Here is a 72089-nt window from a genome sequence, read left to right on the forward strand (position 1 = left end):
GATGCAAAGGTGAAGGAGGCTGAGGGGCTAAATGTACTTGAAAACGTCGAGCCCTCTTCTGAGCCGGCCACCGAAGATGCTGCTGCTACTGACGGAGGGCAGCAACAGGCATAGGGAGACGGGCGGTCGTCACCAGACTCACCCGGCGTCTCGGATAGCTTTAGCTGTTCGGGGGCCAATTATTGAGCCTTCTCTCCCTGCCATCTTTTGGCGCTTCAAATCCCAAGTCTGTAACCTTTTGTTTTTTGTTTCCTCGCTTTTTGTAAAGCTTTGGTAGGTAGAGTTTAGGCTATCCTTATGGGGACGGCCGTCGTCTGTACTCTCCTTGCAATCATTTTCAATAAAGTTTTATCTTTTTGGTCCTCGGCTTGGCCGGGACTTTGATCACGATCCTTTACTTATCTTCTTGCGTTATTAATTGAGTGCCTTCGTTTTTACCGTCGGCATGGCCGATTCAGTTAGAATGCATATCTCAACTGCGTAACGTCTTTAGCATTTCTTCTAGCGTATCGGTCATTGTGTCCCCGTCGCTCTCGGCTAAGGCCGAGGTAATCGGGGTTATGGCTCGATAGCAATTCTTCTAGCGTATCGGTCATTGTATCCCCGTCGCTCTCGGCTAAGGCCGAGGTAATCGGGGTTATGGCTCGATAGCAATTCTTCTCTTTGAGTGCCCGCATGGTGGCAATTTGTGGAGGGGACAAACATTTCGATGGAAAACTTGGGTGATTCGTTTGTTTGTTATGATCGTGCGTTGGGGTGTCCACAATGGGTTTGGACACCTCCGCCGCTATACAAAGTATTTTCTCAAGTTATCGGTGTTCCAATGGCTCATCAAATGCACACCTCCCATGTCTGTCAACCGGTATGTGCCCGGCCTCATCTCCTCAACCACTTTGTAGGGACCTTCCCAGTTGGCCGTCATTTTACCATGAATATTTCCTTTGTTGGTGGCAGCCGACTTCCTTAGGACTAGGTCTCCCACTTTTAAGTCCCTTTTGTGGACTCTTCGGTTGTAGGCTCTTTTCATCCGATTTTGATATACGGCCAAGTTGAGGCGTGCTGTATCTCGGCTTTCTTCGACCAGGTCTAGGGAAGCTTTCAGGCCTTCCTCGTTTTCAACTGGGTTAAAGGTAGCCGTTCTGAATGTTGGCACCGTTGCTTCAATTGGTAGGACTGCTTCGGAACCGTAGACTAAGTGGAAGGGGGTGTACCCCGTTGCTTCTTTCTCCGTGGTCCGAAGGGACCACAGGACACCGGGTATTTCATCGGCCCACCTTCCCTTAAGGTCTTCAACTGTCTTCTTCAAACTGTTGAGGATTGTTTTATTGGCTGCCTCCGCCTGCCCGTTGCTCTGTGGGTGGCAGACGGAGGAGTACGCAAACTTGATGCCAAGCTCTTCTAGCCAGTTCATTATCAGTCGCTCCAAAACTCTCGGCCGTGGTCAAATACCATAACTTGGGGTAATCCGAAGCGAGTTATAACATTTTCCCAGATTACCTTTCGACGGCCGCCTTTGTGGTCTTCGCCGTCATCGCTACGACTTCAACGCATTTGGTGAAGTAATCAACGGCGACGATTAAGAACTTCCTTCCTCCGGAGGCCGTTGGGAACGGCCCTAGCATGTCCATCCCCCACTGTGCGAAAGGAAGGGGACTAAGCACGGTTGTAGGTCCCCGGAGGGAGCGTGTATCCCGGGGCATGCATCGACGGTTCGTGCACTTCTTGGTCTTTGTTCGGAATCTTGAAGCATGGTGGGCGAAGTAGCCGGCTCGGAGAGCTTTGTGGGCTAGTGTTCTTGCCCCCATGTGGTGTCCACAGATGCCTTCGTGAATCTCTGTCAGTATCAGTTCTGCGTCGGCTGGACCGACACACTTCAAGAGTGGTCTTATTACGGATCTTCTGTACAGTTCCCCTTCGAACACCATGTATCCGCGGCGATCCTTTTATTTTATTTTGGCCGAGGGATTGCGGTCCTCCCGGCAATTCACCCGTAAGTTTGTATTTCATTATCGGAGTCATCCACGTTGTCTCGGTCTCTATGTTGCCCACCATGCCGACGGTCTCGGTGATGCTCTTCGCATTCTCGATATCTACCAAAGCACGGTTGGCCGACATTCTTGATGGTTGAGCTGGCAAGTTTGGAGAGAGCGTCGGCCCGGTTGTTCTCGGATCTGGGAACGCATTGGATTTGGAAAGATTTCAATTTCGCTATGTCGGCCTTTACCCTCTCTAGGTACCTTACCATTCCGTCGTCCCGAGCCTCAAACTCCCCTCTGATTTGGTTAGTAACCAACAGTGAGTCTGTCTTCAACACAATGTGTTCTGCTCCGGCAGCCCTAGCTAGCTCGACTCCGGTTATCACCGCCTCGTATTCGGATTCGTTGTTCGAGGCCGAGAAGGTGAATTTCAAGGCGTACTCGAACTCGTCCCCGTTTGGGCTGATGATAAGGATGCCGGCTCCTGAGCTGTTCGTCGTGGAGGAGCCGTCGGTGTAAACCTCCCATACACCTGGGTTTGGCTCTTCTTGATATGTGCATTCGGCCAGGAAATCTGCAAGTGCTTGCCCCTTTATCGAAGGCCTTGGTTTGTACTGAATGCCGAAACCAGAGAGTTCCACTGCCCATTTGATGAGCCTGCCGGATTGTTCGAATTTTTCCAAAGCTTTCTCCAATGGCTGATCGGTTAGGACCGTCACGGGGTGTGCGTCGAAGTAGGGTTTTAACTTCCTCGTGGCAACGACGACGGCGAAGGCTGCTTTTTCAATTAGTGGGTAATTTCTCTCGGCGGGCAACAGCGTATGGCGACAAAGTAGATTGGATGTTCTTTGTTTGTCTTCTTCCCCGATGATCACGGCGCCGACCGTGGCCGAGGTAATCGCTATGTATAGGTATAGCGTCTCCCAAGATCGGCCGGACAGAGTTGGGAGAGTCTGAAGATGAGCTTTCAGTTGCTTAAAAGCCGTGCTCTGTTCCTCCCCCCAGCTGAACTCTTTATTTCCTTTCAATACTTTGACGAATGGGGTGCTCTTGTCGGCTGACCGAGAGATGAAACGGGCGAGAGCCGCCATTCTCCCGGTCAGCATCATAACCTCTTTTCGATTCCTTGGCTCCGGCAGGTCTAGGATTGCTTGGATTTTGTCTGGATTTGCATCGATGCCTCTGGCACTGACAAGTACACCGAGGAATTTACCTGCCCGGACACCGAAGTTGCATTTCATTGGGTTGAGCTTCATCTTGTACTTAGCGTTTTCACTTTGCCTCTGGCTTGGCCGAGGTCTTTTCCCGTCTTCGTCTGAGTTATTCTCTTACGTTTATTAATTGAGCCTCTTTTGTTTCCGCCTCGGCTTGGCCGAGGCAGTCTATAGTGCGTTCCTCAACTGTGTTAACGCTTCTAAGGCATTTTGACCGCTTTGCGAGTATCACCTGCGCTGGTCGTGACCGTCGAGGTGTCTGCGTCCCGATGGTGATTGCCGCTCTTGTCGGTGTGTGACAGTGTGAGCCGGCGTCTGCTTCTTGTTATTGACTGTCGTGGCGTCTACCACTTGGAGTTACTGCGACGGCGTCAAACCTCTTGGGGTGACTGCCGTGGCGTCTACTACTTGGGGTGACTGCGACGGCGCCTACTTCTTGACGGAGACTGCCGTGGCGTCTACCACTTGGAGTGACTGCGACGGCGTCAGACCTCTTGGGGTGACTGCCGTGGCGTCTACTACTTGGGGTGACTGCGACGGCGCCTATTTCTTGATGGAGACTGCCGTGGCGTCTACCACTTGGAGTGACTGCGACGGCGTCAAACCTCTTGGGGTGACTGCCGTGGCGTCTACTACTTGGGGTGACTGCGACGGCGCCTATTTCTTGATGGAGACTGCCGTTCTTGTCGGTATGACAGTGTGAGCCGACGTCATTTCTCGATAAAGACCGCCGCTCTTGTCGGTATGACAAAGTGCGAGCCGGCGTCGCTTTCGCTTCCTAGTGACTATGGGGAAAATGAACATTTTGATGGAAGACTTGGACGATTTTTCATTAGATAAAAACATGCGTCGGGGTGCCCACAACTGTTTTGGACACCTCCGCCGCTACACGAGTTTTCCGAGATTACCGGTGTCCTAATGGTTTATCAAAGGCACACCTTCCCGATCACCGCTAGTTACATCCATGAGGTCGCCCTCTGTTGTAAGGATAGACTTTTCCCTTTCTCGATTTCTTTGCCACTTTGAGGGATTGCATGTTGCATCCTCGGCGGCCTATCCGGACGTTGACCACCTCGTCTTTCTCGTCTTTGGAGACGAGCTTATGCGCTTCCCCCGGTCCGAGACATACATCGGTGTTAGGGCCCGGATGGACATCACTGCGTCGGCCTCGCTCGGGGTGACTCGGCCTATGAGAACGTTGTAGGCGGACGAGCCGTCGATGACCACGAACTCGGCTAGGACATTCTTAGCCGCATTCCCTTCGCCGAACGTCACCGGGAGTCTGATTGATCCCAGTGGTACCAGGCCGGCCCCGGAGAAGTCGTATAGTGGGTTGGTGCGGGGCTCAAGTCCTTGACTTTCGTGCCGAGGCCGAGGAAGCACTCCCGAACATGATGTTCGTGTATGCGCTGTGTCAATCGGGCACCTCTTGACCAGGTGGTTGGATATGTCCAAATTGACTACAAGTGGGTCGTTGTGAGGAGCGATGACTCCTTCGTAGTCCTTCCTTCCAATGGTCATATCGGGGATGTTGGAAGCGGGGATCGTTGTGTTGGGCACAAAGTTGATGGCCTGATATAGCTCGTTCGGGTGCCGTTTGTGCCCATGAGCGGACCCTCCGTTCTCGTTGCCCCGATGACAACATGGATCACTCCTATCCGTTCGAAGACGGATTTCTTACCCGAACCGTCGGCGTCAGTCTTTTGGCCTTTGGCAACGTACTTGCCGAGGCTCCCCTTCCGGATCAGCTCTTCAATGGCATTCTTCGATGCCGGCGATCGTTGGTTAAATGGCGGTGTGGCCGTGGTACTCACGATCTTGGCTCGTGTCACCGTCACTTTTTGGCTTGGGGGTCTCTCCCACTTCGGCCCTCGTTTTGCTCGGGCGAAGACCTCGGCGGCGATACGACGAGAGGGGTTTTATCATTATACCGCCTCTGGTGGTACGTTTCTGAACTCCATCCGGCGCCCGTCGAGTCCTGTTTCCTGGCAGATTTGTCCGACCGTGACCCCTTATTGTCACGACGTCTTTCATCGGACCGTGACCCATTGTTGTCACGGCGTCTTTCATCGGACCGTGACCCATTGTTGTCACGGCGTCTTTCATCCGGGTTGTCCTCCCGGCAGCTCTTCTTTTCTGAGTGCTCGGCCTCGTTGGGGCCTACCCAGGTCTTGTGGTAGTCCTCTACTTTGATGGCTTGGTCAGCCATCTTCCTGGCGGCGTCCAAACCCAGGCCTCTGCACTTGATGAGCTCATTTTTTAAATTTCCCTTGGGAGGCCCTTCATCAGCGCGAAGGCCGCCAGTTTGGGATTAATTTCTCGAATCTGCTGGACCTTTCCGTCGAACCTCTTCACATAGCTTCGTAGAGACTCGCCCCCCTCCTGTTTGATAGTTAGGAGGTCCGACGTCTCCACGGCCCTTCTCTTGTTGCAAGAGTACTGGGCTAGAAAGGCGTCCTTTAGGTCGGCGTAATAGTATACCGAGCCGTCGGGAAGCCCCTTGTACCAACTTTGAGCCATCCCATGCAAAGTTGTTGGGAAAACTCGGCACCAGACCTCATCGGGCTGCTCCCATACCGACATGTAAGACTCGAAAGCCTCGGCGTGGTCGGCTGGATCACTATCTCCTTTGTATGATATGGGTGGCAACTTGAGCTTAGTTGGCACCTGGACTTCTAGGACGTAGGCGTTGAGGGGCTGTCTGACCACGTGTCGAACGACACGTGGCGATCGGCTCCTCGCATTCCTAATCCGGCTCCTCCCCTCGTAGCGGGAAGGACTCCTTCGACTCGGACTTCTTCTCCAACTCTGCTGAGTCGGACTCCTCTGGCTCCTTTGGGGTAAGCCTCGTTCGTGCTGCGGGGACGCTGTCCTCCCATGAGTACGGGAAGGACTTAGGTCTACCACGCCCACTTTGGGCTCCCCCGGCGACTTGACTTGGTCAGCTTCTCCTAGTGCTCCGTTCAAATTTCTCGGAGTCACATTTCGGGCCCTGGTCTCCTGGACGGTTTCCGCCGCTCTTGTCGGCGTGACAGTGTGAGCAGGCGTATTACTAATTAGGTCCAGGAGCATTTTCAGTTTTGCTACGTCAACCACATGTCCCATGATGGTGACCTGGTTGGCGGGCAACGACGTGTCTGGTATTATCGGCATCCCGAATTCCGGTTGGATTACTCCGCCGGTGGAGGGCTGCATGACTCCAGAATTGTTGAAGGTATCATCTTGGTAGAGTGCGGTTTCGTCGGTCACGACTGCGTCTTGTTGTTTCGACATCTTCTTAGCTTTTTGGGTGGGTTTTTGTTGTTTTTTTTTTTGTTTGGGAATGAATGTGACTAGCTTCTAGTAGCGATTCCCCACAGACGGCGCCAATTGTTCCGGGTGTAATTCCAGAGCAGATATTTGTTACCACTCGTAGCTCGTAGAATGACGTCTTTGCTTGAATCCTTCTTGTCTTTATCGTTCCTCTCGGCCTCTCCTGCAACAATGAACGAACTGAGGGCTTGGCTTTGTGCCAAGCGTACTCACTCCGACGCTCAAGTCAGTGACTTAGAGAGGTAAGTTGTTGTTACTTGACTAAATGTATATTGTAGAGAGATAAGGAAGATAATACCAGATGAATAGTGATTCTTAGGTTCAATTGTGGATCCTTTCCTCAATGAAGGTTGAGGAGTATTTATAGACTTTCACCTTTTGTCACGTAGTGGCCAAGTGGCCAAGTGGCTAGCAGGTGGAAAGACTGATCTGCCCCTCGGCCGAGGGACCTATGGCGGGCCGGCGGGCCCTGTTGACTCACCGCCGAGGGTTCTTGGATATGAGTACGCGGGTATGTGCCCCGGCTGGCAGGTTGCCATGCCGAGACCCAGGCTGACAGGCCGATGGGCTGCATCGGCTAGGCTGTCTAAGTCGTTGAATTGCTGTGGATATCTTTGACCTTGCTCAATATGTTGACTTGGTCAGCGGTGCAGAATATGCCCCATCAACAATGATAAATAATAACAATCGGCAGAGTAATCCACCATCACCAACCACCACGATATAACAAATCAACCACCACAATATAACCAACATACTTCAGCCAACACACTCATGTGAAATACAACGTAAATAGCAGTTGAGTAGTTATCCTACCTGATAAGCAAATATTCCGTATACAACGCTCCAAGCAAAGTAAAGCTAAGCAAAGCAATCCAACACGTAGAACCCAATTAAATCGTCTCAACAACTCCGTCACCTAATAAAATATCATTATTCCAATATTAATTCATTTATACTTTTATTTAAAAATTTAAAAATTATATTCATTATTCATTATTTTAATCAATTATAATTTAATTACATTATTCATTTCCCGTGTAAATTATTACGTAAAAACCCGATTCCAAAATAACCCTAATCACCCAAGAAAAACCCGTCACAACATCAAATAAGTCAAAACCCAAAACCCAGCCCATAAAAACTCACGACACACTCCTCTGTTAGTCGTGTTCAACACTAACCCAAAACACCCTTAAACCACCACCAACCCGACACCCATACTTCCACTAAACGCCTCCACCGTCAGCTCCCTCCGCCACCAGCACTACCTTACCACTGCCATCGCCAGTAACCACCATAAACGACCACACTAACCTGCTCTAACCACCAGATAACAAGCGATGCCAATACCGAAAACCCGGCATGACTCAATGTTTAACTACTACTTACAACCACCACCAGCCTCCATTGGCTCCACCCAACATAGCCACCACAAACCTGAAACCCAACGCACTCACCCACGCCCTAAACACTACTCTAAAACCCGACACAACCAATCATAACACCAACTCCACACCACCTCCCCTGTTTCACGGTTTTTCAACTGCCACCACCATAAGCCACCACCTAAAACCGCCAAAACACCCCCACACTGGTCGAATCAACCACCCGGTTCTATCCTCACCAGACCCAAGTCAAGGCAACGAGTAATAAACGGGTTCCAACGTGTTTAAACACAATCTGCCCTAGCTCGCGATTCCGGCCGACCACCGTACCAAACACCAGCAATAACCACACAAGACCACCACAAAGTGGTCGACTATCACCCCCGATGTCAACCCATCCTAGCCCAGGTCCAATTAGACGAGTTTCGTGGGTCAAAATCCGTATAACCACATATTGCATACCCTCTTCAACCACCCTCGAAAACCCGCCTGAAATCGCCCTCTCCCGTTAGTCAACAGTGGTCAAATCAGGTCAACGGTGATCCTTGGTCATCCACGGTCACAACGGTACTTACGGCCTGATCTATGGTGGTCTAGATTACAAGTTATAGCATAGCAAAGAGTATACATAAGACGGTTTAAAGTATTACCTTGAGGCGATAATAAAAGTCAATTCCTTCCTTTTCTCTTCCTTAATTCTTTTCTTCTTTCTTTTAGATCTCTTCCTTATTCTTTTTATGAATTATTTTCAGATTTATTATGTATTTATAGTCTATGTTTTGGTGTATGAGATACCAATTAGGAAACTATTATTATTACCTTATTACTATTATACAATTATTATTACCATTATAAATTTTATTATTATTATTACATATTATTATATTAGTCTTTCCGCAAGTAAGATTACTACATACTTCCTTTACTAATTCTATTATATCACCAATATTATTAGGATAATTAATATTATAATTATTATTACCTTCACATATTATTATTTCCATAATATATTATTATTAATTCCCGACTACTACTCGTACTGAGCTATTAAAATCTATCCATACAACTATAGCACACGGCCCAATGCCTTATTATTAGCTAAGCCCAATTTCCGACATGCTTACTTATTTAATTAACGTCTTATTCACAACTTATTATTAGAAATGCCATTAATTATTTATTTAAATTACATAAATTATTCTCATAAATTATTATTAAATTACGGGGTATTACAGTCTTTCCCCCCTTAAAATGAACTTCGTCCCGAAGTTCGCCCATAACTACTATAACAACATCTATAAACATCCACACAATCCAACTTATGTATACACAACTATCCCTTTATCACTATCAACTACATCAATCCTATCACAAGATGTCATAATAATAACTCAAAACATTTGTAGTATCACATTCTTTCCCCCTAAAAATAAACTTCGTCCTCGAAGTTCGGAATATCAAACAACAGAAACAATAACCCATTTATCGTAACCTCGCAAGACATGTAATACACATTGTAACATAAGACATCTACTATTTTTAACACAACATCAATTGATGAATAAATGATTAACAATAATCTTTGAATTACCTTTTTATTACGTGCGCGTTTATTTCTTACTAACGAGGTCTCATTTAAACATGAATGCAATTAATGTAAACATATATATAGGCTTAGGACAACACATTACGCATATCACAAGACATGTTATTCTACTTCACAAAATTACAACAACAAAATGCCAAGGCAAAAGAAATAAGAAACAATTCTTTAGAAATTTTAGCACAACTTATATTTTCAAAGATAAGGAAAACATGTTACAACTTCCAAAATTCATTGATAAATAATAACATAATTACTACTTGAGCATCTATACTTTTTAGAAAATACAAAGAGTTAACAATGCTTGAGAGAAAGAGTCAAGTCAAAAACTCATAAGATCAATTTATAATGCATTTTACAAACTACTTGGTCGAAACAGAAATATCACAGCAACTCGTCAGAAACTTAGGTCAACTTGTAAAAATCACTATAAATTGTAAAAATATTTTATTAAAACGTGTCTTATCAATTTAGAAACATATACGAGTCCTTTAAACAGTGGAGTTAGAATCATACCAAATAAATAAGTAGTTTTTAAATGGCAATTTTTATAAAAACATGGCGCGAAAACATTACTGTACAGGAATATTTTGACCACTGTCCACTAAGATATTTATTTCTCCTAAACCGTATATCATTTAATCATGAGACCAGTGGCATATGAAAGATAACTCACAAGATATCACACATAAAAATTTCGTACAAGTATTTTAAACAGGCAATAAATGGCAGCCAAAACAATCAAGGGTAAAATTTTGCGAAGTCAACCAAAATCACATTCTTCACAATTCCACACAATAATTAATGTTAATCATACTCACACATCCCACATACAAGCCAACATACTTTCCCCATATCAACATGCCTATAAAAATGCTTAAAAGAAATCATATCACATCCCTTCTCTGTAAAAGCAAAGTTACGTCCCCGTAACCGCAATCATAAATAAAAACAATATGCAAGCAAGGCAACAAAACTTCCAAGGCAAAATAAACATTATTAATTTTAAATTACCCCACACTCTCAAGTATTCTCTCAGGGTTCCCGGTTCAAAACTGAGAGGACCATGGTACGAATTAAGGCGCGCTTCTTAACCGCACTAAGAAGGGTTCCTAACAGTTTCTACCCGGGGTTCATTTTATTTAGACACATCCGAAGTTCATTATTATTCATTGGTTAGGCCTGAGGATTGTTTTGCTCTGATACCACTTTGTAACACCTCCATTTATTCAGGACCCTTTAGCTAGACATTCCCAAATAAATAAGACTATTACCATCTCGGTTTCCCGAGGTAGTGAATAACAAAGTACAACAATACCAAAGTACTTTAAATTAAAACTTAGTGATTACATATTATTACAACTTAACCAACTAAAACTTAATATAAAATAATTACAACTCGCAGCGGAAATAAATAAAGTGATCTCATAATCTATGTGGTCTAGACTTCCAGGTAGGTCGGCCAAGTCCTCATGCATCCCATAGCTCCCAAATCAGCTAATCTTTAGTACCTGTCTAATCTGCTCCCCATAAAACGGTTCATCACAGGTGTTCACGAATACACTGTCAACCACGAGGTTGAGTAGAATAACTAACAACAGTATATAACAACGACAATATAACTCCACAATATATGACTTATTAGCACACTTCAGCCGAGCTCTACTCGGTACACTAATCATCCCGCCAATGCCTGGCCGGGGCAGCCTCAACCCCAAGGTGAGTAATCACACACTACAGTACCATAAGGTAATGTCTGCCTGTAATACTCCGTATTTATGAGTCTTGGGGTACTCTATCGAGTAGGCCTTACTCTGTCGAGTAAGGGAGTTTTGCGAAATAAAATAGTTTCTGACCTGTTGGGTACTCGATCGAGTAGCTGGGGTACTCGATCGAGTAAGGGGGGTACTCGATCGAGTACCTTGGGTACTCGATCGAGTGTCCGGTTTTACGGGGAGTTTTCTCGGGTTTTGTTAATTATGCGATTAAGGTATTTAAGCTTCGTCGTCATTGTTTTAAATCACTTTTACAAAACCTAAAACCCTGTTTAAGAGAGAAAGCAACAAGTTCATCTTCCTAATCGCATTCTTAGCAATTCCCGGAGTTCAGACGGTCAGTTCTTGTCGTTGTTTATATCGTTGGGTTCCTTGCGTCGAGGGTAAGATCTACGTACCCTTTTTATTGTCTTTCCTTTGATTTGGTTAAACCCTAATTTTGGGATTGGGGGTTTTTATGATTTGTTAAGGTTAGATTGTGATTATGTGATTATGTGATTATGTGATAGGAGAAGGATTTGTAAAGGAGAGGTTTTGAGACAAATTTGCTAGATCGTCGATGATTGTGTTGCTTTCCGGGTAGGATTTCTACTCGTATTAGTCCCATAATGGGATATTGGTGATGTCTTTGTATTTAGTTGTTTGATATAATGATTGTCTTGTGTTTGTGGTTGTGATTCTTTGTTGATGGTTCTCGAGATGCGTTCTCGGTGAGTGGGGTCACTTGCGGGAGTGACTTCACGCCCTAGTTTCGCCCTTCGTGGAACCCGCCACGGAAGGGGATGTGCACATTAATGGACAGGGTTATCGCTCGGTATGATGAGCGGGGCTTAGGTGGGAACGGCTGCGGTCCCCCATCTGGCGTGGTGGTCCGGTGGACGGTCAAGTATTGAGATGATGGGAATTGGTTGGTGGTGTGTGTGTGTGTGTGTGGTTAAATTTGTCTGTTTATCTTATTGTTGATGTATATTGAGTTGTGTGATTAGTCTTGACCCGTTTAAATGTTTTGAAAACTGTGGTGATCCATTCGGGGTGGTGAGTAGTTATTTAGCAGGTATATCTTGGATACGCGTGGGATCTAGTGGGGATGGAGTCATCATATATCGAGTCTTTAGTCTTCCATTTGTGTTTATTAGAACAGTTCCTTTTAGTTGGTTTATAGTTTGAGAACAGTTGTATTTTGCTTACAGTTGGTTTTGTAATGTAATCACTTAAACTTATTTAATAAAGTATGTTTCTTCATTGTCATATGATTATCATGCCTCGGGTAACCGAGATGGTAGCATCCTTATACCTGAGTGGTCCTGGTAAGGCACTTGGAGTATGGGGGTGTTACACTGCCTCAACTCATAGTTGAGGAATATCCACCAGATGGCCTGCAGACCAATCTGGGGCCTGCCTCGAGTAAACACGATAAATATCGTCTGCAAGAATAAATCTGTTCAACCACTCCACATTACTATAAGTAGCGTCTGCCAGAATAAATTTGTTAATATTACAACAATACTCCACCACAATAAAAACCATGCTTATGTAAATACAATGATAAATAATAACAATCAGCCAGAGTAATCCACCATCACCAACCACCACGATATAACAAATCAACCACCACAATATAACCAACATACTTCAGCCAACAGACTCATGTGAAATACAACATAAATAGCAGTTGAGTAGTTATTCTACCTGATAAGCAAATATTCTGTATACAACACTCCAAGCAAAGCAAAGCAATCCAACACGTAGAACCCAATTAAATCGTCTCAACAACTCCGTCACCTAATAAAATATTATTATTCTATTATTAATTCATTTATACTTTTATTTAAAAATTTAAAAATTATATTCATTATTCATTATTTTAATCAATTATAATTTAACTACATTACTTATTTCCCGTGTAAATTATTACATAAAAACCCGATTCCAAACCAACCCGAATCACCCAAGAAAAATCCGTCACAACATCAAATAAGTCAAAACCCAAAACCCAACCCATAAAAACTCACGACACACTCCTCTCTTAGTCGTGTTCAACACTAACCCAAAACACCCTTAAACCACCACCAACCCGACACCCATACTTTCACCAAACGCCTCCACCGTCAGCTCCTTCCACCACCAGCACTACCTTACCACTGCCACCGCCAGTAACCACCACAAACGACTACACTAACCTGCCCTAACCACCACATAACAAATGATGCCAATACCTAAAACACGACATGACTCAATGTTTAACTACTACTTACAACCACCACTAGCCTCCATTGGCTCCACCCAACATAGCCACCACAAACCTGCAACCCAACGCACTCACTCACGCCTTAAACACTACTCTAAAACCCGACACAACCAATCATAACGCCAACTCCACACCACCTCCCCTGTTTCACGGTTTTTCAACTGCCACCACCTACAACCGCCAAAACAACCCCAAACTGGTCGACTCAATCACCCGGTTCTATCCCCAGCAGACCCAAGTCAAGGCAACGAGTAATAAACGGGTTCCAACGTGTTTAAACACAATCTTCCCTAGCTCGCGATTCTGGCCGACCACCGTACCAAACACCAGCAACAACCACACAAGACCACCACAAAGTGGTCGACTATCACCCCCGATGTCAACCCATCCTAGCCCAGGTCCAATTAGACGAGTTTCGTGGGTCAAAATACGTATAACCACATATTGCATACCCTTTTCAACCACCCTCAAAAACCCGCCTGAAACCGCCCTCTCCCGTCAGTCAACAGTGGTAAAATCAGGTCAACGGTGATCCTTGGTCATCCACGGTCACAACGGTACTTACGGCCTGATCTATGGTGGTCTAGATTACAAGTTATAGCATAGCAAAGAGTATACATGAGACGGTTTAATGTATTACCTTGAGGCGATAATAAAAGTTAATTCCTTCATTTTCTCTTCCTTAATTCTTTTCTTCTTTCTTTTAGATCTCTTCCTTCTTCCTTTTATGAATTATTTTCAGATTTATTATGTATTTATAGTCTATGTTTTGGTGTATGAGATACCAATTAGGACACTATTACTATTACCTTATTACTATTATACAATTATTATTACCATTATTAATTTTATTATTATTATTATTACATATTATTATATTAGTCTTTCCGCAAGTAAGATTACTACATACTTCCTTTATTAATTCTATTATATCACCAATATTATTAGGATAATTAATATTATAATTATTATTACCTTCACATATTATTATTTCCATAATATATTATTATTAATTCCCGACTACTACTCGTACTAAGCCATTAAAATCTATCCATATAATTATAGCACACGGCCCAATGCCTTATTATTAGCTAAGCCCAATTTCCGACCTGCTTACTTATTTAATTAACGTCTTATTCACAACTTATTATTAGAAATGCCATTAATTATTTATTTAAATTACATAAATTATTCTCATAAATTATTATTAAATTACGGGGTACTACAGTCTTCCCCGTTAAAATGAACTTCGTCCCGAAGGTCGCCCATAACTATTATAACGACATTTATAAACATCCAATCCAACTTATGTATACACAACTATCCCTTTATCATTATCAACTACATCAATCCTATCACAAGATGTCAGAATAATAACTCAACATATTTTGTAGTATCACACGTACAAACAAGGTTACCCAATACTTAGTATGAGAAGTTATGAGGAGGAACTTGTTCCTCACAAAAGAGACAAAGAGTAGATGGTGTGGAGAGAGATTCAAGGAAATAAGGAATGTTACCTATTGCGCATAATTTGACTCTAGGAGATTACTTCAATAATATGGTCCTTGATACGAATTTGCCCAACGTGGAAATTTGTAGCACTTGAGGCCGTTGAGGGTGTTTATGATATATATCCAAATTATCTTTGTAAGAGGTTTGTATTCAAGTAGTCTTTTCATTTTGACTTTATGTTTTTTGTTTTGGCATCTTGAAATATCTGGACCATGCTATGCTTGTAGCTGCCAAGCAGCTTCAGCCTTTAATTTTGATAGCACAAATTATGGATCGGTAAAAAATTTAATATTGGCGGAGGACAAGAAATAAAACATGTTTATGTTTTAGACTTTAGGAATCCTAGTTTCATGAATTATTTTTTAATACAAGTTATGAGCTGGTTACTTACTCAGTAATTCCCAATCACACTATTTCAGGATATACATTGGTATGATATGTAACGCTCGTGGAGCACAAAATCAAATATTAAAAAAGTTTACGGGCAATGTAAAAGAGAAATGCAGCAAGCGAAAGAAAAAGCGACCATTGTTCTCTTTGCAGAAGAAAGAACTTGATGAGCGTTTCTCTGACATTAGTCAGCGTGTTTTATCATTTGCTTCTGTTAACAAGGATTTTAGCGGTCAGCATTTACGATTTAGTTCCGCAAGTTCTGATGAAATTGATGATGTGACAGAGAGCTTTGATAGTGAAGATAGTTCTACTAGTAAACAAAATCAATCCTCGATTAAAAGCAAAAGTGGAGATGAAGTGAGTAGCTGCCCTTATCCATCTGTTGCTGAAGAAATGTCAAGGTTGGGTTTGAGAGGTGAAACTGGTGAAGCATCTTCTCCATCTGATCAAATATGCGAGCCTGCAAAAAAAAAGAAAATAAAAGTGAAATGTCAAAGTCATGAGAAGACAGTTGCCCGGAGTTCTAAGCGTCCTCTCTTAATACGTCCAGATAGTGAGATCGGTGGGAGTAAAGATCCAAAGAGTGATGATACATCGCTTGATGAGGACTCTATTAGGATGTTCATTACAACCTGGAAGGATGCTTGTCGAGGTCACACAACAGCTGAGGTATGTTGATTTATCGTCACCGGCTTGTAAATTTAGATATCGATCTCCTTTCTTTGGCTTTTGGAAGCTGACACACCCTTTTCTTCTCTTTTCTTTTCAAGCCTGAATTTACGCTCATCATCCCTGTCTTGATACTCTGATTATTTTTTATGTGTAATACTATTATTATCTATGGAGTATAAGTAAGGGAAGGACCTTTTGATTGAGGTATCTACATTGAATCCCTTAAAAATGTGCCTTTCAATGATCACTTTTGTATAGAGCCTTGGGTAGAAATAGAAGTAAGAAAAACTTAATTACAAGCTGTAGATGTGACTATGCAATATAAGTCAATTTTGTATAGTTTTAGGTAGAAATACTATGCGAATTGACTTATATTGCATAGTCACATCTACAGCTTATAATTAAGTTTTTTTTGGTATCCTTTTCTTGTGACAATGTTGTTTGTTCTTGGAAAGTGAGTGATGAACAGATGCTCCATTAATAGGAAACAATATATAACAATCAGTAGGAACTACGCATTATGATAACTCACATGTAGTTTTCTTACCTAGTTGCTGAAGTCTGCAACTTCGATCGCTGACTTGGTTTTTGATTTTGAAAGCATTCATGGAAAGAAATTGTTCTAGAAACCTTGGGTTTTACTCCTTTCTTTTTGTACATGTAGTGTTCTCTTCACTCTATTACTTTCTTATATCAAACTTTACTAGATTTCATGCCCGGGCGTTGCCCAGGTAATATTTTGGCAAGGTTTCAATGTAATTATTGATACGTGCATTTTATATATGGTTTTTACCCTATATTTACACTCATTTCTATGTTATTTATGTAGTATATAGCTACAAATGCCCACGAATAGTCTACTTTGGTTTGTTTTGTATTATTTGCAGGTATGAACCGGAAAGGAGCATAATCGGGCTTGAACCTGTCCCGTTTGCATACATTTTGAGGAATGAAGAATCAGAGCCCGGAAATTGTCACCTAAGGATGCGTGAAGTGGCTTGGGAAGGTGTTTTGAATTCATCCACGCTGATACAGTGCTACTATGCTTGATCGATTAGGTTGGCTGTTAAATCTGGTCGATCGAGTAACCTTTTAAGCTGAAGACCCTCGATCGAGTACTTGCTTTACTCGATCGAGATGGGTATTTACTGAGTTCCTCGATCGAGTACTTGCTTTACTCGATGGAGATGGGTATTTACTTAGTTCCTCGATCGAGTACTTGCTTTACTCGATCGAGAGGTTTTCCCTTTGCTTTGCTGGATCGAGTAGTTTATTTCAACTCGATCGAGAGGTTTTGAGGATTATGCAATCTTTTAGATTTGCTTTTCGGATATTTTAATTTGTATCTTAGAATAAATAAGAAAAGAGGGAATGACGACACTTCTCTTCTCTTGGCACTATACTCTTTAGACCTAAAACCTTTATTTCTTGGAATTCCTTTGTATTCGGTATTTTCGATCTTTACTTTATTGATTAATTATTGCAATTATTGTTCCTCTTGTCATCTCTCTTATCCATTGCTCTTGCTCTTGTTTTGCTTAGTAATTTATTATCATGTTCAATTTATTTGTTTTGTTTGTTATTATTGATTCCTCAATTTTCATTATGCATTGCTAATTTCCCTATGCTAGGACATAGGGCAGCCATGGTAATTAGGGAAGATATGGTTATGTGATTAGGCTTGGCTAGAATTAGGTTTATGTTGTTAATCATCGCATTTAATAGCAATTAGCTGCTTGAGTCGACGCATTTAGCTAGTTGATTTGATACGCTTTGACCTAGATCGGAAGATTGGAAGGGGTGAGATATGCAGTGAACATTAGGGCATTCTAATGAGGGAGGAAGCTAAGTTAGTATTATTTTAAGGCGAATAGCGGACCGGAAGGACCTTTTTAGTACCCTGCAGACCGAGTTCAAGCTGACCTTTGACCTTAGATTTGATCTTTAGGAAACCATGGTGAACCGACTGTCCTAGTTGTTTCTTTCTTTCTGGTAATTTTATTGTTATCTATTGCTTGTTTCTTTATTGTTTCTTTCTATTTATCTCCGTAGTTTAGAATCAACAATTAACCCCCCAAGAAACGGTTACTTAGGCAGACTTAGTTTAGCATACATTATTCCCATCTCCCTGTGGATTCGATACCCGACTGCCTCAACTATATGTTATAGAGACCGGTTGGTTTAATTTTTGATATGGTTGCGACAGGCGTGTCAAATTTTGGCGTCGTTGCAGGGGAGACGGTGTTATTTTATTTGATTTATATTAAGTTTGTCTCTAGTCTCAAGGAATTTATTCCTTGAGACTGCTCTCATATTTTTCTGTAGTGCTATAGTTGTTTTGCAGGTGATCCGTCCTAGAAGAGGGCACTGAAACATCTGCTGTTCTCACAATTTCATTTGCTAAAATGCCTAACATCGCTAGTCACTTGGAACCTACTGTAGATTCTTTACCCAAGGGTTTCCTGCTTCCTACTACAGATGCTGGTACCTTTGGGATTCATCCATCCTACATTCAGTTGGTTGAGAGGAATCTTTTCAAGGGAGTAGCTGGTGATGATCCTTGAAAGCATATGGAGTTATTCACTGATTACTGCTCCACCATTCCTTTATTTGCGGGGGTGACACAAGATAGGGTCATGGGAGTTCTTTTTCCTTTTTCTTTGACTGATGACGCCCGGGATTGGTTGAGAGATTTGGATAAGGAAGATGTTGGTGTTACTGACAGGAATTCTCTAGCTTTAGCATTTTACAGAAGGTATTTTCCACCACATCGCACCAACGCATTAAGAGGCCAAATCACTACTTTCACACAATTGGCTACTGAAGATTTGAATGAAGCTTGGACTAGGTTCAAGAAGCTAGTTCGCTCTGTACCCCATCATGGCTTCCAATAATGGTTCCTTTGCAACCAATTTTACAATGGGTTGTATGACGATCAAAGAGCCATATTAGATGTTGCAGCTAAAGGGAGATTTCAGAAAAATATTGAAGACAATATGGGATGACATCTTATTGAAAACATGGCCATTCATGTAGCTGAGTATAGGAATCCCAGAGGAGGTAGGCGAGTGAACGAAAGAGATGGTGAATCCCTTGTAGCTGAGGTGGAAATTCCCAATGACGGGTGTGACAATTCAGAGATTCTACAATTTTCGGGTGATCATGAGCAGGTCCATGTCATGATTGAGCAAGAGGTGTTTTATGGTAGATGCGGTGCGAAAGGACATGATCCTATTACTTGTATGGCAAAAGTAGAGCGAGTCCATGCTTACCAACAATATAAGCAAGGAATTCCGTTCTATAAACTTTATGAAGATTTAGCCACACCAAGTACGTCGAGTCCTATCAGTTTAATGCCGCAGCAAGAGAATTCTTCTTCTACAATTACAGAGATAGCGGAGCTGAAGTCTTTGGTTCTATCTTTAGCATTTCAACTCTAGAAAAATGCGGAAGAAAATGAGAATTCCATAGAGAAGTTGAAAGACCAGTTCGTGCAATTTGCCTCCGAAAATCGATCACCTTCTTGCGACCTGATTAATGCAATTAATCTCCGAAGTGGTCTTACCTATGACGGACCGATAATGCCGGAAAATGCAGATTTACCTGTTGATGAAAGTCCGAAAACTGTTTTGGAAGAGAAAATTGACGAAGACGCTGCTGATCCTCGTCAAAGTGCTCAATCGAGTGAACTGGGTACTCGATCGAGTAGTTCCCCTTCTGAAAGCTCTCGATCGAGTGACCAAAGCACTCAGTCGAGCACGGCCGAATTTGGTGCTCTCGATCGAGCAAGTCAAACTCCTCGATCGACCATATCCCAGGAGAAAAGCTCTCGATCGAGCGACTAAAGTACTCGATCGAGCATATGCAATAGCGAAGACGCTGTTTCGAAGTCTAAACACGCTAATGGATCATCTTCCCCTGCTACGGAGATGCCAAGTTTAGACAAAGGTAAAGGGAAAGTCGCGGACCCACTCACTGTTACCAGAATTCCTTATCCGGGACGTCTGAAAGATGCTAAGGTCGAGCGACAGTTCGGTAAGTTTGTGGAGGTGGTCAAGAACCTTCAGGTAACCGTTCCTTTTACCGAATTAATTACCCAGGTACCTTCTTATGCAAAATTTATGAAAGATATTTTGACGCGTAAGAGAGAGCTTAGTGAGTTTGAGACTGTTGCCTTTATGGAAGAGTCTAGTAACTTAATTCTTAATAAAGCTCCGCCTAAATTGAAAGACCCAGGTAGTTTTTCCATTACCTGTATAATAGGAAATGAAGTGATAGAAAAGGCTCTTTGTGATTTAGGAGCCAGTGTAAGTGTCATGCCTTACTCTGTTTACAAGAAACTTAATATGGGTCGCCTTAAAATGACTAATATCACCCTCCAGATGGTTGATAGATCGGTTAGACGACCCTTAGGCATCCTAGAAGACGTGCCTGTCAAAGTTGGTTCTTTATCCCAGTAGATTTTATTGTCTTAGACATAACTGAGGATGCCCGGGCCCCGATTATATTGGGAAGACCATTCTTGTGTACAGCTGGGGCCATTATAGATGTCAAACAAGGGTATTTGACTCTTGCGGTGGGGGATGATGCTATCACCATCAGTTTGCCTGGTACACTTGCTAAACCGATTATAGAAGATACTTGATATTCAGTTGATATCATTGATGAGTCTGTTTATGAGGTATGGTTGGATTCCTTGATAAGGGATCCACTGGAAGCTTTGATGTTGTTAGATGAGTGTGCAGATAACCCGGAGAACAATGACGCTGTATTGGATATGCTTGAAGCTGCGATAGATGAGCGTGAACTCACCAACGCTGAAGGAGAGAAGGTAAAACAGTTGGTTAACACTTCTTGCGCTATTGAGGTAAAGGTACCTGAGCGTAAGCCTCTCCCTTCTCATTTTAAATATGCATTTTTAGATGATACTAAGCAGTATCCAGTCGTTGTTAGTGCTAAGCTTGATGATAAGCAGCTGACCGCTTTGTTAGCTGTTCTTAAGAAAAACAGAAAAGCGATGGGTTATTCGTTGGATATTTAGGGCATCGGCCCTAATATTTGTATGCACAGGGTCGAGCTAGAAGAAGATCACAAGCCTTGCAGACAAGGTCAGCGCAGGCTGAATCAGAAGATATAGGATGTTGTGATGGATGAGGTAATGAAGCTACTTAATGCAGGTATTATTTATTCTGTTGGTCATTCTAAATGGGCGAGTCCAGTTCAGGTGGTTCCTAAGAAAGGAGGGACTACTGTGGTTAAGAATGATAAAAATGAGTTGATACCTACTAGAGTTGTGACTGGTTGGCGGATGTGCATAGATTATAGACAGCTGAATGCCGCTACAAAGAAAGATCATTTCCCCCTTTCTTTTATCGATCATATGGTAGAAAGGTTAGCCTCTCACAAGTTTTTCTACTATTTAGATGGATACTCAGGGTTCTTTCAGATCTCTATTCATCCGGATGATCAGGAAAAGACTACTTTTACTTCTCCCCAAGGTGTTTTTGCTTATCGTAGAATGCTTTTTGGTTTGTGCAATGCCCCAGCTACCTTTCAAAGGTGCATGATGTTGATATTTTCTGAATATATAGAGTCTATTATGGAGGTCTTTATGGACGATTTCAGCGTCTATAGGAATGATTTTGATAACTGTTTGTCTAACCTTGATAAAGTGTTGTAGCGCTGCATTAACGTTAATCTTGTGCTTAACTGGGAAAAGTGCCAATTTATGGTCAACGAGGGAGTTGTCTTAGGGCACTTAGTTTCTGAAAGGGGCATCGATGTAGATAAAACAAAAGTGCAAGTGATTAAGCAATTACCTCCTCCTGTTAATGTTAAAGGAGTGAGGAGTTTCCTTGGACATGCTGGCTTTTATTGCCGGTTCATCAAGGACTTTTCTGAAATTGCTAAACCACTTATACAGTTGTTACTTAAGGATGCCCCATTTGTATTTACTGATGAGTGTCTTTCTACTTTTAACAGGTTGAAACAGGCCTTGATTTCAGCACCGATTATCCAGCCTCCCGACTGGGAGCTTCCGTTTGAGATTATGTGTGATGCCAGTGATTATACACTAGGAGCGGTGTTGGGGCAGCGGAAAGACAAAGCTTTGAGTGCGATTTATTATGCGAGCCGAACTCTGGATGAGGCTCAAGTGAAGTATACTACTACTAAGAAGGAGTTATTAGCTGTTGTTTATGCGCTGGAGAAATTTCGTTCTTATTTGATAGGTTCGCAAGTTACTGTTTTTACGGACCATGCAGTGTTGAGACACTTTCTTGCTAAGAAGGAAGCTAAGCCAAGATTATTGAGGTGGATACTCCTCCTCACGGAATTTGATATGCAAATCAAAGACAAGACGGGCGCCGAGAATGTAGTAGCTGATCACCTGTCGCAGCAGGAGGGAGATGATCCTTTACCTATTGATGATTCTTTTCCTGATGATTCTTTATTTGCGGTTGCTACTAACACAGGCGTTGATCTGTGGTATGATGATTATTCTAACTACGTTGTAGGTGGTGCGCTGCCACCTAATCTGTCATATCAGCAGAAGAAGCGATTCTTTTATGATGTGAAACGCTATTTCTGAGACGACCCTTATTTATTTAAAGAGTGTGCTGACGGTCTTTACAGACGGTGTATTCCGCAGTGAGAGACCAAAGTAATCCTGGAGGGATGTCATTCTTCCTCTTATGGCGGTCACCACGGTCCGTCGCGAACCGTGGCTAAGGTACTTCAGTCTGGTTTATTTTGGCCTACTTTGTTTGCATATGCTAAAGTGTTTGTTTCAGCTTGTGATGCTTGCCAGCGATCGGGAAATATTTCTAAGAGACATGAGATTCCTCAAAATGACATTCTAGAGGTCGAGGTTTTTGATGTCTAGGACATTGATTTCCAAGGACCCTTTCCGTCTAGTAAAGGTAAGAGGTATATTTTGGTAGCTGTAGACTATGTGTCTAAATAGGTTGAGGCTATTGCTTCGCCTAACTGTGATGCCAAGACCGTGATTAACTTGTTTAAGAAAATTATTTTCCCCCCTATTTGGTGTCCCTAGGATCGTCATTAGTGATGGGGGTATACATTTTAAAGAAAAGAAACTTACAGCTATACTGTCTAAAGTCGGTGTCCAACATCGTAGAGGTTTGGGGTATCATCCCCAAACCAGTGGGCAGGTTGAGGTCTCTAATAGGGAACTAAAGGAGATTTTGGCTAAAGTTGTTTCTAAATCACGGAAGGATTGGAGTCTAAAATTAGATGACACATTATGGGCATATCGGGCTGCCATTAAAACACCGATTGGTGCATCACCATATCGGTTGGTTTATGGGAAGTCTTATCATTTACCTATTGAACTAGAATATAAGGCTTGGTGGGCTATTCGTGAATTGAATTATGATTCTAAGTTGTGTGGTGAGAACCATTTATTTCAGCTAGATGAACTAGAAGAGTTTAGGCTAAATGCATACGGCAGTGCGCGCATCTACAAGGAGAAAACGAAAAGGTGGCACGACAAAAGAATCATACCGTGAGAATTCCATGTCGGGCAGAAGGTGCTGCTATTTAATGCCTGACCGCGCTTGTTTCATGGTAAGTTGAAGTCCAGGTGGAGTGACCCTTATACAGTGACTGCTGTCACCAAGTTTGGCTCCATTGAGTTAGAGCATCTCGAGGGCAAGAGATTTAAAGTTAATGGCCATCATGTGAAGCATTACTATGGAGCAAATGATTATGCTGGCAATGTCGAAGTGTTATACTTCGACCATCTAGATGAGCAAGAAATCTAAAGCCAAAAGGTCGTGCGGGACCTCTTAAACCTGCGCTATGCGGGAGGCAACCCGGCTTGTAATTTATTGTACTTTGCTTAAAAAATTTTAGTTAATTTCGTGTGCTTTAGTTGGTAGTTTTACGGGCGATAAACTGAACGTTTGAACTGGTTTCATTAGTTCTATGGGTCGTTTGTTGCGTTTTTGCAGGAGTTTCAAATGACGCCTAGGAGTTCAGGCTAAAAAGAGCTCGATCGAGTACTTTTGCTCTCGATTGAGTACTTTCCTCACTCAATCGAGGACTTCACTTTCTCGATCGAGCACCCTAAAAAGCTGACTTCTCGATCGAGTGCTTCTTTCCCTCGATCGAGAACTTCTGATGCCCCATTTTACTCGATCGTGTGCTTTACTCCTTCGATCGAGTTCATTTACCTTGACTCACGTGATGCGATGTCATGGGGCTGTTTACGACTTCCCTTGTTGCTGGCTGGTTTGAGGAGGTCCTTATTTCACGTCATCTTGTTAGTTTTCCGAGGCTACATTCTTCTTTTCAGTTTGCATTTTCTTTCCCTATTTTTGAGTACAATGAGGGAATTGTACGGTTTGGTTTGGGGAGGTGATATGCATCCATATCTGTGTCTGCATACTGTTTTTATTGCATTTCCGTTTTCACGTGTTTGTTTTAGACCTACCTAGTATACTGCCGCCGAAACTATAGTGAACCGACCATCTTAGCACCTCTTTTAATATTTGTTTTCATCCGTTTATTTGGTTTACTTTTCTTTTACTGCCTTTAGCTATAGAACAAATCAAATCAAACCCCCCTCACATTTGTTACCTTAGGCTAGAATTAGACAACTAATAATTGCATCGCCTCCCTGTGGTTCGACCCTGACTGCCACTAGCTATAGTAGTAGTTTGGACTATAAATATTATCTTTGGTGCACACAACGACAGGCATCAAATTTTGGCGCCGTTGCCGGGGAGGCAATTGTTTAAAATTATTAGTTGTTTATTTTTAGTCTTTGCTCAGTTTAAGGGACATCTGTTCCTTAAACTTTTCTCATATTCTACTTGTAGTTTCTTCTTATGCGCAGGTCACAGGGTGGCGAATTACTACCATTCAATCCTGAGATTGAGAAGACTTTGCGTGAGTTGAGACGATCATCTAGAGTATTGCCGACAGAGGAAGAGCTGAGTACTCTGTCCAGTTACTACGAGAACGCTTTATTTGAGGAGGATCCCCCTTCATCTCCTGTTTCCACGTCTTCAGCTGAGACCGTCACATCTCCAGACATGGCTGAAGAAGCGAGTATAGCTAGTCACTCTGAGCCGACAGCTGAGAATCTCTATAAAGGATTCGCATTACCAGGGACGGATAGAAAATTCGAGCCAAAGCCGTCCTACATCAACTTGGTTAAGAGAAACCAATTCGGGGGAGCTGCAAATGAAGATGCAGCCAAACACATGGAGACATTCATTGATTATTGCTGTTCCATACCCCCACCAACCGGTATGACCCAGGACCAGGTAAAGGAGACAATGTTCATATTCTCTCTTCGTGATGCTGCAAGGGAGTGGTACCGAGACCTGGATCGAGCTGCTAATGGGATCACTGATTGGAAGTCGCTGGCCTTGGCATTCTACAAGAAATATTTCTCTGCCTCGAAGACAAATGCCATTAGAGCTCAGATCACGAGCTTTAAACAGGGTCCTGATGACAATTTTCATGAGGCATGGGTCCGTTTCAAGAAGTTGGTGCGAACTATTCCGCACCATGGGTTCGAAAAATGGAGCCTATGCAATCAATTTTATAATGGGCTCTATGACGATCAGAGGGCTATCCTGGATGCGGCAGCTAATGGCAGATTCCAGGAGAACGTTGGAGAGACTAAGGGGTGGAAAATTATTGATGATTTGGCCACCCATAAAGCTGAGTATGGAAATTCCAGGGGAAATCAAAGGAGAAGTGCTGAATCCCCTTCTGTAGCTGCATTAGAGGCCCGTACGGCGAGATTTGATAAGTACGAGTTGGGAGGAGCTTCGAAAGGAGGGATCTATCAAGTGAATGCTGTGTCAGACGGTCCTTTCATTTGTAAAAGATGTGGAGGAGAGGGACATGTTTCAGACCATTGTCCTAATCCCTATGAGTCTTGTGCTGCCTTTCAAAATTATAGGCAGACAAACACTTATTTTGAGCCGAATGTCCATCCGAATTTGAGGTGGAGCAGCCAAAATGTCCTAAATCTGACTCCACCTCCACAGCAGCAGCAACAGCAGAATTATGTGCCCCCTCATAAGCAGCAGCAGCCATATCAAAAGCCTCCGTATGTCCCTCAGCAGCAACAACAATCCCAAAGTTCTGATTTTAATGAGTTGAAAAATTTGTTGCTGAAAGAGTCTCAAGCTAGAGAGGCCGGGATGAAAATGTTGGAGAGCCAAATTGCTCAATTGGTAAGCAAGAATACAACTCGAGCTCCGGGATATTTACCGACGCAGACGGATCAAAAGGAGACCCTTAATGCAATTACTTTGAGGAGTGGGTCCACCCTTGATGGGCCCGCTATGGTTGAGGATGTCACTGAAAAAGATGAGGCGGAACCAAGTAAGAAAAAGGTCGTAACGAATAATAGCAAGAAAAAGACGTCTACCAGGTATGTCAGTCGATCGACCGACATACCCACTCGATCGACCAGTCCGCGAGATACAGTAGCTTCTGGTCCTGTAGAAGTCAGTCGATCGACTGACATGCATGGTCGATCGACTGACAACGCTGCTGATGGAGAGTCTTTTCGTCCTCCAATGCCAAATAACTTGAGGGACCACTTGTTTCGGGGTACGACTACTCCGAAAATATTGAGGTCAGACCCAAATGCTGATGGGTCTGTTCCGGTTCCGAAGTATGACCCGATGACGATTAATGGTTCATTTTTTAGACGGTCTGAAGAAGGGTCAAGCTACAACAAAGAGAAGGTAGTGGATTTTCAGCATAAGTCCACCGATGCCGGCATGAGAGACTTAGAGGAGAGGGCTAAGTTACTTCTTTCAGCCCCTTATCCAGAGAGATTGGTGCCGACGAAGGAACATGTATCATTTAATAAATTTGAGAATGTTATTCGTAGCTTAAACGTACAAGTTCCTTTTCTTGAGTTAGTTAATCAAGTGCCTGCTTACATGAAATTTATGAAGCAACTTTTGTCTAAAAAGAAGTCACTTGAAACTGTGCATTCTATCGCACTAACTGAGGAGTCATGTTCGTATTTGACCCACACTGCACCTCATAAGCTAGAAGACCCAGGTAGCTTTTCAGTCCCATGTAGTATTGGCACCTTTTCTATTGAGAAGGCCTTGTGCGACCTAGGAGCCAGTATTAGTGTAATGCCCTTGAGTCTTGCTAGGAAGTTGAAACTGACTAGGTTTGCAGTTACCAACATGAAAGTACAGATGGCTGATCGAACTGCGGTCCAGCCTATAGGAGTCTTAGAGGACATTCCTGTGCAAATAGGAAAGTTCTTTTTCCCTATTGACTTCGGTGTACTAGATATGCCCGAGGATGCTCACATACCTATCATATTGGGTAGACCATTTCTGCACACTGCTGGTGCAGTTATAGATGTTGGTTCAGGGACTTTGACCTTCAAAGTAGGAAAACACTCCATTGTCTTTGCCCAGACAGCTAAGAAGAAAGACCCCATGTGGCCAGTCACTTGTAATACGGTTTCTGAAAAGAAATCTTATTTTGTACTTCCTGATATGCCTGTCTTTATGCCTGTTTCTGCTATAACACCTCCGCCCCAGATTGGGAGCAAATTGGAGGAAGATTTTTCTGTTTTGGATATTGCAGGAGCTGGTTTGGGGAAGGAAGAGCCGCATGTTGCTCCAGCTGTGAAGGAGCCAATCATTCAAAGAGGCGGTTTAGGATGTCTTAGCTATGGCATAGATGAGGAGCCTGATGAGGAGCCAGTCAAAGTAAGGGAGTCCGACTTGGACTTTGATGAGCCAGAAGAGGTCATTGCTTGGGAAGATGTTGAAGCTGCTGATCCCTTGAGTTCTGCGGATGTTGGAGTTGAGAAGAATGCAGCTGAGGAGATGAGCACCGTAGAGGCTACTTCTTGTAGCCAGAAGCCGAGCAAGTGGGCCATTCCGTGACCGTTCTTGATCAACTATTAGTTGATTAAGACTTTCTTAAAAACATTCATTTTTATTGTTTTTGTTAGACTCTTTTTATTGCTTTTGTGTGCGTGAGACTTCGCGTTTTAATAAGTTTGCTTAGGATTTTAATACTTTAGACTGTTACTTTGGGTTTTGCGCAACTTTGGGCGCGTTATTATGTGCTTTTACAGGTATATAGACCATATTAGCTCAAGTTATTGAGCTAATTCGAAGAAATCGTAAAGTTAGAAAGACTATTCATCGATCGATCGGTCCGTATGGTCGATCGATCGGCCGCACAGTTCAGGAGCTTACATTTCGACATTATGGTCGATCGACTGGGTGAGGTGGTCGATCGACCGTTGCCCGCTGCTGTACCTGTTTTCGATCATTCCCCTGCTGTGTTTGGTCGATTTGCGGACTTGAGGGAGTCTTTTCTCCACTCTTTTCTCCGACTCATTTCCGTTTTCTTCCGATTTCCTTATTTTTGCACATAATTACCGCTTCAACTTTGCTTTCTCGGAATTACGCGTGGTTTTGTTTGTCTTTTCAAGTACTTATTGGTAGCACTGCTGGCTACTGAAACCTCCTAGCTCACGCTGGTTTGGGGAGGTTTCCTTTTGCTGCGCTTAAAGTCTTGTGAGTTTCCGAGTTCCTCTTCATGTCTTATTTAATTAATTTCACGCAAATTCCCATTTCCTTTTTATTTCATTACATGATTTTGCACAATGGGGACATTGTGTGATTTGGTTTGGGGAAGGGTTTTGCGTCGCATTCATATGTTTTATTGCATTTCCGTTTCATGTTTGTTGCATTTCAGTTTTGCATTGTTTATTTCATTTCATATATATACATCAAAAATCCAAAAAAAATTGAAAAATCTCAAAAATTTCAAAAAAATGCACGTTTATTTTAGCATATAGGTCGAGTCGGAACGGTAGTATTTCAATGATGACATTGCATTTTCATCCGTTTATGCCTAAGCCTTGCTTAATTGACATGTTATTAGTAGAATCATTTGCATAGTCTACGAGTTTTCGTTAATTCTTGCTGAACTTGAGATTCGACTTTGATTATTGGCAAACTACATCATTTTCTGAGTTTTAGAGCCTATAACTGGTGACATCTATGACCAGTTTATCTAGGATGTGAGTAGTTACTCCTTATGAGACATGTTACATTAATATGCATAAATATGAACTTAATCTGCTTAATACCTGTATGCATTCGGTTTGTGGTTTGTTGACACATGTGTAAGAGGTTTCCCTTATTCATTTTGCCCATAAGCTCCACACTGCCAAAAATAGCCTTTTTGTCCCGATAACTACATCCTACACTTAGCCTGCCCTTGTCAAGCTAGTAGTTTATGTTCTTGGGATTGTTACTTCGTTTTTGGTGGCATATGCTCATTTTGAGACGTTGTTGGGAAGATGAGACATAAAGGAAAGAAAGAAAGAAATAGAATTGAAAAAAAAGAGAAGAAAAATGATTCGAAAAAAAAGGAGAAACGCATGTGTACTGTAGAGGACGGTCGATCGACTGGCCTCATTGGTCGATCGATTGAAGCCCGAAAAGAAAAAAAAATCAAATCGCATAATTCAAAGTCTTTATTAAATGGCGATTTTTGCTCCCATGCTGTATTTGTATCTTATGGGGAGTTGTTTGATTAATTATTATGGAGATTGTGAGATTTGTGCTTGATAATTAGTACCGTTCGATTGAATTCTTGAGCAAGAAGTTGGATGTTGTTATTAATTTGGTTCCCTTAGTTACTAGCTTGGCTCTTAACTCTGTTTTTATCCAAATTTATCTTAGCCTCTTCTTACCCATTACCTCACATATCCATATTTACCTCGGCATGTGTCATGGTCATCTGTTTGGTTGGAATGCATATGTATGGTTGTAGAGATTATTTTCATATTAGACTGCAGGCATGTTCTTATAGGTCGTAGTTAGGTGAGTGTCACTACAAAATGAATTCTTTTTATCTTTACATTATTCACCTGTGCTTATGTGTGATATGAGCTACCCGTGAGAGTCCGATTTGATAAGTCTCTACAGTTGACGGTTCAGCAGTTTTTAACGACTTCATAACTCGTTTGCATGATTCACATTTCTAATTGATTGTTAGTTGTTGCATTAAATTGGTTTAGGCTATTCGGTTTGCATTTCACTCTGAGATTGAACTCGTACCATTAGGTTTTAGGATCGAGTCTTGTTCTTGCTTGGGGACAAGCAAGGGTTTGGTTTGGGGAAGTTTGATGCGTGTCATTTATATGATGTTTTACACACCATTTTACACGCATTTCAGAGCTCATTTATGTAGTTTATGCTACTATTCTCCCTATTTCCGTCTACTTTCGTATTTTTATGTAATATTGCAGATTTATGCGGAAATGAGTAGAAATTGAGCTAAATCCGTCCCCGAGTATCTTGCATTGCATTTGACATGGAGTGTTTACTCGAGAAACGAGCTTGGTGCGCATTTCGAGGCTTGAAAGACAACTTTATGAAGAATTAGAGGCCAAGTACCAGCTACTCCAGTCGATCGACTGACCTCCATAGTCGATCGACCAACGCACGACTTAGAGGAGCTACTGTTCAGCATAGTTCAGTCGATCGACCGGCTGATATGGTCGATCGACCAAACCGTTAATTCTGACGTGAATCAATAGAACGAGATTTCCAAAGCCCATTGTATATTAGGTTTAGGAATTAGTGTTACGCGATATTCTATATAACGTAACTTAGGTTTTCAGAATAATCATCAAGCTTTAGTCCAGTTTTATTCATCAAGTTCTTAAAAATACAATTCAATAGTCAATAGTTTGTTCTTTCATTAATAAAGTTTCGTTTCGCATTCGGTTTTGATCTTTCTCTGCAATTCCTTTCACGGTATTCTTCTGTTCTTATATTCAGATTATTGTTTATTTCGTTCGTAGTATAGAATTGCTAGGTTAGATCTCCCGAAGCCAAATTATTGTTTTATGTTAATTGCTCGTTTAATTAATTTAAGTATGAATTCGAGTGTTTTAATTGTTAAGTGTATTACTGTCATTATTTCTAGTATGAGTAGCTAAATACCTCGTGCTAGGATGTAGGGAATCTGTAGAAGTAGGCGGCATTAGAATAGTACGACCTAAATCGCGTCATGGTCGATCGACTGGGTTCCCTGGTCGATCGACTGGCCACGTGAGTTCAGCTTCGTTTTAATTAATTTAATTGCTATGTTTGACGAATCGAGTGCACGCGACTAGTTGAATGCCTAGGAATTGACCGACCCAATAAATATCGAAAGATAGGGAAGGGAGATAGCCTACCTAATTAAGACGACTAGATTAATGAGATCGAAAGATGAGTTAATTTAGCCTTTTTAGTCACTTTTCAGGACGAAAGTTAGTATTAGCGATATTAAGGACCTGTAGCGAGATCGAAAGATGCTACCTGTAAGAATGGACCGAGAGGACTTCTTATTTTCCCGCCTCACGTGTTTGTTTTAGACCTACCTAGTATACTGCCGCCGAAACTATAGTGAACCGACCATCTTAGCACCCCTTTTAATATTTGTTTTCATCCGTTTATTTAGTTTACTTTTCTTTTACTTCCTTTTGCTATAGAACAAATCAAATCAAACCCCCCTCACATTTGTTACCTTAGGCTAGAATTAGACAACTAATAATTTCATCGCCTCCCTGTGGTTCGACCCTGACTGCCACTAGCTATAGTAGTAGTTTGGACTATAAATATTATCTTTGGTGCACACAACGACAGGCATCAGTTCCAGTTGCTAAAACAAACCGCTTTATGATGAGTAAACAACCTCTACCCGGTTTCACGACAGCGTCGATGAAAGAAGACCAAACAAGTGCCGAAGAGTCGACAAAGGGAAGATTCGATCCAAATGCTTACAAGCTCATGTCGAAGTCCGGGTACGATTTTAAAAATCCAACTCCATTAGGGAACGTGATTGAAGTCACTCCGTATGGTTTGAATCAAACACAAAAAAAGTTGCATCAACAAGGCAACATGCTTGAAATCGGAAAGGTTGGTATCGGCTTTTCGCCTCCTGAGCCCGTTAAAATTTCTACATGGCGTAAGGCAAAGCAAGCTTCATCACAATATATAGCTTCAGATCTCGCGGAAAGTGAAGGCGAGAACACTGAAATGCTTCTGCAAAGGTCTGTTTTTGACAAACTAGGTCCACCAACTTCTACTCCTCACTCATCCGTATTCAATAGGTTGGGATAAAGAGAAGAGACCGTCCGCGTGCAGTTAAAATCAGGTCCTTAAAAACAAAGGCCAAGTGCGTCGGTGTTCACTCACATTGGAAGAAATGAGGTAAAGAAATCAATCTTCAGTCGCATTGGTAACTCTAAGGTGCAGAAGAGGCGTCGAAAAAACAGAAGAAGTCCTCGAAAACAAAAGTTGCCATTGACCTCAGCAAAGATATCCACAATGTAATTCCCTCTCAAATGAAACGTCATCATGAAGTGGAAATAACTATGGATAAGTCATTGAAAGTAAAAGGACGTACCATCATCTTCACAAATCCGCAAGATGAGTCGAGTCAAAGGAAAATCGCTTGGGATTTTGTCTCGTCTAACCATGTGACGGCACAACAATGCCCAGATTCAAAAGATGCAATAGAGGTTGGTGAAATTCCGAAAAATCTTGAAGACGGTGTCCAAGCGACGGTTGATGACGTGAAAGAAATCAACCTAGGCACAACCGAGGAGCCTCGACCCGTCTATGTAAGTTCCCTTCTGACGGATCAAGAGAAAACGAAATATGTCGAGCTTCTATCATAATATAAAGATGTGTTTCCCTGGAGCTATCAAGAAATGCCCGGCCTGAGTCCTAAAATCGCAGTTCATCGACTTGCAATAAGGAAAGGCATTTCTCCAAAGAAGCAACCACGAAGACGATTTCGGCCAGAAATGTTGCCAGAAATTGAAGCGGAGGAAAACAAATTGATCGATGCAGGGTTTATTCGGAAGGTCGAGTATCCGACATGGATTTCTAACATTGTCCCGGTGAGAAAGAAAAATGGACAACTCCGTATTTGTGTCGACTTTCGAGATTTGAATGAAGCCTGTCCAAAGGATGATTTCCCGCTTCCAGTTACGGAGATCATGATTGATGCCACGACCGCGCATGAAGCATTGTCATTCATGGATTGTACCGCTGGGTATAATCAAATCCAAATGGCACTAGAAGATGAAGAAGCCACTGGGTTTCGAACACCAAAGGGCATATTTTCCTATAAGGTAATGCCCTTTGGGTTGAAGAATGCGGGAGCCATGTATCAGTGAGCTATGTGGAAATTTTTTGATAATATGCTGCATGACATTGTTGAGTGTTACGTCGATGATCTTGTTGTCAAATCCAAGAAGAGGGTCGATCATGTCAAAGATCTTCGAACGGTTTTTGAGAGACTACGAAAGTGCAAGCTCAAGATGAATCTTTTAAAGTGCACTTTTGGTGTTAGCTCGGGCAAGTTTTTGGGTTTCATCGTACGTCACCGAGGAATTGAGATAGATCAATCCAAAATCAAGGCAATAAAAGACATGCCTGAACCGTCTACACTTAAATATCTTCGAAGTCTTCAAGGGCGTTTAGCTTACACACGCCGATTCATTTCCAATTTGGCAGGATGATGTCACCCGTTTAGTCATCTAATGAAAAAAGGTGCTCCTTTCGAATGGGACTGTTGGAAAGTTTTCGATGACATCAAGCAGTATTTGTCAAGTCCTCCAGTCTTAGGAGCGTCAATTCCAGGGAAGTCGATCATTCTGTACATATCGGCCCAAGAACACTCCATGGGGGCATTATGTGCTCAAGAGAATGAAGACGGTAAAGAAAGAGCCCTATACTATTTGAGTCGCACACTTGTTGGAGCCGAATTGAAATATTCGCCCATTGAGAAGATGTGTCTAGCTCTCATCTTCGCCATCCGGAAGTTGTATCATTACTTTCAAGCTCACACCATCCACGTCATTTCTAAAGCTGATCCGATCAAGTACATTCTGTCAAGGTCAGTGCTCTCGAGACGACTCACCAAATGGGCCGTCATTACAACAAATCCCTTGTGTTCTCGACGCTTTTTTAGGCTTTTCTCGACGCTTAAAAGCGTCGGCAATTTTTTCCCGACGCTTTTTAAAGCGTGGTGTTTTGGGCCGTCAGGAATTTATGACGCTTTTTAGTGTCAGCCATGTCGACGCTTTTTTGTGTCACGAGCATCGACGCTTTTTAGCATCAGGGTTTCTCTACACTTTTTTGCGTAGAAATTCAGATATTTCTCGACGCTTTTTCCTGCCACTAGGAAAATTCACTACGACTACTGTTTTCATCACTACATACTACGATTGAATTAAAGATTGTATAGACAACATTAATTTGACTAGTAGTATATATACAAAACAAAATTTTATACCATAAAATTGCATTATCAAATAATTAAAAATGCATGCATACAAAATTCTAATTAAAGAAGTATTGTAATTATTTCATCCGAACAATACAAATCAGAAAAAATATCGTTATTACTGTTTTCACGCAAAAAATAATAAAATGCGCCCAAAATATTAAATCCAAGCCAAGGTGCGACTAATCTACTCCCAAAAGTGAACTCGAGATTTGCTCCTTTCATCTCATGTAGCGCCGCCATTTGTTGAGTTTGATATCTACATGATATGCAAGGAAACCAAATATCATTAAGTAGTCAAGCAAGTGATACCAATAACTAAAAGCTGAAATCACAATATTGCTTAAGAAACCATAAAAGTATAACTATAAAATATACTCCCTATCCTTCCCAAACTAACAAAAATAAATCAATATATGCAAACAAAACCGGTTTTCCACAGCAAACATCATTAACAATACATTGGAGATACATTCTGGCTTTGAACCATCTCTATAGGTGCAAGTAATGGGACTATGACTATTCTGAGCTGGTAAAGCTCAAACTTAATTGAATTAAGTCACTTTATACCAAACTAAATTCTACCACCGCATTACTTCACCGCCCCACACTACCACTGAACCATAGAGTATCAGTGCCACCACTTTAACCTCCTCAATTTACCTAACACATTACCTCTTGTAAACCAATAAAAGTTACACATGCTGGAAAATCAAAACTTTTGATTTTCAATAGTCAGAACCAATGGCTTCAAATATTCTATTCCAACTACTAACACATCACACATGCCATAGCCAATTACTTATTCAATACATACAATTGAGTTTCAAGAGAGCTTAGCTAAGTTCTACTTCATGTACACCGAAATTTTCAATGCTATTAGATTCTTAGCTTAGAAGCCCTCCTAGAATAGAGTATAAATAATGCAGCCAATTTGTCAAAGTTGATCAAGTCATATGAATAATCAATTTCTCAATAGTCAGAACCAATGGCTTCAAATATTCTAGTCCAACTACTAACACATCACACATGCCATAACCAATTATGTATTCAATACATACAATTGAGTTTCAAGAGAGCTTAGCTAAGTTCCACTTCATGTACACCTAAATTTTCAACGCTATTAGATTCTTAGCTTAGAAGCCCTCCTTAAAATAATTTAGCAGCCTCAACCTTATTAATGGATGTATTTTTGACCACAGATGGCATAAAAAGGCAGCCAATTTGTAGATTTTGTGGGTGAAATTTTGAAAAGGGATGTTTATTGGGGTTTGTTTGATGATGTATTGATGTTCGTACTAATAACCGTAAATTTAAAGACAACATAAACATAAAAATACCTGTGAATTCAAGGTTGATTTTACAAGCTCAGCTATCTCGGGCGGCGACATTCCTAAACTCATACCTTTTAAGATTTTAAACAAAATGATATTGGTCTCATTCAATTTGGTTTGCAGCTCCTTTTTGTCCCTAGTCAAACTTAGTACTGCCTCTTCCATATTTTGCATCTTTTCCATATTTTGGAGTGCTATAGTACTACTACCTCCCGATTTAAAACCCTCGTTTCTTAAGATACCATGCACCCCATATACATCACTTCCTTTCACACCGAAACCATAGCCTAAAGGGCGTTTAGGGATATCGTCCCCATACATTAGTTTGCTGAAAGCTTCATTTTGGATTTGCACTTTGGGCTTGGTAGGATTTGTCGCAAGTTCAGATTGAATATAAGCATCAGCATCCAACTGCACACATAAAAAAAACGCTTAGTATGTGACAATTTACAAGAAAATTTAGAGTACGACAAACATTTTTTTATATATGTGTACCACAAATTCTTCCGTCACTGTATCTTTCACATAAGACCCATCTTTCCTCTTATGAGTTTGCTTGAAAACCTCCAATTCAGTTGGTTCTCTTTTGTTCTTTTCTTCCTGTTAATCATCACCACAACATCACCACATAAGTACTAAGCTTCTACCTAAGCTTATATTAAATTCTAACCCATTAAGAATAAATGCAAAGATAGTAGTATAATCATCGATAAAGGATAGAATATTTACCAACTCTGCCCGTATATTAGCATAGCTTGTTGACCCAGTGGTGTGAACATGATTTTGTGATGCACGTGCCTCTTTTCCGCATTCGGCATATTTCTGTATTAAATAAAATAGACATTATTTCAATGCATATGAATGGTGCTAAATTAAAAGAGTAGTAGTCATTGTGAGTAGATGCATTCTATGTCAAAAGGCTGGAGAAACTTGCCAACATCCGATCTTTTTCTCTGAATGATGTGTTACGCATGATGTGTTATTTAAGCAGCATAATTAAACTGAAAGTGGCACTGACATAAGAAAACTAGTGCATATAATGAAGGCAAATATTTAATCTTTGGACAAATACCTTTCCCTTATCAGAATACCAATAATCCACTAAATGATACCAACTATCACGAGGGATCCCTTCTGGTACAGATTGATAGATTTCTTCTCTAGTTTTTGTCTTGGGTTTAAAAAAGTCTTCTTCAAGTCATGTCTATATTGTCTCACACTGTTGCCTACACGCTTCAGAATACCTTTGTCATAGCCATCACCATCGGGAATAACAAAATGCTCCTAGAAAAAAAAAACATAATAAATGGTATCTAAGCAAAAAATCATGAGTTCGCGCATCCTACTGAAAATGACACCTGTATTATCCCACATTACGCATGAATGCATAAGACGTAACATAAATTCATTATCATATAAAACTTAACATCATATAAACCTTAACATTCACTCATAATATGAAATTATCACACAAATAGCATCCTAACAACTTCTCATATAGCAAAATCCAATCAATTAACCAATCATTTAACGGCCATAAGGTACGCAGTAGAAAAATAATAGCACGAGGTAACAGAAATGCAGTAGTGTCACATGATGTGTAGTGAGTGGTGGTCAAATTTGGTGATTGGAAGCGAGATGGTGGTTAATTGGTGAAAAAAAGGTGAAACTTGATGGCGTTAATGAAGGTGGTGGTTCTAAGGTTGAATTGGTCGTTGTTTCTGGGTAGCAACGGTGGTGGCCGAATCAGGGTGATGTGTTTGTGATGCATTCATGCGTAATGTGGGATGAAGATGATTAACAACTAACTTAAACCAAAAAACACTTAGAACCATCACATCCCACCATAAATAACCCAATTTAACCCAAAACCACCACCAACCATACCTCATAAGAACTGCCAATGACACCTCACCATCACTGGCACTCCTACATCCCCAACTTCACCCTTTCCTATCAACTCTTAAATGTTTTTGAAACTTTTAACTAAAAATTCCGAAAATTTCATCCTCCACCCCTGGGTATCTCTTATACGGGGTGAGGGGGATGAAAATTTCATCCTCCACCCCTTGTTATCAAGTTATCAACAACATACCCGAATACACTTAACCATATCAACTTTGAACTTCTGAGGCACATGGTGCCAATTTGTATCTCCAATTGGACAAAATGCTTCCTTCCGAGCCATATCACCAATTTGGACCAGTTTACAGGGTACTACTAAATCAAATATTTTTGACTAAATCAAATACTTTCTGAGCTCTCAGGCAAAATGCCCAAGTACTGAAAAATTGACGGAACTGATGATACTTAGGCTTAGAGGAAACAAGTTTAATGGTCATCTTCCTACGCTGCTATGCTCCTTCCCTCAGCTCCAAATTTTCAAATCGCATTATTATTAGGTATTTAAGTTCTAAAATTCCATTTTAATTTCTCTAGCATTCTCGTAGATAGTGAAGGTCAGTTTACATACTTGAGCCAAAATTTGCAATACCAAAGCATAAAAACACCAAATAAAATAGAAGCGTTCATAAAGTTTTGATTTCCTTAGCATACCATTTTTTTCAGGATTATGGAAAACTGAGCCTTAATATGTGGTATTAAACAGACAAATACCATGAACATGGATTATGTGTGTGCCACAACGTCACTTGTTTCTTCATTCATCTATGACCAACAGCATATCCTATATCCCTCAATTTCAACTGGGATTAGTAATTGAGAAAGATGGACAATAGGTGAATTAGGTTTTGATTACCTAATTAATTGGGATTTTTTGGGAAAAAATGAATTGAGTAGCAGATGGATTAGGTCGACAACTGATGAGGAAGGAGATGACTGACAAAATTAGGGAAAAATTTTGGGGAATTAATAAGATGGATAGGTGTGTATTGTGTAAGGTTTGAAAAATAAAATCAAGGAAGAAACTAAATTAGTTTCTGATTTTTTTTTTTACCATAAGATGAAAGGTAAGAAACTGAATAATTGTTGATATAGAAAAATAAATATTTGGATGAATAATATAAAAATATGAGCACATAAGTAGAGTTATGGAAGAAGATGATGGATATTGATGGGTAAAGAAGATGAAGATTGTTGGATGAACAAGATAAAATGGATAGAAGTTAGTTTAAACGGAAAACTTAACAGATAGTACTACTTGGGTTACAACATAAAATAAGTAAGAGACTTAAGGGGCATAACTGATGATTGAAAAAATTTAGAGGTACTGTGTAGAAATTGAAAAAATTTAGGGGTACCATGTAAAATTTCCCATTTTTTAGAGCGTTAAGCGGTTTTTTCAATAAAAATTATTATTATATCATTAAAATGGATATTTGGAGGAAAAATGGGCTGATGCTTTGTCGACCATAAAGCCTTGACATTGCAAGGGATTTGTCAGTTTATCAGAGATCAGCAATATAGAATGCAATCTTAGAGAAGTGTATGATCAGGTTTAGTAGTTTATTAGAGATCAACAATACACAATGCAATAACAGCAATTCAATGTGACATCACCAAGGATGAAGGATCTAAACTTTTGCATTCATAATGTCACGGAAGAGAGGGATATGTATATGGTATACGACTACACGCAATCATAAAGGGATTAGTAAGATCACAGGAATAGGAGGATTTGACAGGAATGACAATAGAAAGATTAATTTTCGTTCTACTAGCGTAAAGATTGAACGTCACTACTGTATCCATTTTCATTCATTTTCATTTTCCTTCTTTCTCCATTACCCTCCCCTTTCCTCTTACTTAAGTATGAGCAAACAAATGATTGATGAGACAAAGAGAAATTTTTTGGCAAAATGGGGTTATTTGGCAAAGTAATTTGAATTTCGGGGTTGGTTTTAAACTATTTGGGATTAATGGGTCCAAGTCATCAATTTTAGTTTTTTTTTCACTTTTGAGCAAAACCGCTGACTTAACCAACGGCTTCATCTTTGTAAATGTGGCAAATTTTTCCCCCAAAATCCAGACTTCATCCCTGTAAAAAAAACGCAGATCTTCTTACTCTAGCATTTACCCTACTTTTCCCCCAAAATCTCTAGTAAAACCCAAACCCTAACTATCCGAAAAACAACAATTATCATCTAATTTTTACCAAATCTCAATCAATTACTTCTCTATCAACCTAAATTCATCCTAAATTCATTTAAAGGTATCAATTTGCTTGTGTTTCGTTTGGGATTCAATGGATTGTGCAATGGTTTGTGCAACTTTTGTGTAATCTGGAATGATATGGATTGTATAAGGTGAGGAATTACATGTAATTTGGAATGGATTGTGTATTGTGACTTGCACTAGGCAGGGAAGGAAGCAATACAGAAATGGCAGAAATCTGGGGAGGAGGTGAAGCCGCTGGTTAAGTCAGCGGTTTTGCCCAAAACTGAAAAAAAAAATTGAAAATCGGTGACGTGGACCCATTGGCGCTAAATAGTTTGAAATCAACACCAAAACTCAAATTACTTTGCCAAATAACCCCATTTTGCCAAAAAAATCGACAAAGAGAGTATTAATTCGATGATACATGAATTTCTGTGGATATATAATTAAGACAGCACAGTAAAACTACGCCAAAAAAAAGATTTGCTCTCGTTGTTGTTTCCTTTACAAACACCCTAGAAACATTAGGCAGTAGTCTTAGCTATAGCCAGACAACTTATTCCCCAACTAACGATCTTGTATGAAAAAACAATCCCATAAATTCACCACAACAGAACTAGCACCATACGTACAGGTACACATTCATTTCAAGCAGTGTTGTAGCTAACAAAAAAAAGAAACAAAACCAATTTCACTTCCTCTAAAATAAATGATTTATATTATTGACAAAGGCGCAAATTAAACCGATAAAATGCTAACCAACCCTATAACAAAGACGAAAACGTAACCTTATGCACTTTGGTGCTCATAAGGAAACCTTTTGCTTATTTCATTTAATAATATAACGTCGATTGACAAGTGCATTTAAACCTCAATGCTCAAGAATCCAGATGCATCCACATCTCCAACAACATTACAGGAACAAATACTCGTAAAAACTTAAACTTTTAATTAAAATGACTCATCGAGATACAAATTCTAATATCCGAATATATCTTCTAGAATTTGATATCAGAATATGTCCTCTGGAGTCTTGAAATATAAAAAAATTCAAGACAAGCTACTCATACCACTCTTTTCTTCAGCATTCAACGAACAAACATGAATCAAACCTGAGCAACTTTTAATTTTTGTCACAAGTCAAGTCTACCCTTTAGTAGAAAGTATATACTATTGCCATTATCCCAACTGTCTTCATAAGCATCTAAAACCCTTTGCGTGTTGCATTATAAACCGAAGTAATAACTGACGTAATTTCTCCATATATGGGTATTTGGGTGAAAACGTCAACTAGGGCAATTATGAGTTTCAATTATGAACCCGACTAACTGTGTTCAACAATAAAGCTCTATTGTACTCGAATATATAATATCGTAATCTGAGTTTCAATTATGAACCCGACTAACTGTGTTCGACATCATCGTTCTTAATATGAAACATCGATGAACAGTACATAAAGAAAACAATCGATGAGCAATACAAAGACCTGTGATGATGATAAAACAATTGAAAGCAATAACAAATTTATTAATTACGTACCTATTCAGCTGATGACGATGATCATCAATGAGAATCGCGATTCAATTGATACACAATTGCGAGAGATGATGAATATACGACAACCTAATAGTAACTGAATTTAATTAATTAATTGATTACAAGAATTGGGGGAGAATAGTAGGTCTGAAATTGAATTAGTGTTTGAACTGAATTTTTTGGGGGAGAAATTGAGGAGATGGATGATTAGGGATTTAGGCAGTTCAGATTTTTTGGGGGAAAAACAATTGTACAGCGGGGAAGGTGAAACAACAGCGCGAGAATGAAATTTTTGTTTAGTTTTAGCTGTTTTTTTATTAAAAATTATTATTAAATTACTAAAATGGTCTATGAGTGGGAAAAATGGGTCGACGCCTTTAAAAGTGTCGACCATAAAGCGTCGGGAATGCAAGGGATTTGTTGTAGTGCGTGTTGTTGAAGAAGTATGACATAGTTTACATTACTCAACAGGCTGTTAAGGGACAAGTGTTGGCGGATTTCTTAGCGGATCATCCAATTCCGGGAGAATGGAGCTTCTTTGACGAACTTCCCGGAGAAGGAATCTTCTACATTGACATGCTTCCTTCTTGGCAGATGTTTTTAGATGGAGCCGCTCGGTAATATGGAACAGGAGCCGGGGTCGTATTAATTTCGCCGGAAAAAAATCTTCTGACATATTCATTCATACTTCCAGAGTTGTGCAAAAATAACGCCGTCGAATATCAAGCTTTGATCATAGGCGCACAAATGGCTCTCGAAATGGGATGCAAAGATTTGGACATATACGGTGATGCCAAGTTGATAATCAATCAATTGCTCGGTGAGTACGAAGTCAAAGAAGAAAGTCTTGTGCCATATCATAAATTAGCTTCCCGATTCCTGCAAAAACTTGATTCGGTCTTCTTAGGTCATATACCAAGGAGTGCCAACAAGATGGTTGACGCTCTCGCAAATATCGCAACCACTTTGGCACTGGGGGCAAGTATTCCTTCTTCAGTTCTGATTTGCATAAGATGGGTTGTGTTACCAGAAGAAGAAGATGACGATTTGACAGAAGACGTAAACGCAATTTCTGTCCATGTAATCGACAAAGAAGATTGGCGGCAACCAATTATTGACTACTTAGAGCATAATAAGTTGCCAAGTGACTTAAGGCACAAAATGGAGGTACGACGCCGCTCTTCTCGCTTCATTTACTACAAAGGGACGTTGTATCGTCGATCGGTCAATGGTCTTTGGTTGCGATGTCTGGACGAAGACGAAGGATTGCACACCATGGAGGAGGCTCATGCCGGTATATGCGGTGCTCATCAATCAGGACCGAAATTGTGCGATCGAATCAAAAGAATGGGCTACTATTGGCCTACCATGGTGCAAGATTGTATGAACTATGCTAAGAAGTGTGACGCTTGCCAGTTTCATGGAAATTTTATCCACCAACCGTCGGAGGTGCTTCACCCTACTATCGCGTCGTGGCCATTTGAAGCTTGGGGACTCGATGTAGTTGGACCCCTGCCAACTAAGTCGTCCGCCGGAAATTTATTCGTCTTGGTCGGAACTGATTATTTTTTTAAATGGGTGGAAGCTGTGCCTCTCTGAGAAGTGAAAAAGGATAATGTTGCAGATTTCGTGCGAACACATATCATATATCGATATGGAGTGATAAGGTATATCATTATCGACAATGACAAAAACTTTTACAACAAGCTCATGGATGCATTGATGGAAAAGTTCAAATTCGCCCGACATAATTCTTCAATGTATAATGCGCCAACCAATGGTCTTGCCGAAGCTTTTAACAAGACCCTTTGCAATTTAGTGAAGAAAATGGTTTCAAAATCGAAGCGTGATTGGCATAAGAGGCTCGGAGAAGCACTTTGGGCGTATCACACCATGTATAGGACTCCAACTCAGTCAACACCTTATGCCTTGGTGTATGGAGTGGAGGCGGTTCTTCCACTTGAATTGGAGATTCTTTCTATTCCTATGGCCATACAAATGGGCCTGGCGGAAGCCGAAAATGAAAATCTGCGTTTAGCTGAGCTCGAAGCTCTTGATGAGAAAAGGCTCGATGCGCAGCAGAAATTGAAGTGCTATCAGGCGCGATTATCAAGGGCGTTCAACAAAAAGGTTTGTCCTAGAGCTTTCCAAGTTGGCGATATGGTCCTGGCAGTCCGGAGGCCCATCATCATGCCCCGTAAGGCCGGAAGCAAGTTCACTTCCAAGTGGGACGGGCCTTATGTCATCCAAGAAGTCTACACCAATGGCGCGTACAAAATAGTCGATAATGATGGAGTACGTGTTGGTCCGATCAACGCCACGTTCTTGAAGCGCTATTACACGTAAGATAACGATTCTGAAATAAGCTCCTGAGCACGAGCTTAAACTGCGCGCATAAAAAAAACGAAAATCCAAAAACAAATCCTCACTAAAACACAAATTCCATTTAATGAACTATGTTGGCTTGATCCTGCAAAGTATGATTACTTTGTAGGCACGTAGGCAGCTTAAGTAAAACCCTTTTACTTAGGTGCGGCCAAACCCCCAAAATAAAATCAACCTTGTTCCATTTGAACTACGTTGGCTTGATCTCATAAGGTATATTTATTTGTGCTTTATGAGTACGTAGGCAGCTAAAGTAAGCCATTTACTATAGTCCAGCCACACCAAACAAAAAAACATTCACTCCTGGCCCATAAGAGTTTAAACTATGAACGACAAAATGAAATGGATAAGCGAGATTTATTATTATCCATGGTTCAAACACACACACACACACACACACACACACACACACACACACACACACACACACACACACACTTCTAAGTGTCCAAAAAAAAGGGGGTCTAAAAAAAAATATACAACGAATGACATCACGGAGACCGTGATAAGTTCTTTAAAGCTTCAGATGATTCAGTGAAGGTTTATTCAACATGTTCAATCTTCTCGACTTCTTGCCTTGCAGTCATCGTACGAACTTCCATGGAGGACTCCTCTTGAGTCGAAGTCTCAACAACTGAGCCCTGGTCGTGTTCTTCTTTGTCTGCAATAACAATAGATGCAATCAATTGTTGTTGCTTCGCCCCTTCTTCCTCTAATTCCTTCTTTAATTGCTCCTCCTTCACCACAGATTCCTGCAATTTTCCTCGAAGAGCCGCAACGTCTTTTCTTGCTTGACTTACCAAAGATGCAGCACTCGAGATGTGGTCTTTGACAGCCTTAATATGTTCCTTGAACTGTGAAGGAGTAGGCTGGCTCATCGTGTAATCTTATCCCATAGATTGAAGAACTGAAGTAGATCTTAGATAATTCTTGACATTAGCATGAAGGACTGAGGCATCACCATTCTTTGACTTTAAATAATCGAAGAAAGTCTCACACTCCTTTTCATATGCTGGAATTTCGGGAAGGGAAGATTTCAACAAATTTTCTCGCAACTTATTAGCCATGGAAAAATATGTCTGTCGTTCAGCTTCAAGGATCATGTGTTGTGTATTGAAGGAAAATCCTTTGACTTGAGAAGGCTCCAATTTATCAATCACCTTTTCAATATGAGTGGCTAGCAAATCGAGTGTGGTGATCGCCAGAGGCATAGAACTCTGTAAAAAGAAAGAGAGAAAGGGTAAATAACAAAAAAGGGAGGGAAAGAAGAAAGCGCTGAAAATTGTGAACTTCATTAATATCAGGAATGTCGTCAATGACAAGATAGTCGTATATGCTTCAATAGGGTCGTCGAGGAGGTGCCGAATACTAGGTTCCTCAATTTTATCGGAGGACGGAGGAGCCGGGTTAGAAGTAGGCTTCACCTTTAAAGAAACCGTCAAAGATTTGGAAGATCCATTCTTCGCATTGCTCTTACCCTTAGATGATGATGGTTTCTCATTCGAAATTTGAACTGTCTGACTTTGGGCACGCTTCATTTTCTTTGTCGGTGGCAATACGGTATGATATGCGGATGGCTGGAGTGAGCTCGGTGTAGTCGTCACTTTCAAAGGACGTTTCACAAAATTATCCGGGTTCGGTAAGGCTTGAACTGTAACACTCTCTAGCCGTCTTTTCACAACCTTCACCACCGGGTTGGAATCATTGTCGTCAGGTGATTTTGAAGATCTTCTAACCTCGTTCAGAAGTGGAGACTTGGAAGATCTCCTAACCTCGTTTGGAAGCATTAACACATAAATCCCTTTCAACCAGTTAGCATAAGCCGGAGTGACGGAAGTGCCAATTTTCAGGTCTTCTCGCGGAATGATGAACTTTGAATTCGTTCATAAGCATGTTGCAGACATAAACAATTGAAAAAGGCACTCAAGGTCGCCGCCGCGAATGTCACGAGTAAGTACACCTGGGACATCTTAGCGAAAACCCAGTTGTCGAGCGAAACGGTGAGGACTATACGGTTCAACGATGTAGTTGTCGTCATGTCTCAAGGTTAAGAAGCTGGACCGGGATGCAATGAGAAAGTCTGTCGCTCGACGTGCATTACGGTCATCATCTACGTGTTTTTATAGATACTCAGCATCTGTTGAGTCTCCAATAAACACCCGATGATTATCGGACTACAACATGCTTAGGAATCGCAGCGTTTGATCGACAGTTTTGTACAACTATATGTTAGAAAACTTAAAACGATTTCGAAAATAAAACATTTCAAAACTTCTTAAAACTACATGAAGTGTTTAATTCATGAAGACGGGGTCACAATGACACTAACTAGAGTCAAAACCGACACCAGACCAAAAATCGACTCAAAATTCAAATCCCGACTCCAACAACGAGTCAAACACAAAAAACAAAACTTTTCAAGACTTCCATGTTAAGTATTTCCCGGAATGCTTCATGGTCAAGTACAAATCATGTCATCCAAAACATAGGATAGAACAAATCATGATTTCAATTGCGTGATAGTGACAAGACACCTCGAAGACCCGCGAATTGGCTCGCGCCTCTTTGAGCAGCCCATGCGGCCACGTCGCTCAAAACGCACACAACCACCCATTTCTCTATAAATACCCACCTTCACACACCATAACACCTTACGCGAGTGTCCGCCCCCTCATTTCTTCCTTAAAATTCTAGACTCGACTTCTCAAGTCACAAACCGACACGTGTTTTCGCCGACACGTGTTTTCGACCTACCGATCGAAAACACAAGCCTTACATATTGTTTGGTACCGTCATCGTGCATTAAATCACTTGACCGACCATCTCGACCAACTACACCATTACTAAACTTAAAACACTTTTTTTACATGGCTAAAACGATTTTCAAACCGAGTTTTCCGACCAAACAAGTTAATACACTTTCGTCGATTTCTCGTCTCAAGCCTAGCATGTAAGTATGAGGGTGTAAAAATCCTCTTCTATCATATTTTTCATCTGTTTTATGACGATAACATGCTAAAATATGCATAACATGATCCAAATATGGGATAAATGAGCCAAAACCGGATTTTGGCCGGAGACAGGGGGTGCTTGTATAGCAGCATGGCTCGCGCCTAAAGCCCCTCTCAGGCCTTAATCCAACCGTGTTTGGTTTAATTTTCTCTTTATTGCATTTCTTATTTGTAATCGGTTTTTTTACCATTTCAAATATTCCAAATCATTTTTATGATAAACTTTTAACCATAAAATATTTTTCACCCTTGGTTCCTAATACCATGACGGTTTAATCCATATTTCGGTGATAATATTTGGTTAAATACATTTTAAAAGGTATTTTAAAACCTTTAATTTCATTTCTTTACATTTTCAAAACGAATGCATTAGTCATAAATACAAAATCATCCTTGGTTCTACATACCATGTCGGATTTTACCCCGAGTACGATAATAAACATTGACTAATCACAAACAAATGAACTTAAAACAATTAGTTCATAATCATTTTAAAAACTATTCATGTCAAGCTTGTAAAATCGAACCCGACGTCGAATATTGTCAATATAATGAAGATTATTCAAGTCTCGTTCTTGATATCAACGCAAAAGCGGTCTAAACGGCCTCTTCAAACTAAGACGGGTTCAAACACCCTCTTTTAAAACCATTTTATAAACCTTTTAATGGTCAGAAGACGTCCCTTCAACCGTCTATTGACCCGCGCCTAAACAGGCCACTCATTTTCCAATTCTCAAACCAGGACATGCCTATTTGCATCGCCTGATGGCTCGCGCCTATATAAACTTCCTGATGCAAACCTTGTTTCCCTCCAGCACTCGTCTAGGACGATCCCAACTTTGGTTAACCCGAATACAGGATGGATCAGATGACGAATCTGCCCATTTTACATTGTACTTGCAAAACGCCTTACTAAGACCAATGGATCACGTTATGCACCATAACCCTAACTCGGTAAATGGTTGTTTAATTTCCGGCTTGCATGCAAATCAATATTAAATCCAACTCGACATCAAATACTTGATACTTGGATTAAAACAACAAACATAGAAAGCTCACATGTTAGGTTCAAACTTATGGATGCGCATTCATAAATTTACCCGTTTTATCAACTTTTGCATTTAACCAACCAAGATCGATCAGTAGAGGCGGCTACCGCGGGCGGGATTGGGTGTCCGATTAAAGGGCTTTCCAGTACATACCTTCACCTCTTACTCAGAAACTTTGGATAGTGGACGACCTTATCCAGGGCGTACGAGAGTCATTCTAGAGATAGGATGCTAAAGAGGGACGACTCCTTATCTTTAGTACCTATGTCAAACATCGCTTTTTGCCTTGGTTGACCTAGGTATAAAGTGGATTGGAACAGGTTCCAACCATCCCACAAATGCTTGGTAGCGACTCCAAACATCTCTTGCATCGTTTCGAGACCCTTGCCGAGATGAAACCAACCGATCTAAAAAGATCCGGCCGAAAGCATTTTTACGCCGCCGAGCGTGGCTTTCAAAAAATCGTTATACGTCCACAGATTGGCTTGGCGTGTAGGTGGCTATGTCCACAGATTGGCGACCCTGCTGGGGATAACTAGGACACTTGTGTCTTTGTGATCCCTAGATGGTGAGACTCGAACGAGGTCTTGGTTGAAATGCATTAATTGATATTACGGTCATAGTCTGGTTCCTTATCCGGGCCCACAACCTAACCCTTTTAGACCAATTGGCTCGTCTCGTCGGCGTGAGTTTTCTCATCCCCGCGTTTCGTATCCCGATTGAGTCAAGCATACCGTTGACGTTACACATTTCTGTTTCGTCAAAGAGCTTTCATCCCCTTCGAGCACGAGGCTATGGCACCCTCTTTACACATTTTGTTTGGATTGGTATCCCTCTCGAAAATCAGGGTTTGATCGCTTGGTGTGTAACCCACCCTTTTAAGCCAAAACGCGTGTCAGCATTATGCATAATATAATGAAACTGCGAGTGCTTATGTGTTATGTGATCATAAGTCCTTTCGTGTCATTTCAAACTTTCAAAACACCTTTTTACGCCGTTATAATGGCCATTTCAAACCTCAGTCTATCGCCGATCGTTGCATTTAAAAAAATACGCCTTTCTACGCCGTCGTAATGACGATTTTCAAACCCGGTTTTCTACAACCACTTTAAAAAAACACGCCTTTCTAGGCCGTCGTAATGACGATTTTCAAACCATATTTTCTACAACCATTTCAACACGCCTTTCTAGGCCGTCGTAATGACGATTTTCAAACCCGGTTTTCTACAACCATTTCAAAAAAACACGCCTTTCTAGGCCGTCGTAATGACGATTTTTAAACCCGGTTTTTTACAACCATTTCAAAAAACACCTTTTTACGCCTTTATAATCGCCGCGTTAAGACACGGATTTTAACCCGTCATGCGCCGACACAATGGCTCTTTCAAAACCCGAGAAAGGCACACGCCCCTTTTTCAAAACATTTTCAAATCCCGAGGACCATACACCGTCCCCGAGACCTTGTCAAACATTTCAAAACTCGATCTTCAAAACATACAATTTTGAATTTCAAAAACCGTCTTTGGAAACAGTACATTGTTTTCTGAGCCAACTCAAACTCAAACCGTCTTTTGAAAACAAACTTAAGACAACTCCTCAACTGACCGACTTCTAAAGATCCCTACTCTTTAGAATCCATACATAAAGCAACAAACGAATCTTTTTGAAAATCTCTATTTTAGAAAACTTCAGTCCACCATTCCAATTCCACCTCGTCTCTATCGAGTCGAAGCATGCGTACTTATGAGTCTTTACTTATGAGTCGTCTCACCTTGAGACTCCTTCAACGACGTTACGCCATTACGTTGGACGCAAGTCAAAGTCTGGTCAACACCTTTACGTTATAAATCCAGTCAGCACCGAGGCACCACACACGGTCGCCCTCGTCTTGTTGAGTCGGATATATTTTTTCGTCTTTTGTGTTGTTTGTGTTTAGTCATTAAACCGTGTCAGATTGAGATATAATGTGAGCCGTTTTTTGGCCTCAAAACCATGGACATGTCTTCAGCTTCATCCAACAACAACAATGACAACAGAGATGTTGCAACTGCTCAGCTAGCCAGCCTGCTCACCGCTCTTAAGTTCGCTCTGGACCGTGTCGAGACCCGTATCGACACCCAGGAAAACAAGGAAACCGGAGAACACAACACTCCGCCTTTGACTGAAACTGAGAAAAGGCTCAAGCTTTTGGAAGAACAACTCTTAGCCAGTAGTAACAACATCCACCTTGAGAACAATCGAAGATTCGAACCCGTTGGGGATCAACTACCCGATAACTTTACCTTGACTGATGTACCCAAGTTCAAGGGAGTGGAGGAACCACTCAACCACATTCGAGCCTTCAAAAATTACATGGCTATCAAGGGGGTCAAACAGGAACTTTTCACCCTGATCTTCCATTCATCCCTGGAGCCAATCCCCCTCCAGTGGTACTATTCCCTCGACCCAAAGAACCTTACCACTTGGGACGAAGTCGCCGTTGAATTCGCCAAACAGTATGCCGACAATGTCGAAATCCAAGCCAATACCCGCACTCTTAAGGTCCTGACTCAGAATGATAAGGAAGGGTTCACGGAATTCCTAACTCGTTGGAGGAGGGTAAGCACTCAACTGGTCAGTAAGCCGAGTGAATCAACCCTGGTGGAGAAATTTGTCAACAACCTCCGCCCGGTTTACGCTAACCTACTGAGACATCAAAACGTTCCAGGACCTACAAATCCTCGGGACCCGTATTGAAGACGACCTCCGCAAGGGCATCCTAGCCAAAACCACCGGTAGAGGCTATCAAGGATCTACATCAACCGGGTCTCGCCCTTATGGTCAAACGAACAAAATTTATGAGCTCAATCTCCTCGAACCAACCACAAAGAAAACTGAGCGTCCTCAAAGGGTATTCACAAACTTGGGATCAACCTATGCCACTGCCCTAAAAAGACCCATGGACCAAGGAAAACTACAACCGATTGGGACCACTCCGGACCCATCTGAGGCTAAGAAAACCCGCTTCTAGAATCCCAATGCCTACTGCCTGTATCACCAGGGAAAGGGTCATGACACAGAAGCCTGCTTTAAACTAAAACACATCACCCAAGACATGATCGAAAAAGGAGAGCTACCTCTACCAACAAAACCAAACAACAAAACAAACTCCTTGGCAATCCATGCCATCTCTGATGACGAGCCAACCTTGGATTGCTCGCACCCCATCTTGCTAATTAATGACGAGGTGAATTCCTTGGAGAAGGATGCCCCGGACGGGATATTCGTATTCAGCGCCGCAACCATGCTCACCATGTTCCAACAGGTTGAGGATGCCATAGCCAGTCTCTCAAAAAGGATTACCTGACTTGAGGACGCTTACCACCAGTTGATTTTCAACCCACCAACACCAACACCGCGCCCGAGGGAGGGTCCTCCAAACACCCAAAACTACCCTCACTAGGAAGGATTGCTCCCGCGACCATTCTGGCACGCACCCCACAATAATCAGCCCCACAAAAATTACCTTCACAAAAATTACCCTCACAAAAACTTCCCTCACAAAAACTATCCACCGAGGAATACCCCTCCAAGGTACCCTCGAGATCCCGAAATCAATGGTATCTGGAGAGACGATGCAGAGGATGTCTACATAGTTTCAGGAAAGGGCAAACAAGCAAAAGAGATCGGTCATCTTACCCGGTCCGGACGCCCCTACCAAAACCCGAACAATTCAACAGTCGTTCCGACAACGAATGACCAGGTTGTCCCGGACACGGACACCCAACCCAAGGTTCTCGAAAACTCGATCCTTAAACAACTATAAAGAGTAAAGGCCGAGATTTCGATTTGGCAGTTGATTGCTACATCCTTCGAGCATCGACAAGCTCTGCTACAAGGCTTGGGAAAGTTGACAGTTCCCTCTACCTCCTCTCCGTAAGAAGTGGTGGCACATATGATAAGGGATGTCCCCGACCTGAATAACCCGGTCATCTTCTCTGACGAAGATATCCCTCCCTTCAGGCCAAACCACAACCTGGCCCTATACATCACCGTACAATGCCTCAAGAATAATGTGCCTATGGTTCTAGTGGATGACGGATCTCCGGTCAATGTCATTCCCCTCAAGACGGCTCACAAACTGGGTATCAAAGAAGCTGATTTGGTCCCAACTAACCAAGAGGTACGCGCCTATAACGACACTCGTCGTAAGGTTGCAGGGCTTATCACCTTGACCATTGCAACTGGACCCTTGGAAAGACAAACCAGTTTTCAGGTGGTCGACATCGACGCTTCCTTCAACATGCTCCTAGAACGCCCCTGGATTCACGCCGTCAAGGCCGTCACCTCAACCCTTCATCAGAAAATCAGGGTCCCTTTCAAAGGGAAGACGATCACAATTCTCGCTTCCCCGATAAAGGCTATCATGAAAATGGGAATAGCCTCCCAAGTCATTAAGGAAGACGACAGCGAAATGTGGGGATTCCAAGCTATGAACGCCCTAACCGATGAATCAGCACCCTCTGATTGTGACTCGTTCTCCAACCTCACAGTCAATCGCATTCTGATGCGCCAAGGATATTTCCTGGGCTTGCCCCTCAATCCGCTGAAGAGCACCTTGCCTCCCTTGAAACAGACCAAGGTCACCAACATCCCCTTCGGGCTAGGCTATGAACCTACCGATAATGACATCCAGGAGATGAACCTCCTAATACGGAAGCGTAAAAAGCACGGAGTCATCCTCCGTCCCTATCATTTGACTCTCAATGGATACTTCGTCCCCGAGGGAGAATCCGAGCTCTACAACGGCTTTCCTGAGCCAATCTATGACTCCGTAGCTAAGGTCAAACACCCGGGCGTAGAGGTCTTTCAAGACTGCTACTTCATCCCCGACAACACCAAAGCCGCGTCAACCAAATCTGAGCCGACCCCATGCCTGGACGGACAAGCTGTCAGTCTCCTTTTCGGAGAAGACAACATCAAGCACCTCGGCTATGAGGACATCATCAACATTGCTCTAAAAGACAACCAATTCGATCCCACCGCCTTAATCTCTGGTACTGACCCGGAGAAAGCTACACAAAGCTGGAGGAAAACTGTCAAATGGACCGACCGCCAAGGCCGCATCCTCAAGGTCACAACTGGAGAAGGCCCTATGTTCAAAGAGGAAAGTGAAGGAGAGTCTGAGTCTGAGTCTGAGTCTGAGTCTGAGTCTGAGTCTGAGTCTGAGTCTGAGTCTGAGTCTGTCTTAGCTCCTAGCACTCTTGATGTCCTAGTCAAAGTCCCTTCTCCACTGTTTTATCAGAAACTTGTGGCTGCTTCAGAGGCCGAGTCAACTAAGGTTATCCCCACTCCCATGAAAGGTAGCAACCTGGAGCTTGTTCTAGGGGCCACCTCCTCCACAGTGTCGCCTCTGACTGCCCATGAGATGTGTGTCCTATCCGAGCTTTTCACTCAAGTCAACTTAATGAACGCTAAGTTTGCTTATGACTCGTCTCATTTTAACTGCAATGCAATTCTGAACGAATATGAGGAATTTGACTTGAGTGACTACCCACCTCACATAGCCAAAGAACTTGACAAACGAGAGGATAGGACCTCCATCATTGAGGAGACCGAACCTATTAACGTAGGAACCAACAACACACCTCAAGAACTTAGGATAGGGACCACGCTTGACCCCTCGGAAAGACAGCAGTTCATCGACCTCCTACACAAATATAAGCACGTATTCGCCAGGTCCTATAACGACATGCCTGGGATCGACAAGGAGATTGCAGAGAACAGAATACCCATTAAACCCGGAGCTAAACCCGTAAAGCAAAAGTTGTGCCGAATGCGCCCTGAGTGGGCCCTGAAAATCAAGGAAGAGGTAAACAAGCAGTTCAAAGCCGAGTTCATCAAAGTGTTAGAATACTCTGACTGGGTGGCCAACATAGTTCCTGTACACAAGAAAGATGGGAGAATTCGGGTTTGCATCGACTTCAGGGATCTGAACAAAGCAAGTCCAAAAGACGACTTCCTTCTGCCACATGTTGACATCTTGGTGGACAATACCGCCGAGCACGCCCTACTATCATTCATGGATGGGTATGCTGGGTACAACCAGATCAAAATGGCTGTGGAAGACATGCACAAAACTACATTCACTACATAGTGGGGTACATACTGCTACAATGTCATGTTGTTCGGTCTAATCAACGTCGGAGCAACTTATCAAAGAACCGCCACCACACTCCTACATGACATGATGCACAAGGAGGTGGAATTATATGTCGATGACATGATCGTCAAATCAAAAGAGCGGGACGGCCACATCAACGCCCTCCGGAAATTCTTCGCTCGTCTGCATAAATATAACATGAGGCTGAATCCTCAGAAGTGTGCATTTGGGGTTACCTCCAGAAAACTCCTTGGACACGTCGTCAGTAAAAGAGGCATCGAAATTGATCCTACCAAAATCAAAGCTCTTCAACAAATGCCTCGGCCTAAGAACGAGAAGAAGATTCGGGGATTTCTCGGTCAAGTTCAATACATCAGCCGCTTCATAGCCAAACTCACTATGATTTGCGAACCGATCTATAAGAAGCTTTGCGCCTCCCTATACCTGACTGTCACCGACACAACCATGGGAGGAATGCTGGCACAAACAGTCGACGGCGAAGAACGAGCCATCTACTACCTCAGCAAAAAGTTCATCGAGTATGAGACAAGGTACACCCAACTGGAAAAGACATGCCTTGCCCTAGTCTGGTCAACAAAGAACATGCGACACTACATGCTCAGCTACACGGTTCACATCTACTCCAAGATGCACCAGGTCAAATACATCTTCGAAAAACCCGTACTAAACGGAAGGCTGTCTAGATGGACACTCATGCTATCAGAATTTGATCTCAAATTCGTACCCCTCAAGGTTATTAAGGGAAGGGCAGTCGCCGATTTCCTAGCAGGAAACCCATCAACGAAGATACAATGACCGACACATGGTCACTTCCTGACGAAGACATCCTTTGTGCCGACTTTGACGGTGCGTCAAATCTGAGAGGCTTCGGGGTAGGAATCCTTCTAATATCACCAGAGGGAGAGTATGTTCCGATCTCGATCAAACTGGACTTCACCGTCACCAACAATGCCGCCGAATATGAAGCATGCTTCATCGGCCTACAAGCAGCCATAACACTTGGCATCAAGAGACTGAGGGTCCACGACGATTCCTCACTCATCATCAATCAGGTGTCTGGATCATGGAAAATCCATAGCAACAGCTTAGCACCCTACCGAGAAAAGATCAATCAAGAGGCCGAGTTCTTCGACCAAGTCGACTACTTCCACTTACCACGGGAGGAAAATAAATTTGTTGATTGTAACACCCCCATACTCCAAGTGCCTTACCAGGACCACTCAGGTATAAGGATACTACCATCTTGGTTACGCGAGGCATGATAATCATAAGACAATAACGAAACAACATTTAATAGTATAACTTTAGTGAAAAGTATAAATCAAGCCAAATCCCAAAATACGGGTACAAGTTCTCAAACCAACTGTCTAATCAACTAAATGTAAAGTTTATTAAACTACTAAGCTACAGCGGAAGACTTCTATCATCTGACAGTGGCACATCCCAGCAATCCCATGTGACTCAACTCAAACTCGCTCATTCATGCTCACCATCCCCGAATGGATCACCGCAGGTTTTACAAACAACAACACGGGGTCAGTACTAATCACACAATCTATATATATATCAACAATACGATAAACAGATATCTCACACCGTCACACACACAATCACATCAGTCCCATCCATCTCAATCACTGACTGTCCACTGGACCAGCCCTGCCAGTGGGGGACCGCAGCCGTACCCACCAAATCCCCGCTCCTCATAATGAGCGATAACCCTGTCCATTAATGTGCACATCCCCTTCCGTAGCGGGTTCCACGAAGGGCGAAACTAGGGCGTGAAGCCAGTCCCGCAAGTGACCCCACTCAGCCGAGGACACGCCTCGAGAACCAGAGACAAACAATCACAATCACAATATCAACAACCGTCTGAATCTATCAACAATGTATAATCACAACCGTATGAATACAATTACTACATTATTCAATCAACCACAACACAACAACATCACATTATGGGACTAATACTGAGTAGGAAATCCTACCTGGAAAGCACAACTATCGACGGTCGGTCTCAATTTTGTATCAAAAAGCCTCTTCTACAAAACCTCCTCCTATCATACAAACACATAAACACTACCAAATCACAATCTACACAAAACCCCCAATTCCCCATATTAGGGTTTAAACAACTTAAAGGAAATACCATAAAAACGGTACATAGGTCTTACCCTTGACGCAAGGATCTCAACGGTATAACGAACGATGAAATCCGACCTTCCAAACTCCGGGATTTTCTAACAATGCGATTAAAGTGATGAACGTACTTTGCTTTCTCTCTTGACAGTAATTTGGGTTTTGAAAAGTGTTTAGAACAATGACGGAAAAGATTATATACCTTAATCGCATAATTAACAAAACCCGAGAAATAACTCCCCGTAAACCGGCTACTCGATCGAGTAGCTAAGGTACTCGATCGAGTGCCCCCTAACTCGATCGAGTATCCTAGTTACTCGATCGAGTACCCAACAGGTCAGAAACTATTTTAAAACGCAACTCACCCTTACTCGACAGAGTAAGGCCTACTTGATAGAGTACCCAGAGACTCATAAATACGGAGTATTACAGTCTTCCCTCCTTAAAAGGAACTTCGTCCCTGAAGTTCAAACCACCACAAAACAAAGATACACCCACAACACTCCCGACTCAACAACCAAAACAAAACTCAATCATAAAACATGTTACTAACCCAAACTCATCCCGACAACCATACCGACACAACATACAAAAGGGTACATAACTCTTAAAAACTCTTCGCGATCATCTCCTACCCCCTAAAAGAAACAAGGTTACGTCCCCGTAACCATACATACCTGATCAAAAAGGAAAGGGTAATGCTCTTTCGTAGCTTCCTCTGGTTCCCATGTAGCTTCCTCGATCTCGTGGTTAGACCAAAGGATCTTAAGCAACACTGTCTCACCACTCCTAGTCTTCCTAACCTTTCGGTCAAGAATCTGCTTAGGTACCTCAAGATATGATAAGGACTCATCTAGCTCTAAGCTCTCTGCCTCTAACACATGTGACGGATCACTCACATACTTCCGCAGCTGCGATACATGAAACACATTATGCACTCTCTCTCTAACGTTTGGTAAAGCCAGACGATATGCAACCTCCCCAACTCGCTCTAAGATCTCATAAGGCCCGATAAACTTCTGACTCAGCTTGCCTTTCTTCCCAAATCTCATTACCCCACGCATAGGAGACACTTTCAGAAGAACCTTGTCCCCAACCTCAAACTCTATATCTCGGCGATGTAGATCTGCATAACTCTTTTGCCTATCCTGAGCTGCTCTCATCCGTTCCCTGATCATCTTAATCTGTTCAACCATCTCATGTACCATCTCTCGGTCCTAAAACCCTTTGCCTCAAAGCACTATCGTCCCAACAAATCGGACTCCTACATCTCCTCCCATACAAAGCCTCAAACGGTGCCATACCAATACTAGTGTGGTAGCTGTTGTTGTAAGAAAACTCTATCAAATCCAACCTCTGCTCCCAGCTACCACCAAAGTCCATCACACAAGCTCGTAACATATCCTCAAGAGTTTTGATTGTTCTCTCAGTCTGACCGTCTATCGCAGGATGAAAACCTGTACTCATCTTCAAAGTTGTTCCCAACGATTCCTGCAACTCTTTCCAAAACCTTGATATAAATCTCGCATCTCTGTCAGACACTATGTCCTTAGGGACTCCATGTAACTTAAGCACGTTATTTCGATAGGCAATAGCCAATTGTGCTTTAGTCCATGTATCTTTCATTGGAACAAAGTGAGCTGACTTTGTCAGTCGATCCACTATTACCCATATCATGTTGTTACCTTGTTAACTCTTTGGCAAACCCACGATAAAATCCATAGAAATGGATTCCCACTTCCACTCAGGTACCTCTAAAGACTGAATCTTACCTTGTGGTCGTCGCTGTTCCCCTTTAACTCTCTGGCATGTCAAACAACGGGCCAGAAACTCTGCTGTTTCTTTCTTCATCCCAGGCCACCAAAACGTGTTCTTCAAATCCTTGTATAGCTTGTCACAACCCGGATGTACTGAATATGGTGTACAATGTGCCTCTGTCATGATTGTCTTTTTCAGCTCCTCGTCATTAGGGACACACCACCTACCATCGAACTTCAAACTACCGTCTGTATGAATGGGGAATCGAGACACTGTCCCTTTCTCTACTCCAGCTCTCCACTCAACCATCTTAGGATCCAAAGCCTGTTTACCACGAATATCCTCATAAAGATCAAGCTGCACTGTCAAATCCCCCATGGCATCTCCTTTCTGCATCATATGTATACCAAACTTTTCTACCTCATCTCTCAACCTCATCAAAGATAGAGCTGTACACAAAGAATGTACACTCTTCCTACTCAAAGCATCTACAACAACATTGGCCTTCCTTTCATGGTAGATAATTTCCATATCATAGTCGCCAATGAGCTCCATCCACCTCCTCTGTCTCATGTTCAACTCCTTTTGAGTGAAAATATACTTGAGACTCTTGTTATCAGAAAATACCTTAAAGATTGCTCCATAAAGGTAATGTCTCCATATCTTGAGAGCAAACACCACTGCACCCAACTCCGGGTCATGAGTAGGGTAGTTCTCCTCATAAGGCTTCAATTGCCTAGAAGCATAGACAATCACCTTACCGTTCTGCATCAACACACATCCCAACCCATTCTTTGAGGCATCTGTATAAACCTCAAAGTTCTCGATCCCTTCAGGCAATGCTAAGATAGGAGCTGTGGCCAAACGCTCCTTTAATGTTTGGAACTCCGTCTCACAACTCTCATCCCAACGAAACCTGTTCTCTTTTCTCATCAACGCTGTCATAGGTCTAGCTATCTTGGAGAAATCTTTCACAAACCGTCTGTAATACCCAGCTAAACCCAGAAAACTCCTGATCTCAGCAACATTCTTTGGTGCTTCCCACTTTGTCACTGCCTCAATCTTCGCCGGATCCACCGCTACTCCCTCCTTAGAGATCACATGCCCCAGAAAAGCAACTTTCCCTAACCAGAACTCGCACTTGGACAGCTTAGCATACAACTCATGCTCCCTCAAAGTCTGCAACACCATCCTCAGATTCTCCTCATGCTCCTCCTTAGTCTTGGAGTAGACTAAGATGTCATCGATAAACACCACCACAAACTTATCCAAAAACTGTCTGAAGATCCTATTCATCAAATCCATAAACAGTGCAGGTGCATTAGATAACCCAAACGGCATCACCACATACTCATAATGGCCATACCTCGACGTGAAAGCTGTCTTTGGTATGTCCACCTCTCTAATCTTCACCTGATGGTACCCCGACCTCAAATCAATCTTGGAAAAGACTGATGCGCCACTCAACTGATCAAACAAGTCATCTATCCTTGGCAAAGGATACTTGTTCTTCACTGTCACTCGGTTCAGCTCTCTATAGTCTATGCACAACCTCAAACTCCCATCTTTCTTCTTCACAAAAAGAACTGGTGCTCCCCACGGCGATACACTTGGTCTAATGTATCCCTTCTCTATCAGATCATCTAACTGCTTCCTAATCTCCTCCATCTCCTTAGGACCCATACGGTACGGTGCCTTAGAGATTGGCCCCGTCCCCGGTTTCAACTCAACTGTAAAATCTATCTCTCTCTTCGGTGGCAACCCCGAAATCTCCTTCGGAAACACATCCTCAAACTCTCCTACCACTGGTATCTGATCAACTGTCGGACTCTCTATCCGGTCATCTCTCACATGGCACAAGATCAAAGGACATCCCTTCCTCAGATAAGACTTTAAAGTAACAGCTGCAATCAACTTAACTTTGGGTTTGACCAGAAACCCACGATAAGACACACTAACACCCTTAGGACCTCTTAAAGACACTTTCTTTTGATGACAGTCTATCTTAGCTTTATACTTTCCCAACCAATCCATCCCAACTATCATCTCAAAACCGCTAAAAGGAAACTCTAGCAAGTCTACAGGTAGATCAACTTGCCCAACTATCATAGGTACATCCCTATATAACCTCCCACATGTTACAGACTCACCCGAAGGTATAAAAACTTCCTCACTAACAGACTCATATACCCTCAAACCCAACCGTTTAACATGACTCGAAGATACAAACAACTAAGACGCCCCCGAATCAAACAAAACAAAGGTATGACTACCGTTAACAAGAAAAGTACCAGTGATAACGTGTGCATCATCTTAATTTGCTTTCTTCTCCATCATGACCCGACTTTCCCTTTGGTCTTGTCCACCTCCCGGACAAGATCTTGGCTGATGTGGTCGGCTTAGCACCCGACCCCTAATTGTTGTTGTTGTTCGTCGGTGGTTTCTAATAAGAATTACTGCCGTTGCGGTTACCTCCACTCTGATAGCTCTGACTTCCCCGGTTTGCCCATGATCCAGTCGGTATATTGCTCGCATAGCTCGCGAGGTCTCGGAAAGTTCCGGTGCACTTGTGCACTCATGTCTCTTGTGGCCTACACCACCACAACTATAGCAGATCACTCCCCAACTACCACTAACACTTCCACGGCCACGCCCAAAGGAAGCCCCAAAGATCGAATCGACCCGAAGAAAACCCCTTAGCTTGATTGTGGTTGCCTTTCTTGTGACTAGATTGGCCTCCACCCTCACTCTCAGCCTTTCTTTTCTCACTGACTCTCTCCTGAGCCATCTCCACCAACCTCTCAGCTCTCCCAGCCCTCTCATAAGCTTTCTTAACATCAGTAAGGACTCTCACGGGTAACTTGTCCATGATCTTAGGGGTCAACCCCCACTCAAACCTCGGCGCGATTCTCCTCACTCAAACCCATATCCTCAAAGATACCTAGACTTCTCATTAAAGCGCACCTGTAGTACTCGGCTACTGAGACATGTCGATGTCATCTTAAACCCATCGAACTCCTCTCTCAAATTACTCCTCACATGCTCCAGCAGTACGAACTCTTTTCTCATAGCCTTATGAAACTCTTCCCAAGGTATAGCAGGTAAACCTTGGTTCGCATCTGACTCCTTAGCACTCACCTTCACCGTATCCCACCACTTGCCACCATTTGCTTCCCTCGGGTAGAACGCAGCTTGTTCTACTCTCATCTCATCGGACAAAGTGAACCAAATCTAGTATGTTCTCCATCTCTCTATGCCAGTTATCAAGAAGGTTAGACTCCCCAACCCCCTTGTACTCTTTCGGGTTAAACCTCGCTATATAGAGGCTGATTTTAGAGTGATCAACCTCCTTCTCCTTATCCTTATCCTTATCCTTATCCTTTCCCACAGTCTTTAAAACCTCCGTAAGAGCATCCTGATGCTCCAACATCTTAACGATATCATCTATGTTCATAAGCTCAGCTCTCGCATACAAAGCATTCTTCTTGGGCGGCATCTTGAAACTATATCAGGAAAGGGGTGGATATAAACATATGTACCAAAACCTCAAAACACGAAAGCAAGCTGCCCAGGACATACTCGATCGAGTTCCCTAACCTACTCGATTGAGTAGCAGGCTACTCGATCGAGTGCCCCGACTCCAGACCCAAAACAGACCTTCTGACCTCTAACATACTCGACCGAGTAGCCCGGCTACTCGATCGAGTGACCCCCTACTCGATCGAGTGCCCGAGGTACTCGATCGAGTGCCCAAAAACACGATTCTGGATTCAAAATCGTCAAATACCCACCCGATCAAGTCAGTCCCACTCGATCGAGTCATGCTAACTCAAAAACGCTACCCGCATGTTATATCATATTCCAACATTATAAACAACTTTATAAATCCCAACATTTTATCATAACTAAGCATATAATTCTACACAACTCATCATACGATCAACGAAATAACTCTATCATGTTATTAAACGCCACATAGTAAACATGCATCATGCTTCTCATTCCAACAACAATTCTATATATCTCATCAATTTTTCTTTCACATTATCAACTTTCTACTCCCAACATCCAACAATTACACATACTTCATCACATCCACACACAAGCTGACAAACAACGCATATGACCTCGACATACACCCCCCATGTGACCGATTCAAAATTGTAGGGCAAGTTCACGACTTCAGGACGTCTCCCAAGCCTTTGCATTAGCTCCTACAACCTTTACCCCGGGTTCATTTTAATTCACTCCCTATATTCATTAGATTTATTGGTTACAGGTTTCAGGATCGTCGCTCTGATACCATTTGTAACACCCCCATACTCCAAGTGCCTTACCAGGACCACTCAGGTATAAGGATACTACCATCTCGGTTACCCGAGGCATGATAATCATAAGACAATAACGAAATAACATTTAATAGTATAACTTTAGTGAAAAGTACAAATCAAGCCAAATCCCAAAATACGGGTACAAGTTCTCAAACCAACTGTCTAATCAACTAAATGTAAAGTTTATTAAACTACTAAGCTACAGCGGAAGACTTCTATCATCTCACAGTGGCACATCCCATCAATTCCATGTGACTCAACTCAAACCTGCTCAATTACTGCTCACCATCCCCGAATGGATCACCGCAGGTTTTACAAACAACAACACGGGGTCAGTACTAATCACTCAATCTATATATATATCAACAATACGATAAACAGATATCTCACACCGTCACACACACAATCACATCAGTCCCATCCATCTCAATCACTGACTGTCCACTGGACCAGCCCTGCCAGTGGGGGACCGCAGCCGTACCCACCAAATCCCCGCTCCTCATAATGAGCGATAACCCTGTCCATTAATGTGCACATCCCCTTCCGTGGTGGGTTCCACGAAGGGCAAAACTAGGGCGTGAAGCCACTCCCTCAAGTGACCCCACTCAGCCGAGGACACGCCTCGAGAACCAGAGACAAACAATCACAATCACAATATCAACAACCGTCTGAATCTATCAACAATGTATACTCACAACCGTCTGAATACAATTACTACATTATTAAATCAACCACAACACAACAACATCACATTATGGGACTAATACTGAGTAGGAAATCCTAGTTGGAAAGCACAACTATCAGACGGTCTCAACAATTGTATCAAAAAGCCTCTTCTACAAAACCTCCTCCTATCATACAAACACATAAACACTACCAAATCACAATCTACACAAAACCCCCAATTCGCCATATTAGGGTTTAAATAACTTAAAGGAAATACCATAAAAACGGTACATAGGTCTTACCCTTGACGCAAGGATCTCAACGGTATAACGAACGATGAATTCCGACCTTCCAAACTCCGGGATTTGCTAACAATGCGATTAAAGTGATGAACGTACTTTGCTTTCTCTCTTGACAGTAATTTAGGTTTTGAAAAGTGTTTAGAACAATGACGGAAAAGATTATATACCTTAATCGCATAATTAACAAAACCCGAGAAATAACTCCCCGTAAACCGGCTACTCGATCGAGTAGCTAAGGTACTCGATCGAGTGCCCCCTAACTCGATCGAGTATCCTAGTTACTCGATCGAGTACCCAACAGGTCAGAAACTATTTTAAAACGCAACTCACCCTTACTCGACAGAGTAAGGCCTACTCGATAGAGTACCCAGAGACTCATAAATACAGAGTATTACATTGATGCCCTGGCAAAACATGCCGCGCTCGTCAACATACCTGACGACATGACGTCATTGCCCTTATGTGTCGAGAGAAGGAGCGAACCAGCTCACATCTGCGCCATCAACAACGACGAGAAAAACCATGTCGAACCTTGGTACCAAGCCATCCTCAACTACAAAACCAAAAATGAATTCCCACCCAACTCTAATACAAGAGGACAAAGAGCCATCCGTTTAATTGCATCACAATTCGTGATAAACCAAGAACAACTATACAAAAGAACACCCCAAGGGATTCTTCTCCTTTGCATTGATCACCAGAAAGCCAAAAAAGTCATTGGAGAGGTCCACGACGGAGAATGCGGCCCTCACATGAGCGCAATGATGCTGACCCGAAAAATCATGCGGTTAGGCTACTACTGGACCACCATGGAAGCCGATTGCAGAAACTACGTCAAACATTGCCACAATTGCCAAATCTTTGCCAACATACAACACATACCACCATCCCTTTTGTACACCATGACATCACCCTGGCCTTTCTCGACCTGGGGCATCGACATCATTGGGAAGGTCAACTCGGTGGGCACCAAAGGACATTGCTTCGTCCTCGTCGCCATCGACTACTTTACCAAATGGGTGGAAGCAACATCCTATGCAGTCTTGACCGCCAAATAAATGGCCAGGTTCATACTAGACAACATCATATGCAGATATGGGGTACCCCATGAAATCATCAGCGACCAAGGTTCCCACTTCCGGGCGGAAACACAAGCCTTGCTGGACAAATACAAAATCAAGCGGCATCGATCATCCGTCTATTGTCCCCAGACCAAAGAAGCGGTAGACGCAGCAAACAAAACTCTTGTCACCATCATCAAGAAGATGCAAGATAATTACCGCGATTGGCCGAGCAAACTCCCATTCGCACTCTGGGGATACCAAACCTCCATTCGAACACCAACAGGAGTCACACCCTTCTACCTAGCATACGGTATGGAGGCAGTTCAACCAGTAGAGTTGGAGGTCCCATCTCTACGCATATTGCTGGAAAGTCAAGTTCCTGAGGCGGAATGGACCCGTCGAAGGTTCGAACAACTCAGGCTTGTAGACGAACGGCGACTCAACACCTTGGACAACGTCCAACTATACCAACGTCGTATACAACGGGCATTCAACAAAAAGGTCAACTCCAAGAACATCAAAGAAGGCGACTTGGTCCTCAAGTCGGTCCGAGCACCCTTATCCGTCGATCCGAGGGGGAAATTCAAACCCAATTGGGCCGGCCCATACCTAGTCAAGAAAATACTTTCGAGGGGCGCAGTGAGACTTGGTGACCTAGACGGGGAGGATTTCACAAACCCGACCAACCTAGACCAACTCAAGAAATACTACTCTTGACCTAGCCACAAGCAAACCTTACCCTAGTTTTACAACTAGCAACCACAGTATCCCTTTCAAGTCAAGTTCCTCAACGCGATCTAATTTGAAATTGCATGTTTTATCGAGCCTAAGTTGCGGCACCTTGCCACGTTTCAAACGTCCTTTGATCTGTCAAAGGCAACATCCATTTGCACTAAAAAAAACACCTGAACTATGAGCATGGTTTGATTTCACCTTTTCAGGTGGATACGTAGGCAATCCTTTCTTACACAAGAAGGATACAACCACAAAACCCAAAACAAATTAACAAAACTTTTCGAACTACGATCATGGTTTGATTTCACCTTTTTTAGGTGGATACGTAGGCAGTCCTTTCTTACACAAGAAGGATACAACCATCCCCACATACAAAACAAACATCACCCATATCAACTTCAAAAAAACAAAACGGGAAAAACATTCCCCTTTCCACAAAAATGCAAAAAAGAAGCCTTTCTCCCTTCCCACAAAAATCCCCTTTCCCAAGTGCAATGTTTAGGATAATTCAAACCGAATTTCCTTTATAAAATGGATGGAAGAAACCACAAGCGTTCACAACTCTTTTGACACAAGCAATCCTCGTGTTTAATTAATAATGAGAAGGATTACAAATTTGACAACAAATAAAGCTAAGCAAGTCTACAACTTGTCAAAGCTGAAGTGTCGACTAAGACATCTCACATAGTAAAACTAGCACAAAATACACAACACATAGCTAGTACAACATAATAAAAACTCACTACACTAATACAACATAATAATAATAAAATGGGTAATGGAGGCATTCATTCTTCCATTCTACCCTTGCTTTTTCCCTCGGGGTACATCTTCCCCTTGTTCTTCTTGTTGGCCCGCCTAGCATGAATTTCCTCTTCGGAACGGATACTCAACGGATCTACAACGGCGACGGCCTCCGGTCTCTTGCATGACCCCAAACTCGGCCCAAGACGAGCCCATACACGGCCCACTACCTCTTTGGGACCTGAGCTTCTTCTCTTTGGTGGCCTCATTACATCCGGGCTAGCTCCATCAAAAAAGTCGTCAAAGAAGGCACGGTTGGCCTTGCCAACCTCTCTATACTTCAAGTCGACGACCTCGTCCTTACAAGATTTGGACCTTTCCTCCAAGGTTTGACCTCTTGACCACTTAACATAAGCGGGGGTCACCTATGTCGTGGCAACAGGGTTTGGTACCTCCCAAATCGGTCGAGTGGCCCACCACCTTTCGAAGACCTCGACGAGCTCGGAGTTCCGGAAAACACTCTCTTGGACGAGAGTATCTTGAGCTGGCACCTTTTGTTGACGCCCCATTTGTCTCATAAGCCTTTCGGGATAGATGAAGGAGGCAACTTTCAAACCCACTACCATCATAGAACAAGAACTAATAACCGGGGCGGGCAACCCCGTGAAGGACCTCAAGTGCCACCATGGCACCACCCAACGGACATGAGGACCACCCTCCTCCACCAATATCGAGGTCCAATAAGCCTGGGTGGATGCAAAAATATCCGAGTACAACTTCTTCCTCATAGTAAGGTGACGGAAGGAGTAAGAAGAAGAATCAACCGGAGGCTCTACATACCTTAGCCTCTCCAATAGCCACACTTGGAGGATCCTTGGAGATCCAAACGAAGGAGCTTCTCCACAAGAGCCCTTCTTGTCCAAAGCTTGGATGATCTCGCCAAGCACCAACCATGATGGATCCCAACCGTGCTCCATTTGCTCAACTACATGCACAAGGGTCATACTACCATAACATTTTGACCCCTCTTCTTCAAAGCATCAACAAAGAGGTATGCATGCACTAGGCAAAAGGTAAGAGCCCTTCTCCTAGCCACCTCCAAAACATTGACATCCAACCGGTTTGAGAAAATGTTGATAAGAGCCAACATATCCACACCATGGGGAGCAAGGAGAAAGTTGACTTGACATGTTGACAAGCCCAACATCGAATGAAACTTCTCTTTGTAACACAACCGAGTCGGGGGAAGCACTGGAATACAACCCGGCCACCCACAAATGGCGCCTACTTCTTCGGCAAGAGGACAAATTTCACCTTTCGGGAAAACGAAAACATGATGTTTCGAATCCCAAAACCGAGAACATGCTTCAAGGAACGAGGATCGCACCTTGACTTGACAAAGCACCAACAATTGACCAACTCCCATTACAACGAGTTGATACTTCTCGGGAGGTGACAAATCCCGACACCAATGTCGCAACCTATTTTCGAAAGCATCCATGAATTATTTTGTGGAAGAAGAAGAAAGGTTTTGTAGAGATGTTTTTCGTGTTTCGGATGATGAAATAATGAAGCACAAAAGTTCCTATTTATACAAAACAATCAGCGCTTTTTGGAGTCGCCACAATGAAGCAGGAAGGTTTTGGAATGAAATCCGACACGGTTTCCACGAAGCAGCTTTAAGCATACGGGTTTTTCTCTCCTTATTTTAGGGGGGGAAGGGCTAGTCGCCCCCATTCGCGACGGATCGTTTCCATGTCAGTCGAAAATTTCGAAATTTTTTCGCCTATTCACATTTTCCACAAAATTCGAAAGTTGATAACACGACGTCAATTTTCCTCCAAAATTCAAGATCTCGCAAATCCGAGTCTTGATCTCACAAAAATCAAATCAAATACACTCGTAAATGTCTCTTTTGAAATTCATCCGTGACGGTTTGAGTTTTAGTTTTTTCGAGTCGCAAATCAATTTTAACAAAGTTCGATGCAATTTAATTCAAACACGAGTTAATTGCTCAAAATTTGAAATCAAATTCTTTCGAAAAAATCCAAACGTGACGACCTGTTGCGGAATTTTCAACACTCTGACACGTGTTCGGTCTCCTGGTTATAATCTTCGATTGACCTGGGGTCTATACTTTGACTTTCGCCCTGTCCAAGCCTCAGTCGAAGTGGGGGCTCTGTAGATACCCAGTATCTGTCAAGTCTCCAACAAACACCCAATGATTATCGGACTACAACATGCTTAGGAATCGCAGCTGTGAACCCCCGCAATAACGCGGAAAATATAACTTATAAATTCAAGCGTAAATTAGGAAATTTTTTGAAACTTTTAAAGTTTAAAGCGCGGGTTCATTAAAACCTAAAACATAAATAAAGAATGCGGAAATAAAGATTAAATTATACAAACACGATAGTCAAAGGTGAGGGAAATATATCCCTCGAATGACAAAATGGTAAATGGTGAGTCTAAGGAATCCTAATAAACCAACTACTAGTCTAAGGTTTAGTTCTCGCTAGCCCACACGTCTTCCCCACGTAAGCATCTTCACAACCTGTCATTCATGTAAACATGAACGCCACAGTCAGTGGGGAGTAACTCAAGGTTATCCCAGCCACAAAATGTCGAAACACAGATAAACAAGAACATATTAGAACATCATAGATATAACCATTTGATGCAAGCATTGAGACATGAGACTAACATTCAAAACATGCGTAGTAAATCATATATAAGGCATATGATACATCCATGTGAGACAATCCAACCAAAACGTCATAAATGATAATACAACTATAAACACGATAGAATATCATATGTCACGGATTAACAAGATTACATAATAATACATGTGAATGGAAACCTTAGCCATGAACTTGAAAACCAAATAACATACAATACACGAAATGGGACTACTAACATCACATAATAAGCAAAGCATCCGGCTCAGAGGCTACCTTTAAAGCATGTCCGAGATACAAATCCTTAAGTACCTTGGCTTAGCGGTTACCTTTAAAACATGTCCAAGGCACGACCTCTAAAGTATATGGCTCAGCGGTTACCATTAAAACATGTCCAAATACTACAAACAAGTGCCCGACTCAGAGGTTACCTTTAAAACATGTCCGAGGCACAACACATAAAGTATCTGGCTCAGCGGTTACCTTTAAAACATGTCCAAATATTACAAACAAGTACCCGACTCAGAGGTTACCTTTAAAACATGTCCGAGGTACAATAAACAAGTATCTGGCTCAGCGGTTACCATTAAAACATGGCCAAATACAACAAACAAGTGCCCGACTCAGAGGTTACCTTTAAAACATGTCTGAGGCACAACAAACAAGTATCTGGCTCAGCGGTTACCTTTAAAACATGGCCAAATACAACAAACAAGTGCCTGACTCAGAAGTTACGTTTAAAACATGTCCGAGGCACAACAAACAAGTATTTGGCTCAGCGGTTACCTTTAAAACATGGCCAAATACAACAAACAAGTGCCCGACTCAGAGGTTACCTTTAAAACATGTCCGAGGCACAACAAACAAGTATCTGGCTCAGCGGTTACCTTTAAAACATGGCCAAATACAACAAACAAGCATATGGGATGGGATTATTAATGTCACATTCATACTTATGGCTTGCATCTCACCATAAGTACGGATGGGAACATCAATCCCGACGATCATATCGCAACTAGAGGGCCTATGGCTCACCCCTAGTATCCGATAGGACCAAGACTCAGGGACGGGATGATTAATGTCACATTCATACTTATGGCCTGCATCACCATCAGTACGGATGGGAACATCACTCCTGACGATCATACTGCAACTAGAGGGCCTATGGCTCACCCCTAGTATCCGATAGGACCAAGACTCAGGGACGGGATGATTAATGTCACATTCATACTTATGGCCTGCATCACCATAGGTACGGATGGGAACATCACTCCCGACGATCATACCGTAACTAGAGGGCCTATAGCTCACCCCTAGTATCCGATAGGATCAAGACTCTCACAACCGAACAATACTAGACATTATCTAGAGTACGACTCACTATAAGTAACTATTTATAATAAATATTTCATACGAGTATTATATTAATAAATATTTCACTTCATAATTTAACATGTCGGTTAAATAAAATAAATAAAATATAACAAGTAGTAATGAATAATTTACGTTATGTGAAAATTTACGGAATACAAACAAATCTAATACAAGTTACAAAATGAGCCCAACATTTAGGACCAAAAGAGCCCAACAATTTGGACCATAGGAGCCCAACAAATAAAACCGATTGAATCCATCAATTAAAGCCTAATATGTAAAAGAACGATATTTATGAGCCACGTTATACGAAACACGAGACAAAACGTAAAAAAAACAAAATCCGAACCACCCATAAGCATATACGAGTCAACAAGGGAAAACTTTGGTCATGATACGAATAAAAAGCATAAACAACCATCATACACAAAGGATAAATATATTTATATAACTTAAAACGGTAAAACGGGCGCCATTTACTCATACGTACTACGAATCGAGTGATTCAAGTGACTAAACCACCTAATATTCCGACGCCGGTCCATCTGTCATATTTTCAGTGGTATTGGAGGTCATCCCGGTCAGGTATGACAGGTGTCCAGGCCAACACGGGTGAGTTTGAGACGGGTTTCTAAGCACGAGTAAGGCGGCAATCGTCCATACTAGTTATCCAAATCATACATGTATATACACATGAGACAGAAATTAACAAGTTGGCACAAATAACCCAAGAAACCAATCCAAAAACAGTCCACAAAATACACCCATCAACAATCTATAACATGGTTTCTAGACAATTTGTGAAGCCGTCTTAAGACAAAATTTTAAGCATGAAAGGGGTGGAATTTCTCACATACCACCAACCCATTACATACTTGGATATACAAAGGAGGCGGGAATAAACTATTTGGTTCAAATTATCCGTGGGATCGACTCAAAAACAGTCCACAAAAGTCACTCATCATCAACTTATATATATATGGTTTTTCTAGCAAATTCATGAGGCCGTCTTAAGACAAGTTTTTAAGCATGTTACAAGGCCTAATTCATCCAAACAAAAGACCATATTCATTCATGTATATGCACACAAGACGTGAGTAATCAAATTGACCCGAACCAACAACAATTTCAGCTCACAAATCGCATCCAAAAACACCTAAAACAGTCCCCTGTTTCACTTTTCAATTCCCAGTTTTGCGTCCGTTTTAAGACAAGTTTTTAAGCTTGGTACAAGGCGGAAATTAACCATACAAAGGACCCATATTATACTTGGTTATACAATTGAGACAGAAGTAACAGAGTTGGCTCGAACCACCAAACAAACATAGACCAAAACGAGCACAAAAATCGTCTCACAGCTCCTTCATTCACGTTTTTACTTAGCCATATTGAGTTATATTTCGACCCCCATTAAAACAAGGTTTAAGATGGAGTTTAACACGATAAATTCGAGCATACAAATGAGTAAAGTATAAAGAACCAATCTTTAACACATAAAGAGCATGAAAAACGACATATAAGACGAAATTTCGACACTTTGTCTAGTAACCTATCACCGTTACCTTAAACGCTCCTTATTCTTCGAATAAACGGTCCACAAAGCTTGAGTCTTCCACCGGGTCTTCGAAACCTTCGACAAGGAGCAAGAAAACGAAAGGATTGAGCCAAAAACCGAAACTTTTATAAGACGGTGAAAAACGAAACCATCACAAAAATGAGACTTTATTACCTTGAAAGATGAAGGAGGAAGTAAGGAGGAGAATGGTACAAAAATTAAGAGGAATGGTGAAGAAATGGGGCCGGGATCTGTGTTACAAAGGTACGAAAATGGAGTTTTTTGAGCTTGCTTAGTTTATTTGAGCTGCTGCAATATGTTTGTTGTTGCAGGGGAAACACAAAAAGGAAGGGGAAAAGAAGGGAGGTGGGGACGGGGTAATAATAATAATAATAATAATAATAATAATAATAATAATAATAATAATAATAATAATAATAATAATAATAATAATAATAATAATAATAATAATAATAATAATAATAATAATAATAATAATAATAATAATAATAATAATAATAATAATAATAATAATAATAATAATAATAATAATAATAATAATAATAATAATAATAATAATAATAATAATAATAATAATAATAATAATAATAATAATAATAATAATAATAATAATAATAATAATAATAATAATAATAATAATAATAATAATAATAATAATAATAATAATAATAATAATAATAATAATAATAA

General features: G+C 41.9%; 1 protein-coding gene, 1 long non-coding RNA gene and 1 other non-coding gene across 3 annotated transcripts; 1 reads left to right on the forward strand and 2 right to left on the reverse strand.

Annotated features, from left to right (window-relative positions):
* Positions 1-25536: 25536 nt before the first annotated feature.
* On the reverse strand, positions 25537-25643 carry LOC141616081 (small nucleolar RNA R71). The gene has a single exon (XR_012530455.1). It is a non-coding gene; the product is annotated as a small nucleolar RNA R71 (small nucleolar RNA).
* Positions 25644-42168: 16525 nt separating this feature from the next.
* Positions 42169-43767, forward strand: LOC141613507 (uncharacterized). Its single transcript, XM_074432249.1, has 2 exons — positions 42169-42715; positions 43046-43767. The coding sequence occupies exons 1-2, from the start codon at positions 42169-42171 to the stop codon at positions 43765-43767; spliced, it is 1269 nt and encodes a 422-aa protein (XP_074288350.1).
* A 24468-nt stretch (positions 43768-68235) lies between these two features.
* Positions 68236-71634, reverse strand: LOC141614908 (uncharacterized). The gene is made up of 3 exons (XR_012529458.1): positions 71553-71634; positions 71386-71453; positions 68236-68322 (listed from the first exon to the last, which is right to left on the reverse strand). It is a non-coding gene; the product is annotated as an uncharacterized LOC141614908 (long non-coding RNA).
* Between the last annotated feature and the right edge of the window lie 455 nt (positions 71635-72089).

This window comes from Silene latifolia, chromosome 11 (assembly GCF_048544455.1).
Source record: "Silene latifolia isolate original U9 population chromosome 11, ASM4854445v1, whole genome shotgun sequence".
NCBI classification, from domain to species: Eukaryota; Viridiplantae; Streptophyta; class Magnoliopsida; order Caryophyllales; family Caryophyllaceae; genus Silene; species Silene latifolia.

Coding starts and splice junctions, on each gene's coding strand:
- LOC141613507 (XM_074432249.1), top strand. CDS start 42,169: ATGGCTCTCGAAATGGGATGCAAAGATTTGGACATATACGGTGATGCC. Junction 42,716..43,045: donor CATGGAGGAGGCTCATGCCG/GTATATGCGGTG, acceptor ATAATGTTGCAG/ATTTCGTGCGAACACATATC.